Source organism: Ixodes scapularis, unplaced genomic scaffold, assembly GCF_016920785.2.
Source record: "Ixodes scapularis isolate PalLabHiFi unplaced genomic scaffold, ASM1692078v2 PGA_scaffold13__105_contigs__length_92229423, whole genome shotgun sequence".
Lineage (NCBI taxonomy): Eukaryota > Metazoa > Arthropoda > Arachnida > Ixodida > Ixodidae > Ixodes > Ixodes scapularis.
In genome coordinates this window covers 59,446,518-59,518,606 of record NW_024609839.1, presented here as the reverse complement: position 1 = coordinate 59,518,606, position 72,089 = coordinate 59,446,518, and the positions used below count along the sequence as shown (strand labels likewise).

Below are 72,089 nucleotides of genomic sequence, written 5' to 3'. Positions count from 1 at the left end.
CCATGTTGCGGCTAAATTTTGTGCTGAAGGGTCTCTGGAGCCACGGGCCTTTTTTTTTTTTATGTGAGTGTGTGTGTTTGACCACACTGGGTTTTCATGATGACCCGAAAACGCTTGCACAGTTTCTTGGGCGAATAAGAGAGAACCTTTCATTAGTCGTTATTTTTATCTCGATCGAATCTTTTTAACGGAAATCCAACTTAAAAATCTCCATCCTGAAGTTTGCGAGCCGTCTGACAAAACTGATAAAAACTTCGGCTTTCCAAGAATTTTTTGTTTGTTTTTAGCATGTATTAAAGGTTATAACAGCTTCTTCTGTTTTAAAGCACATCTCGCTGGAGTGGCCTTCGCTTCCTCATCCACGTGAACGACGAGTGGGAAATCATTTTACCCGTCCGAAAGTCCTCGGTCGGGCACTATCTTGGTGAGGACTCATCCACACAGGTGTGGCGAGAGAATTCTCGAGGCCCCCGTTGTACCTGTCCCGATCCTTTCGTTATCCACCGGCCAATTTCAGCTGCTGTACGGCAGCAGAACGACCAGAGATCTGGGATAGAAGAGCGGGTTCTCGATCGCTATGCGAACGTCAAATAGCAGCTGACAACAAATCTATAGCCTTGAGTCCGACCTCACCTCTTCGGGGCACCAAGTTCATAACCACGGTCAATAACCGACACTCCTTTTTTATTTTATTTTTCTGTATGATAACAGAGGACGTACGGTGTGTTCTCGCTAGTTTCGTCTGCGAGTGACGCGTCTTAGCAGACAAACCCAGTTATTTGCTCGCGCTAGCAGACTTCTGCGAACGATGCCGTAGCTCGCTCCGTAAGAGGCAACTTAGATCACCTTCTCTCTCCCCTTGACCAAAATCAAACCCCAAGAGCGAGAGAGAGTAAATATTGGAACACGTACCAACATAGGACAACTGCCGAACCCGTTTGAATCAACTGGCAAGCTGTTGGACGCCTTCTTTCGGAAAGAAAAAAAGAAAGAAAAAGAAACACGAAAACGAACATAAAATAACGGTGGTTTCGCACCGTAATTGATTCGTTCGCTGCTGGCCCGTCCATTCCGATCTGTCTTCATTGAGCCGCGGCCGTGATTGAGCATGAGTAATATACTCAATCCTTCTTAATTGACAGGCCTCCGTATTGCTGGGCTTATTTTTTTTTTTTTTTTGTACTTTGTTGTGCTTACGTTCTTACGTGAGGATCATCGAAGAGGACACCAGGGCAGCGGGCACCCGATCGGTGCTAATCAAGAACTGCCGGCTTTTGCATTAGGCCGTACGTGAGCTGAGCAGCGTACACTGTGCGACACTGTTAGCGCGAACGCTACATCGGCGACTTGTGTTTCAGTTTTATTCGAAAAGGGCATTGTGAGGCGCACTATTTTACAGCGAAGGCACTAAGTGACCGATTTCCACTACTCTAGTAGTTTTAATGACGTCCCTTAGATTTTAAAGAAAAAACGTGAACAACCGGCAATCGGTTGTTCGCGCTATTATTGTCGCGCTATGTATCCTACTTTATATATATGTATATATATATATATATATATATATATATATTATATATATATATATATATATATATATATATATATATATATATATATATATATATATATATATATATATATATATATATGCAAGGTGACGGTAGAAAACAAACCAGGAGGATTTTATTCGACGTTTCGACCTGAGGCAGGTCTTCGTCATTCCTGACGAAGACCTGCCTCAGGTCGAAACGTCGAATAAAATCCTCCTGGTTTGTTTTCTACCGTCACCTTGCATCTGTTATCTACGCCTTCGGCCTCCAAGCCAACATGCCTCCCTCTCTCTTTCTCTCTCTCTCTCTCTCTCTCTCTCTCTCTCTCTATATATATATATATATATATATATATATATATATATATATATATATATTCTTTTGTTTAGATCCGTCAGAGGTACTGAAATGCGGCTTAAGCAGGGGACATATTATACGTGGCTGGTTTTCATTACAAATAGGAGAATTTATTTATTTGTTTATTTATTGTACCCTCAGGGCCCGAGGGCATTACAGAGGGAAGTGGGTTACAAAAGGAAAATCACTAAAAACAATATGAAAACCTAAGAATAGAAACACGAGCATAAGAAATTTTAACTTAGAAAGTGGTTAAACAACGCTTAAACATAATGGCATCTGTTACAGACACAACTGAGGATGGAAGGTGGTTCCACGTGATTGTTGTTTTGGGAGTGAATGAATTATAAAAATATAATAGTTTTGCAAACAGGTAGACCGATTTTGTGTTGGTGATCGACGCGTGGCGAGACATATGAGGGAGAAGTTAGTAGTTTTTCATGCAAGGAAAAATTGCGATGATAAATTTTATGAAACAGACAAAGACGGGATAACTCACGACGTGAAGAAAGGTTAGGTAGGTTTAAAAGCGTTTTCATGGATGTTACGCTTGCACTACGGTGATAGTTAGTAAGAATGAACGGACAGATCTATATTGAATAGCCTCGACTGCCGTTGTAAGTAAGTTAGTACCGGGATCTCATATAGAGGAGGCGTATTCCAATTTGGAGCGGACAAGGGTTTTGTATAGTAGTAGCTTGAGAGATACAGGGACAGATGGAAAGTTACGTTTGAGGAAGCCTAGCATGCGGTTAGCATTGTTAGTTATGTAGCGAATATGAGGCTCCCAAGACAAGTTCGATGAAATATGGATCCCCGAGTACTTATACGATGATACACCTTCCAACAAATTACTGTGTAGATAGTAGAAAGAACAGTGCGAGTTAAGTCGAGAAACAGTCATTACTTTACATTTGTTAGTGTTGAGCTGCATGTTACATTTGTTACACCAATTGGAAGCACAGTCAAGGTCAGACTGAAGGATAGCAACATCAGAGGTGTTAGTTATTTCTCGGTAAAGAACGCAATCATTTGCAAATAAGCTAATAGAGGATGAAACGCAGGAAGGTAAGTCGTTGATAAAGATAAGAAAGAGCAGGGGACCTAATTAAGTTAGGTCCCCTGCTCTTTCTTATCTTTATCAACGACTTACCTGCCATTAATTAAGTCTTCTTATTAACTAATTGACTAACTAAATAATTAACTTACAGATTATTATCCAAGATTATCGATGCAAAAACGTGAATAATTAGATTATCATCCGGCTTTTTGCGCCGCTATAGCTTTGCGTCCGTTGCACGAGTCCATGGAACTTTTGTGCACCGCCGCGCGCTTTTTACGTGCTTCAAGTCTCTCTAAAGCCGACCGATTTAGTGGTTTTTGATGACGCTCAGCAGGTCTCTAATTAGACCCATACGTTTTTCCCCCCAATTAAAAAAGTTCATTAAGAAATATTAGTTAATTATCTCACTTATCACGAGCATTAGCCAGCCTACACTTGATGTCTCCTTGGCCATATATAGTATCTCACTAGCACAAACCTCGTTAGTCTACCTTTCAGGGGTTCTTTTAAATAATTCCGTCTAAATAGAAAACAGAACACCCTGTATTGCATAGTATATCATGAAACAAACATTATTTTAACATGTATGATGTATAGGAGCAATGGTACGGCGGCTACTTTTCCGAAGTTTGCACGAGACGCCTGTCTGCCCCTTGCTTGATCCTGTATGCTCTGGAGCATGTATAGCACGCGCGGGTTGCGTCAGCGTTCGGCCCGAACTCGGCTCAGCTCGCACTGCAGACGAGTATATTACGTCAGCGTTCGGCGAGGGCTCGGAACCAATCACGCGCTTCGTGGCCAAGCAATGGCGACCGCTACTGTTTCTCGACGGACTTTTGAAAAAGGGACTATATATTGCGTCCGCCCTGCACGAAGCACCAAAAGGGTGGCGTTCGCGATAAAAACAGGCAACGCACTGTATATACGGATACCCAAAGTGTACCTCTATAGAAGGTAGACATGCGTGCCTCAGCGATAAAATAAAAACCGAAAAAACAACAACTGGAGTACAAAGGTTTGCCGAATTCGTAAAAGATAAATTCTCGAAGTGGGCACGCAAATAAAATTATTAAAAAAAAAATGATCCCGGAAATTAGAAACAATCTTTACACCCAATTATTTTCATGGACCAATTACTATCGTGGTCCGTAAAGAAGTTTTCAATTTTCGGGAGTTTTACGTTGCCTCGCGTCAGTGCTTTATATTTTTATTCCCTTCTTTCTTAACGGGAAATCTAATTAAGTGTTTGAAATGTACACAATATAATCAAGTCTACACGGGGAATTCGGCGGGCTGGTTATATAAGTATAAACCGAGAGAACGGCTGCTGTGTGTGTGTGCGGGGGGGGGGGGGGCGGAGGGGGTTAACGATGTGTAAACGGAATAGATTGAATGCACTAATCCCTTACCGCGTAGCGTGACGCGCGAACTTACGCCTAAACTAGCACCGCGCGGATTAAGAACGGATTAGCCACCAACCTAACTAATATCAGATAGCCAGACAAAGACTGCCGTGAGCGGATGAAGTTCCGAATTCATTACGCTCCCATGAACGAGCGCCGGCGACAGGCTGAGGTGAGATTCAGTCTGCCTGTAACACCTGATTACCCCCGTGGCGCGGTGGTGTAATCGCGAACACGAAACCGTCGTCGAAATTAATTCGTCGCCTGTGGTAGACTGCTGCTTGGAGACGTGTGCGTGACCAGCGGCGTCGCTAAAGTCGGCTTTCCGCGATTGGTCCAATGCGAACCGGTCCCTGACGCCTTTGGGTGTCTAGGATTAATTACACTTTCGTCGACAAAAGTAAGAGTAAAGTCCGATGGTCGTGTTTGACGCTGTTCGTGTTATCTGTATGTTAAGCCAGCCGGAAGATAGGTGGACTCAATGAGGCGTCTGCTGTAGATGAACTATTAAGCCGACGCTGTACGTACCACTGTTCCTTGGGGACTCTTACCTGACCCATGTAGTAGTGGTATGCGTTCGCACGCCAGTATGATGCTCGTCCAGATTGAAACGGGTAGAGGTAGGGATTGAAGCTTTAGTTCTCGGTACTCGCATTATGAGGTCGTTCGTCGCATTGGGAATGTACGTTTGCAGTGATGTGATTGCTGCGCCATTTACGCCAAACTGCGCCAGAGTGCTTACCCTGCTGCATCCGCGGCTGGTAAGCGTGGCGGGTTCCGCACTGAGCGCAGACGGAGCCCCTAACTGCGTCTTGAATTGGCGGATGGCGACGACGCGCAAGCGAAGCACGGAGCACGCAACACTAACGCAAACGTTGCGGTTGCTCCTACTAAAACACTCTCTTCTTCGTCTACGAACGCAACTTGCCGACACGGATAAAGTCGTATTCAAAACCCATGGTTAACTATTTTCATGAGTGACAATGGTAACTCTATCTGTAGTTTATCACCTCACTTGCAAATCTCCGCGGCAAGCGGGCCTCGCCACGTCAAACGGGCAGTCGTCACCCTTATCGTGGCTGAATTTTAACCCTGACATGGCGGCGGCAGAAAATTACGAATACAGTTTATTCACTAATTCCGGCAACTAAACCACTCTCCCTGTTACAAAACGCAGAAGGATTGGGATGACAGGTATGGGAACATTGAAACGTGCATGGACTGACTGGCAAGACCGACGCAGAACCTTTCCACGTGGCGACGGGGGCTAGTTGCCGTTCCGCGCGATAGATGGCGCTCGTTTATCTAAAGGGTACATAGCTAACGACAGTCGTTTCGGTCGTAAGTGTCGTCTGCTATACGCGTCTGTTACCTGTCCCCGTTTTTTCTTCCAAGCACACGCCATCCTCTGCAGTTTGGTTGTGGGAGAGCTCGCGCGTGCGCAAACATCTTCTCATAAAAAAGTTAGTTGAATAAACAGATCTCACTAAGCGTTCGGCGCATGCGTGACGCCGCCATAACTTTAGTTCACAGGAGGAGGACGGCAGCGCACGAGAGGGCTCGTGTCGCCTCATGCTCTACACGCGCAGAGCTCCACCGTGCTTGTCGCAAGCGCCCAAAGACTAAAGTTCCCTCAAGGCATTGCGGCAGCGGTGGCGTAGTCAAACTGGCTGGTGAGATCGGTCTATTGATTTTGCGTTTTCGTCGTGCATATATTCTCGATCTTGATACCTCGGCGTCGTCCGTTGAGTCTCCCATTAGCCCGAAAAAAAAAAAAAGTGCACCTTTCAAACGAAATGTGCAGTATAACGTTTGGCTCGCCTTCGAAACTGGAGATGTAGTCGCATGGTACCGCATGGTACCGCAGTGGACATGACGTCGGTTTAGAAGCGGGGAAGTTTTTTTGTCGTTTAATTTATTATTTTTACTGCTTCAAACAGCTAGTGCTCAAACCCGTGTAAACTTCCTTTCAAACTCTTACTTTCGCACAATAAAAAAAAAAAAGAAAGAAAGAAAAAAAAAAAGCGCTTTCTCTGATCTATACTTTGTTTCAGCCCGAGCTTGGCTAAAGGCCGAAGCTGCGACCTCCACAAGTCAATCGGAACGACGTATAAAATCACGTGGCACATCTCCACAGGAGTAGTGCGTTCCAACGGTACGCTGTCACGTGACTCGCTCTGACCCTCTGATTGGTTCGCCAGTGCCGTAGCTATGGACGCTTGCGAAACGCCTCTTTTGTATCGAAACGTCGTTTTATTTTTTTTTCTCTTCCTAGATCAGGAGAAAAATAAATAAAAATCTAGGAAGAGAAAAAAAAGTTAAAAAAAAGCGAAGTTTATTTGCTAGTGAAATGAACTTGGTTTAGCGGCAAGATCAAGGAGCGCTTTGAAGCGAGGCTCGTTGCATCAGCTCGAAATTGCGTTTTCGTTTATTTTGAAACGTCTAGTCCAGTTTGTAAAGATTTCGCTGCGAGAGGCTGAACTTTTCTTGTGGAACTCGCCGACGTCTGCGCCGTCTTGCCGTTTGTTGCAAACCACTTTGGGCAACCGAATTTCGAACAGAACGAATGCTCGCCGCGCTGCCTGATTGAAACTGTCAACCTTCCCAAGTTCCGAAGCTCAGCTCTCTGGCAAGCAATGTCGAAGAAAGTTTTGGGGCCGTGCAACGACACTGGGATGCCGCGAACTTTCTTCGAATCTGAGGTACACAGATGGAACCGATAGGTTTCGAAATGTTTCGAAAGGTTTGGCACATTCGACTTTGTTGCATCAGAAAATTCGACGATTTTCGAACTTTTGATTTTTCTTGCGCCAAGCAAATCAAACATTTCAGAAGTTTTGAATTTTCGTGGCGTTAAGAGGTTTGACGGCTGTCGAACTTCAGAACACACGAAGTTCATAAGTTGGAACAATTTCGAACATCTGAACAAAGGTCCAACGAAGTTCGTACCAAATTTTCGCCAACATTTAATGTAGGATGTTTAAATATCACTACAGTATGCATTCGTGGAGTGGACAGGAAACTGCTCTAAAGTTTCTCTAAAGTCTGAAATCGCGAGGTGCGTTTTTGCTTGCGGTTTCGCAGTTGTGATGTCGCTCGTGAGGCGAAGAAAAGCATGGTGGAGGCTGCAAAAATCGGTGAAAGAATAAAAACACTTGGGGACAAGGACAGACACCACAGTTCCTTCAACTTTCAGCAACTGCGGTGCACAGCGCCGCGATTGCAAAATCGCAAGCAAAATCGCATCATGTTAATCGGACTTTAGTCGATCCTGAGTGGATCCACGAATAATTCGCTATGAGGTTACCTCGGCACATCATCGGCCTCGTACCCGATATTTTTCCTCAGGCTTTCGTAGAGAGCTTCTCCCGTGTAGAACTTTTTTATGTTTGCTTCGAGGTAACGTGCGGTCCAATGAATCCCTGGGGCAGTTTGCTGAGGAAGGCAGGCATCTCTCCAGCGGCTAAAACCTCCGCAATAAGAACTCTTTGGTCCCATGCGGGTTCATCGGGACAGGGTGTCTATAAAAGAACTCCACTTCAACTATTTTCTGCTAGGTTGTCAACGCTATACTTCGTCTCACCTTAGCATGGACCAACTGCGAAGGCTGTACAAGCCTTCGCAGTTAACGAGGGCTTGCACTGACTGGAGCACTGATTGGAAGGATTGGGTTGTGTGTATGGTTATACAGCCTAAAACTTGGTCTGCCTCAGCGGGCGACGAGTCTCCCAGCTGTAGATGAGCAATTTAGCCAGTGCAGTACAACCGCTAGCCTGGGGTCTTTGACGTGCACCACGCAGTAGTGGTACACGACCGCACGCCGGTGTACGATGCTCATCCAGATCGAAACGGGCAGGGGTGGGGATTGAACCACGGTGTAAGATACACTCTTTAGGTGAGGACACGGCGGGGCTGAATGCGCGGCGCGAGGAATCAGATAGCGTTCGTTCGACGGGCATCCGAAAGGCTGCATCATTCCGTTGCCACCAGTATTAGCCCCGAGAGCGAGCACAAGCGTCGCTGCGGTCGCCGCGCCCTGATTGGGTGAGGTGTACCGTGACGTCAGGGGGAGGACTCCGCTCCGCGATCTTGCATCGGCTCGCTCCCCAGCACCGGTTTCCTGGTTTGGCGTTGTTTGCCGTAAGCTCCTCGAGGAGCTGGACTTCGTTTACCCGGTGTGCAAGACGTCGAATTAGGCCGATATTGGCGTGCTTCCGTACATTTTATAAGCCTGCTTGTCCCTGTTACCTCTAAAACTGGGTTACAAGTCCCGAAAGCTATCGGGGGAGGCAATTCCGCCGATGAACCTCCCCGTCCCTCCACACGACACAAGGCAATCTTGCGAGGGGTCGGTGAAGCGGTGGCGCAGGTGTTGCAGACGCTGGAATTCTGTTGCTTGCATGTTCATGATTGAAGAGGATATTACATCCCGCTTTCAAGACATTTTAAGTGGCATTTATATCACGCGGGCCTTTGAGTGGTCGGCAAATTAGCTCGCGACCCCGACTCTGCGCTGCCACTCTGCATGAGCTGGTTCGCAGATGTTTTAAAGGCCCTGAGTCTGATGATCTTGGATGTGCTCGTGGAACAGGGTTGTTTTTCATAAATGTAGCTTGTTCGTGAAATAATTATATAGTTTATACACGTATGCAGGCATATTTCTTAGAAGCTGCACAATTACTGGAAATCAGTTTGTATGGTAGCAGCAAAAACGGCCGAATTGCCCCCAGTTACCTGTATGATATGTATTGAACTGCCAAAATATGCACGGCAATAGTGCCGTAATATGGAATGTTTATAGTTTTTCCTGTCATTCTTTATTCCAGTCTTGGGTATTCCGAAAATACACCGTTTAGTCTGAGTTGACATTTCCAATTAAAAGAGACACTGCTGCAGGTCCCCAAAAGCTTCCTCAGCCTCCAAACTCCCTACAGCTGGACTCTCTGACAACAGAGGAAAACCGGAGTAAAAGCAAGCATTCGAACGTCTGTCCAGTGGTAGATGCAGCACTAGTAGCAGAAAATATGGAACCCGTGAAGGGCGACAGTCTGCGTGAGAAAAGCTTGTGGTATTTTAGCTTCAGGACAATTCGATTTAAGTAAAATTTCAATTTTAGGGCTTAAGGGACTAATAACGAGCTAGACACCTTCGCTTACGTTTGTTATACATTACTTGAGGGTTGCTATAAACAAGTCCACAGATACCACCCGCGTAGTCCATTGAAATACTATCGGAGTCCAGCAAAGGTCAAATGCGAGCAATGAATATAATAAATGTTCCTTGTTTTTCTTTTTTTTACTTCGCCCCTGCATTTGGGCTGTCTTACTTGTGATTCTCTCTCCATGGCCCAGACTGTATTTAGCATGTTGCTCGAGCAGCATGCAGCTTTTGTGCTTCGGCGATCTTGTTTAAAAACATAGATAAAAAATAGTATACATAACCTGCCAATTCATTCAGACCATCAGCAGCATTTATTGTGCGAGATGTAAATCTATAGTGATGCTCCTGCAATTGTGGCCATATTTCTTTATTTTCCTAAACCAGCTGCGATTCATGCGTTGCCTGTCCTGTCAACCATACTTAAAATGTTGGTTGAAGTTTCGACTGTAGCTACAGGCCATACTTCAATAAAGGCACATATAAAAATATACATTCCTACAAAAAACACGCAAAAAAAACATTAAATAGAAACGAGCGCGCCGACAGCTAGCGTCGTCACAGCCTCCACAGGGCGAGCGGGGCGAGTCGGGGAAAAATTCTCTCCTCGCCGTGACGTCACCCCGGTTCGCCGTAAGGGGGCGCCACCCGAACTTCTCGGGGCTAATTGCCGGCGGCCAAAAGGCGAAGCTGTGTGAGAGCAAAAAAAATGATCTCGTTGCCATGACACCCCGGTACACCGTGGTCTTACTGCACGTACGACAACCTCGCTGCGCGTGTGAAGCATGAGGCGGCACGAGCCGTCTTGTACGTGCCCACGGGTCGACGAGTCACCTGCCGGCGCAGCTTGAAACCATAGAGAGAGAGAGTGAAGAGCGAACTTTATCGGGCACGTCGCGAGGAGCGCGCCATCCTCACTTGAAGAGTACTATCTTACACCGTGGATGGAACCCAGGATCCTGGGTTCTGCAGCGCGAGCTTTCGCTCCCCGTGCTCCGAGCTGGTGTGAGCTAGCCCACTCGGCCACCGATCTCCCATCAGTAGACAGTGGGAGAGCCTATTGCAGGAAATTTCGCTGTGGCGAAGGGGCCGAAACAGTCAAAGCCCTGCTGATAGCAAAGTCCTGGCGAGATGCTGTCCCATGAACACTTGAGAGAAACGCGAAAAAAGCGAACAATGATAAAGAGCCTTGCCGTAATTGGCGTGTATGTGTGAAAAACGACGGGAAGGAGGAAAGCAGTGCTTTTGATTTAGATTGGGGTTTGGCGTTCGTACATGAGCTTTTTTTTTTTTTGCACGGAAGGGGCACTAACAGCTGTAAAGAAACAACAATTTGTCACGAAAAAAGACAAACTTTCTTGCTTTCTTGCTGGCAAGTTCTACTGAAATGAATGCCACAGGTGCGAAGGGTTGAAGCGACGCGCGGGTCGCGTGGTCACGTGACATAATCACAGCGCTGATTGGCTGGGAGTGCTCGTAGCGTCTGCTGCGGTCCATCGCGAGGCGAAATGGGAGTGTAGCGTCGCCACCCGACCAGCCGCTCAAACTTTTATGCCCCCGGCGTGCGGCTTCCGACAGAACGAAGAAAGGAAGTGCGTGATACATGCCGGGAAATGCCCTACCTTATACGCCTCCGGGTTTCCTATTCCTCAACTTAAATTGGTCGGCTTGCTTTTTTTTTTTTTTTAGGTTAACTTTCTATAGTAGTGGTAGCGACGCGGAACAAACACGCCGGTTGTTAAGTCGCGACGCCTGGCGACGACGTCGACGTTCTCATGCGCACGTCTGCGTGCCCCCCGTCGACACTCTGCTCTAGTTTTACAAGCAGCGTTTTGTTATTTACGAGGAACAACTTCAGTCAGAGGCATATGCTAGCTTGTTTGTGATGTCGGTGTTTATATATAGGGGCCGCGCGAACGATATTGAGTTGGAATGTTTTTCACGCTACACAAGCTCACTGACTTTATACGTGTAGAAAAAGGGGGAAAGGAGGAGAGGAGAGCGCGCGGAGGCGTCGGCAGACCGAGCTCTGGTTGGAATGATCGATGGGTAGACGCTAGACTGGCTGCTACGTTTGTCTCTACTCGCTGTTCGAACGCGTTTGAAGATTGAGTAGAGACAGAACCAGCTGGCTTTGCACCTACCCACTAACCATTCCGACTATAGGCAGTATCGAGTGGCCGTGGCACTATTTACTGGCGGCCATTGCTGCGAGCGCGACTGCTGAGCGCGTGCCTTTCGCACCATCAAGATTGCCGGCCTTAGCAGCCTATTAATGTGAGCTCGTTCTGAGCATGCGCGCTCTAAGCAACGCTTTCAAATATGGCCTCCAGTGAATGTACCCTATACTCTGTTCACCCTTAAGCTGAGACTAGAAGCTCCGCCTTCAGCGTGAGCTTTCTGCCCTTGCTAACGCAGGTGTGAACGCGCTGGCACGCGCAGCCAAAGCACTGCGGAAGCCCGCGAGCTCGCCCTGAAGGCGGAGCTTCTAGTCTCAGCTTAAGAGGGGAACGGGCTTCCGATGTCCCCGCGTGCTCTCTCATCTCGTCCTTTTCCTTTAACGAGATGAGAAGGGCAGGGAGGAGTTTGAGTTGTCCTTCCTCCAGCGCGAGCTTCGATAGCTTCCATAAGACTTTCGCGTCTCGCGCGCATCGAGCCTGCAGTAGAAGCGCACCGGAGCCCGGAACACGTGGAGGGAAAGCCCGCATTGCAAAACGCAAGAACCTTGGGTTCAAACTCCCCCCCCCCCCCCCCCCTTCGCTGCACCACTTTACCAAGCCCCTCCAAAGTCCTCACTAGGCAACAATCAGTCATCATCGGAAGGGCACAGACAGGAACACTCCTCACGGAGCACTACAAAGATTACATAAACTGTTTATCCGGGACACCCAACTGCACACACTCCGATGCATATCCAAACAACAAGCACGCCTTCTGTGAATGCCCAGCCACAAAGGACACAGACAGCCATAAAATACTTCACCGGCTTACGCCAACCAAGGCTTAGACCATCCACTTGGAAGGTGGGTATCGTCCCCCGCAGGAGCACAGAGTACATACACCGTATAAACGGACAGCACTGACGGAACGTATAAGAAAAGTCCTCAGAAAAGGGAACTCAATGACGGTGCCTTGGACGAAAGGCTTTAAGGAATAAGAATTAACCTCTCTCTTTGTCCCTCTGCCCATTTAGATATGGATGAGCCTCGTATCAACGTCTGGTTGTGTACCCCTACTGCGTGATGCACGTCAAGAAACCCAGTATAGCAGTAGTACTGCACTGGCTAAATTTCTTATCTACAGTGGGTAGCAATGCCGCCGTACTCTGGCAAACTGAACTAGTGCTGTCTAAACTACTAGCGACCATTTTGTTTTGTGTGTGTTTGAATTCACACACAAGCGCTACATTTTTTGTTCTTTACCAGAATCTGCGGAATTCTTATGGTAGCACATATTTACTGGCGATGTCTGCCGATCAAAGACAATCACTCAATTGTATTGGCCTCGGATAAATTTCGCATGCAATTTCCAGTTACCTGGAGCGTTCGTAGGCCACCCAGTAATCTGCATCCCGAATGAAAGCCATCAGACGAAACGAGGCTTCCCTGCGGAGCAATGAAGTGCGGAGCTCCGGAAGGCTCTTTTGTGTTCTTCGAGAACGGTGCATTTTAAAGGATGCGAATATCACTCTAGGGTATGACGACCGGTCCTAGGCTTCATTAGCATGCTACGAGGAACCTGACTGCGTTGAATCGCTGCAGTCGCACAGCTCATACATCACGTACAAAAGACTCGCAGTGTTCGCTGCCGATATGAGGACATCCCCACATACGCCTCAAGCAAGTTCGAAGCGTGTGTGCTTCACATTGATGTTTGAACAGGGTTGGGCAGAAATACTCTCAAAAGTATATAATAATAAAAAAAAAAAAATACTAAAACACCGACAATAAAATAGAGTTATAAAAATCTATCTCGATACGTGTCAGAGGCCAAATTCACGAAACGATATTACGCCAAAAACGTGCGTACGATAAAATGTAAGAAGAAACTTGTGTTCACGAAATGCCTTTTGTCCCGACCCCTTGACAATTGTGTCGAAAAGCAAACAAACAAACAAATAAATTATCGTAAGTTTTGCGCGGGTTACGATGGAATCCTACGACAGCTCCGGAGCTGTCTTACGCACTTTTCGACGATCAAATCAACATGGTCAACGGCGTCGCTCAGTAACTTGGTCGCGACAACCAACCAACATTTACTATTCTACGTGCTCTTCTCGCGCGTGCCGACTTCAGGCAGCAAGGAAAAAAGAAAGAGGTACTTGAAGCCGACCACGACGGACATGAACGCTGGAGCCCCAAACATCCGGGGAAAGCTACAGCGGCAAAACTCCCGCCGACCAAGCGACCGCCAAGGGCTAGCTCGGCGAGCTTGGCGGAATAAAGGCCTAGCAAGGAGTTCCGACCTGCTCCAACGCAGCGTCGCTCCGACGGTCCCTGGAGGCTGGAGCGACGGACCGTCTGCCCACGACCACCTGGCGTGCTGGATGGAATATTCCCGCGCGAGATCAACAGGCCAATCTGCTTTCCTTGCCATTCCCTTGCTTTCAGAGGCAGCGGTGATGAGCGAGCCAATGACAAAAGAGCCCAGTGCGCATACGCTATTGGCCGTACCCTCCCCACCCCCCCTCCCATTTTCATTCACAACGCTTTCTCTGTCTCTCTCTCGGTGACGAGCGCTGTCGTCGAAAACGGACTTTCATCGATTCGATCTCCTTGTTTTGTGTGATATGGAGCTCAAATAAACGCCGCAAGGACTAGCTTCGCAACATTAGGTATGTACTGTCGGGGACAAAAGTCTCCACGACACGCGAGCTGCGGCTGAAACGCATTGCTCTGCCATCTGCCGGCAGGTCGCCTGGTTTCGAGATCACACAAAAGTGCATGCGCGTCCTACTCTGTCTGCAAACATGTGTGTTTTCCCGCTTTTCTGCGTCACAGCACCTAACTCGGAATCAGGCGCGTGGTACCGCCTCGGAGATAGCGCTGGCGGCTTACGAGCGTCTGCTACACATTCCGAAACACGAGATACCGCCTGGGGCATTGCGCCGCATTTCGCTATGTCAGCGCACCTTGCTTTATAATCAGTTGAGTTTATCGCTCAGTTGAGTTGCCGTAACTTCTTGCTTTATAGGTGCCATGTCAGTAAGCGCTATCTCCGAGGCGGTACCCCGCGCCTGATTCCGAGTTAGGCGCCGCGCCGCAGAAAAGCGGGAAAGCGCACATGTTGGCACGCACAGTAGGACGCGCATGCGCTTTTGTGTGATCTCGAAACCAGGCGACCCACCGGCAGATGGCAGAGCAATGCGTTTCAGTCGCAGCTCGCGTGTCCTGGAGACTTTTGTCCCCGACTGTACATACACTTTGTTAATAGTGTGCCATTTTTATTCTGACACGACGGTATGTCAACACTGTCGAGCTAGAACTGTCCGTGGGAGGAGCTACGCGATGCAGGTCCAACCTTTCCTTTGCCGGGTACCACGTCAGCGTCGAGTTTAAAAGATCAGTCTCGAAGTGCTTATACCAAGACGCGGTCAAACAGTGCTAATCCAGCACTTGGATCAAACGCGCGCTTCCGCTCCGGGTGTGAATAGGTACCGCATTTACGTGGCTCTTGCTGACACCCTCGTAGTTTAAACGTTTCTTCGTGAACGACGGTGCGCTCCTGCATCGGCCGTGAAAAACGCCGCGGCGATTTGTTTTTATCTATGCCGCTTTGCAAACGACAGGCGGGCCGTTTTCTTTTAGCAACGATAACAGTTGTGTTCACTTCGTAGTGATCGAGTTCGTAGCAGTCGACGAAGGCTGTTATCCCAGCCTCGGCATTCGGGCCCGTTTAAATCGTGTTAACGTCGACATTTCACGGCACGGACACGAACCCAAAACAAGCGTTGGCCGAAGGAGCGTACGCGTTTGTTATTCAAAATCTACGTGCTCTAAACCATGCCAAGCTCTCCGACTGGTTGTTCGTGTTGCCGAAGACGCCGTCACCATAGCAACAACCCCCTCTCGCTGGGACCGGGAGCTTGCGTGGCACCGGAAGGTCTTGTTTTTCCGTATAAGAACGTCGCTTTCCTCCTCTCACTTGTTGAACGCGTTCGCAAATAGCGATTTCTCTACTTCTTCCGATGTTTTTAACTCACGAACTTCTTAGCTAAGTTCTCGTAACCTAAGAAGCTCTTCGTGAATCTGGCTTCAGAAATACGTTCGAAAATTAAAGAAGTCTTCGGAAATTCAAATACATGCAGGTGTGGCGGCCTCCGCCACATATTTAATCTCAGACGTCGAGGCACCCTAGCGCTGTCCATCTTGTTCTCCGGTGCGCGTTCGAGTAAACAGCGCGGCGCGCCGGCCGGGCCCGAGGATCAGGTTTCTTCCGTCCGTGCGCAGTCGGCCCAGTCGCCTTCCCCCCAGACGGGTAATAAAACCACAGAACCATTTTGCACAATCACGGAGTCAGACGTTTTTTCCTTCGCGTCCTCAAAATCTCGCAACACAGCCCTACAAATTGGTGACCCCGGACGAGCGACTCCTTCACTGCGCAATTTTCCAACCATGTTCGAAAGCGAACATGTCTGCTGCTGGGGATACGATTCCGACGGAATCTTTAGCGGCAATTCGACTCAAGCTGCCTCCATTTCGGACGAAGGACGCCAAGGTCTGGTTTGCGCAGGTTGAGGCGCAATTTCTGTTGCATCGCATCCCTCGCAAGCCACTAAATATCTTCACATCGTCTCCCCGCTGCCAGGTGAAGTCGCCGACGAACTAGAGGACATCCTCGCGGCGGCGCTGACATCAAACCAGTAAGACAACCTCAAGGCTGCTATCCTCGCCCGGAAGACCGCGTCGGAGCGCAGCCGCCTCCAGCACCTCCTCAACATGGAGGAGCTTGGTGACCAGCGTCCCTCCCAGCTACTGCTCCGGATGCGACAACTTCTGGGCGACGCCACTTCGGATGCCGACACATCGCTCCTCCAAGAGCTGTTTCTGCAGCGCTTGCCCGACAACATGGTCGTCGTGCTCGCAGCGGCTGAGGACATGCCCTTGGAGCGCCTGGCTCATCCGGCGGATCGTGTTGCAGAATATTCCACACCCCCGGTTGTCGCCGCGACCATCTTTCAATCACGAGCATCGGATCCCGCGGCAGCCGCACTTTTCCGATATAGCGGCTCGACTCAGCCGCTTGGAAAAGTCCATCCAAGACCTGCAACTGCCGGCCTCCCGTCCGTCGTCTCCCCGTCCGCGATCAAGCTCCCGTCGTGCTTCCCCGGCGGCTGTATCGCCGGACAGCGAACGTTGCTGGTACCATCGTACCTTCAGGGCAGCAGCGCGCAAATGCTCCCAGCCAGCGACGTAGACTTTCCATTTTCCCGGGGGGGGGGGGGGGGGGGGGGGACAGGCTGAGAAGTTCTTGGGGGGGGGGGGGGGGGGGGTGCTGCGCGTCACCTTTTTGCCAGAACGGGAAATTTAAGCTAACGAAAGCACGCTGGGATTCCATTTCCCATGTATTTTGTCAATAAAGGAAACGTGGGCGCTATTTGGTTTACATGCCACTACTAGAAGCTCGTTTCATGGCACGCAAACAGCGTCGGTTAGGATCATAGCCTAAGCCCGGGGGAGGGGGGGGGGGGGGGAAGCACGAGCCCCGATGCCCCCTCCCTCCCCCCCCCCCCCCCCCCCCCCCCAAGTCTACGCCTCTGCTCCCAGCCATGTTCGTGGCAGGAAACCCCGACCATCGGGCACCATAGCAGCGGCGGGTGCCCGGTTCACGACAAAGCCGCTTGTTTTACGTCGTGGATCGCATCGCTGGTCACCGGTTTCTCGTGGACACCGGAGCGGAAGTCAGCGTTTTGCCAGTGACACCAGCCGAGAAGCGTCGCCTTTCCCAGACAACACCACTTCGCGCAGTCAACAGTTCGTCCATCCCAATATATGTTCAACGCTCGTTGGCCATCGACTTGGTCCTGCGCCGGACATTTCGGTGGGTCTGCATTGTGGCGTACATTCGCATGGCTATCCTCGGCGCAGACTTTTGAGCCACTTCAACCTAGCCGTGAACATGCAATCCCGCCGCCTCGTTGACGCAACGACTCGTCTCTCCGTCAACGGCATCGCGTCTTACGTGATCTCGGAGGTACGTCCTGGGCCCCCGAGTTCAACGTTTGAGGACCTGCTGGCCAAGTTTCCCGAACTCACAAGGACCAATAGTCTGGATCAACCGGTGCGGCACTCAGTCACCCTCCACATCGTGACTACTGGCCCTCCCACGTTCGCGCGACCGCGTCGTCTCACGGGTGAGCGACTCAACGTTGCCCGCCGCGAGTATGATCACATGCTGCAACTGGGCATCGTTCGACCATTGGCGAGCAACTGGTCATCGCCTCTGCACCTGGTCCCCAAAGCAATAGCTGTTGATTGGCGACCATGTGGCGATTACCGCGCGCTGAACGTCGCTGCAGCTCGATGACATTCCCTTGCCCCGGGGCTCATCGACGATCACCTGCGATGTGTCAACTGGCAACGCACGGCCCTTCGTACCTGTTTCGTTTCGGAAGGCGGTCTTCGATGCCTTGCACAACCCCCACCATCTCGGGATTCGCCACACGCAGCGACTGGTCACGGCTCGTTACGTATGGCCAAATATCAATGCTGACGTGCGCCGCTGGAGCATAGGCTGTCTACACTGCCAGCGTTCCAAGGTTACGAGACACAACATCACTCCTTTGGTACGTTTACCACCTCCCCACGGCTCGCTTCGACCACATTCATTTGTACCTGGTTGGACCCTTGCCACCATGCCAGGAATTTACCTATATCCTCACCTGCGTGGATAGGTACACACGGTGGCCTGAGGCCATACCGATCTCCAGCATCACAGCTGAGACCGTCGCGGAGACCTTCGTCATGCACTGGGTTTCCCGTTTCGGATGCCCGTCTACCATCACGATAGATCGAGGACGACAGTTCGAGTGTGCGCTGTTTACGGCATTAGCTCAGCTCCTCGGGGCACGGCACATCTACACGACAGCCTACCCCCCTTCGGCTAAAGGAATTGTGGAACGTCTTCACCGGCAGCTGAAAGCCGCTCTCACAGCACAGAACGACCAGACGCATTGGCTCAGACACCTACCACTCGTACTTCTCGGCATCAGATGTGCCTTCAAACCCGATTTTGGATGCACGTCGGCGGAACTCGTGTAAGGCACAGCACCACGGCTACAAGAAGAGTTTTTCACCCCCCCAGAACGAGAAAGCCTTGCCATAACCGTGTGCTTATATCAACTGCTTGCGAGAAGCGTTCCACCAACTGCAGCCAACGCCTCCAAGAAATCCTGCTTCCCGCAAAGTGTTCATGCCCCAGGACGTTGAGACATGTACGCATGCTTTCATGCGCCGCGATTTGGTCAAGAGGACGCTAACACCTGCGTATGATGGCCCTTTTAAGGTATCGGCACGCGCAGCGAAGACAATGACTTTAGATGTCAAAGGCAAACAGGAAGTCATCACAATCGACCGCATCAAACCCGCCTTTCTCGATTTCCTCCCAGCTGCATCTTCAGTCATCTCCTCCCCTTCGCATACCGGACCCGGCCCATCACTCCAGCGCAAAGCCCGGACAGTGACATGGGCCCTTCCGCAGCTTCGAGCTTCTTTCTTTTTTTTTTTTTTTTCTCGCATCGTCTCCCGGCTATACAACTCTCAAGCCAGGAAACTGGGGGGAGGGGGGGGGGGGGGGGGGGGGGGGGCTTTGTGGCGGCTTTAGCCATATATTTAATCTCAGACGTCAAGGCACCCTAGCGCTGTCCATCTGGTTCTCCGGTGCGCGTTCGAGTAAACAGCGCGGCGCGCCGGCTGGGCCCGAGGGTCAGGTTTCTTCCCTCCGTACGCAGTCGGCACGGTCATCTTCCCAGACGGATAATAAAACCACAGAACCGTTTTGTACAATCACGGAGTCAGACGTTTTTTCCTTCGCGTCCTCAAAATCTCGGAACACAGCCCTACACAGGAATACATTTCGGTGGGGCGGAAGTACAGAAACTGAAATGCATTGTTATGAACACATCATTTTGAATGTTTTTGTGTACCTCTTAGAGCATACGAAGAATAAAAGGAAGCATGCTTTAAAACAGTGGTTCTCAAATAAGGGTCCTCGGACCCTCTGAGGTCCACAAAGCCTTGCCTCATCAGTGAAGCACAACAATGAAAGTTGTATATTTTTTGATTGAGAAGAATTGTTCCAATTATCGCGTGAGTTTTCTCGTCTGCATATCAATGTATACCTCACACTAGCCCTTAGTTATATTCATTAATAAATCATTGTCATAATCAACCTTTACCTTTCCCATCCGCTCACCATGAATGGGGTCCCCCCTCACCTTCGCCGATCCACAAAGGATCCGCGAAACGTCAGTGTTTTAGAACCTCTGCTCTAGAATACGAGATTTTGTTTTTACACCAGCAAGCGAGTCCTCACTACTTGTCGGAGCCTGAATTAACCTCGAGTCAAATTTACCGCGGAACTCACATCCTGTACTTTGGGAAGTATTGGCGACGTGAGCGATCGAAAGCGTCGCTGTGGTCGGCCCACCACAATTGGCCGAATGCTGACTATGACGTCAGCAAAGGATGCCTCGTCGATGGAACTAAGAGGAATGTAAGAACTCCAATTTTGATGGTGTTGGCAGCGTTGCTTTGAGAGCGCTATAATTTCAGGCTTCCGCCTGCACTTCACAAACACCATTGAACTTGTTGTTCACAAGCTAATGACGTCACGAAAGGAATTCAAGCGAGGGCGCCACCGAAACATCTCACCGCTAATAGTAAGGGAAAGCAAGAGATTTTTTCACCATGGCTCGAGCGCTGTTTTATTTTGGCATCTCTTACCTTTCAGAGACAAAAAGTCGGGGGCATCTAAATCAGTTTGTGTCATCCCAAATAACCTCGCGACGTCACTATGATTAAGTACAATCCCGACGTCTCTTTCAGCAGTGAACTTGTAACGTCTCCGTGGAATAAAGCTCAAAGAACACGTATCCTTTTATCTGTTAGCTTGGCGCGCCGACAGAGCCTTTAACTTTTGGAATCGACTGGAATAGTCGTCCGCCCAAAGTTTGGGAAAACATTGGTTAACGTTTGCAGGATAAATTAGGGAGTCATGTGCGGTCAGAGACACAAAACATCCCCGACAAAACTTGGTCTTGATCCTCTGTGTGGAGGTCAACAATTATTTTTAAATTGAAACAAAATATATCGGCTCTAAAAGTATCAAGATACCAAGGATACACCCGAATATGTATTTCGATACAGAAATACAAAATACAGTCGAAAAATTGTATCGCGATACAAAAATATAAATACACAATGTATTTCTGAAATGCTATCGCTAAACATTGGTATCGCAATACTTCCCAACCCTGCCTTTGACCATATCTGGATACAGTGTGTGTATGAACAGCACCCCAGACAACCCTCCACTCGTCTGGGGAGTTGTCTGCGAAAAGTGCAGCCCAAAGTTCCTCCACGCCTCAGAACCCATTTGCTGCTCTTGTATCCGAGTTTGTAATATTTTTTCCCCAAACTACCCTGTTCAAAAAAAAAAAAAAAAACCTTACAAAAAAATAATTTTTAATTTTCTGTTTTAGCGTGGTAGAGGCAGCGATAACATACACTGTGATAAAATCGTATTCGTGTCAGCTTTTGCCGAAAACGCTGGACGCGGTATCGGTGGGGTCCGCGAGCGGCGTCGTGCCCGCTATATTCCCATCCATGAAAAGTAACACCTACCTGGCTGAGGTGGGCGCGCGATTGTTGACTTCTAGGTCAACAATAAGGCGCGTTCTCAGATCACCCATGAATAGCCACTGGGCTGGCATCCGGCACCTCTAGCGGCGTATCTGTCACCCGACCACCGACTGACGACTCCATCCCGCATGGCCCGCGAGGAGAGCAGGTCAGGACCAGATAAGGCCACCGCGCCTGGAGCGCCTTCGATTAATATGCGGATACCCTAGGAAACAAAAATATCCTTTATGCAGCACCGCGAAGTCATAGCGTGACGAAACGCTGTGTCCGCGGCCATGTACTACAAGGTGCGCGCTGGCAGATTTTTCTGTGAGCAGGTCAGGATCGTGGTTCAGGCCACTGGGACTCTAAACTCGTCGAACACAAAGTTGGGGCCCAAGTTGACGGAGCGCATCGCGATTGGCCTATTACGACGATGACTTCGCGATTTTTTTTTTCGCCAACGTCCAATCGGCGTGCTCCGTGAACTTTCGGCTCCAACTTTGCTTTTGACGAGTTTAGGGCCCCTACTCGAGGCCGTGCGAACTTCATCGTCTTTTCTGGTCTGTCCGTTTGAGTCGGCGAATCCTCGGTTTCGTAAGCTTCCGCGCGGGATTCAATACCTCGTTGGCGGCGGTCCCCAAATACTGTGATCCGTTTCGCAAGGGGCTTACCTCTCCCTGACTCCTTATCTTCACGAAAATAAGCAAGAATAGCGGCATGTAATTGATTTGGAACCTGAACCCGCAATTTCTTTCATTCTCAGACACACTCACACACACACAAAGACACACACGCGCTTGCGCGCACACACACCCGCGCACGCACTGTCTCTGTCCTCGGATTGCATTTCTCGGGCTGTTTTTAATTGTAGTCTTTTTCAAGGTTGTTACCGTCAGAACGGACACGATCTTGCCAAAGCATTTAGTAGGCTCGGCGGATATTAGATGCAGGAATAACGGACATTACCAGTCGGTTAATAAATTAGTATTTGCTCGTTGACGTTTTAAATAATGAATTTAGGGGTCACGGTGCTGTGGCATGAAATATACATCGTTGTTAAGGCTAAATCGATCTATACAATTTGAGACGAAGGCCAACGGGCTTTTGAAATGATAAAGTGATCGTTTCGCGCGTTTGTGCCGCCGGATTCCGAAAACTGGATGTGGACGAATTGCCGGAAAACCTGCCGCCCAGAATAATGGGCGAACGAGCGAGGGTTAGTTTTCTGCGCATGTAGGCGTGTCGGCAACGTCAACATGTAGTAAAGTCGGCATCTAATTGACAGTCACACCTTGTCATTTTAAAGTTTTTCGAATTGGAAATAAACATCATCATTGAACAAATAATGTGTTAATACAAATAATAAAATACAACGCAAAGGCAATGACTCAGAGAGGAATGTCTCGAGTGGGATTCGTGTATGTAGCAGTTTCTTTTGTCTTTGTTACTTTTGTTAAATTAGTTAAAACTGCTCTATAGAAATGTACCAAACAAATACTAGAGTTAAGACCTGCCTGAGTAAAAGAAAGAAAAAAGTAATATGAGTTGAAATCGTTGTTTGTAGCTTTAGACAAGACACTTGGAGTTAAGGCCCTGTCACACGACGGCAACAGCAACACAACACGTTGTCCAACAGTCGGGCAACTTGTTGCTCGCTCCCCGTGTTATCCGACAAGCCTGTCGCAAAGCGGCAACAGTTCGACAACATGGACAACAACTACAATGTTGCCTCGGTATGACAGCTTTCGGCATCAAGACAGCAGCATCTCGTGTTGGACAACTTGTGTTGCCCTAATCGCTGGCTGGGCGAACTTAGGGCCGGCAACACGACAAGATAGATGGCTTCGATGGCAGAGCTAGTTCCCTATCAATAACGTTTTACTCAAATAAAGGTCTGGAAAGCGTTGTTTAACAATAATTGGAGCTGGCATGCAGGTAAAATATGTTTTTAATTAATATTTTTACTGCGTAGTTACGGAAAGCAATTTTCGAAATTGTCACAGCTGTGGTCGTGAACGTTCAGACTGGTGTTGAAATTAAAACTACCGAGAGAGCTGCTCTCATTACTGATAGTGAAATAAAATGGCTTGCCTACTCACCCGCTGATAAAGTATAATAAAAATAATCCACAAAAGCAAAGATTAAAAAACAATCGAAGCATTAAAACGACCACTCTGATCATGATAGTTCATGCTTGGAGCTTGGAAACAGCCGTTACCAGACACCTGATTTGTCTTAAAAATACCCAGGACGTTTCGGGGAATGAAGCGATCACAATGCAGGCGGTAGGCAAATAGGCAGCGATGAAAAATATTTATTCCACCGATTGTTATGAAGGCCGATCGTGTCGGTGTCGCAGTGTTTAAGCACTGTCAGTTCAGCTCAACACCAGGCTACAAAAGACGCTTTGGGGTACTGCCGGTGCTAACTCAAATTTACAGTAGAAAAATGAATTGCATGAAAAAAAGAACCGGGCAGAAACACTTTATACGGTAACGTAAATCCCGAACATACAGTATATCATCGATGCACTTTCCTCGGTTAGGACTATCTGCTTTGTCAGCGATTGAAGCACGTCTTGATAAAATAAAGGGTGGAAAATACCCCCCTGTCAAGTTTTTTTTAATCACAGTCACTGGTTGATGTCGGTATTCTCGGGCCCTTCGAACGCACTAGCACTTTGTGGAGTCTCATTTCCAGCGACTCCGCACCGCACACAAACGAAGGCAAACAATCAAGATGGCGGAGTGTTCCTCGTGTTGTCCCCGCCGTCAGCGCGGTGTGACACGGTGGTCGGACAACAAATCAGCCAACACGGTTGCCGGGCGGCAGCAACATGTCGACCGACTTTTGTTGTTGCCGGGATGTGACAGGATTGCCGGCAACACGACTTCCTCGTGTTGCCGGATAGAATCGTCCAACTGTTGCCTTAGTGTGACAGGGCCTTTAAGGTGCAACCCCACCGTGCATGACGTTTTGGTGCTTTTTTGACGGCTTATAACTTTCTTTCTATATATCTTACAATTGTAAAATTAATTTCAAATTAAAGATCAGTTCTCCATCAATACTTTAATGTCTCAATATCACGATTATTTTTAGTTATTAGTTAATTATTCAACTTTTAATAGACCACAGTCTCTGACATTGAAAAAAATATTTCTCGAGTTATAACGTCCCATCGTCCGCGATATTTTACGTGAGCGTTCGGTTGGATGTAATCAATTAAAAACGTAAGCAACAAACTGTACAGATTCAAAATTAACTGTTGGGCTAGTTGGCTACACATTGTATAAAAATTCAAAAGCGCAAACACCAAGGAAAAGAAGAGGGGACAGGACAGAGCGCTCTGTCCTGTCCCCTCTTCTTTTCCTTGGTGTTTGCGCTTTTGAATTTTTATACAACTGTACAGATAATGTATATTTTAAAATAAAAAATAAAGTTTAAAATGGTATTGTTTTATGGCTCTATAAAAACGAAATCACGTTAACTAATCAAAATAACGAGACATTAAATTATGAAGCATGCTTCGATATTACATTTTCCAGAACTTCCATATTGATGTATTACACGTTAAGAATGTTATAAGATCTCAAACTTTTCCCATTCAGTTACGATAAATTGCAGTTTCTTAATATAAAGTACAGATGGCGACACGTGTTCAAGAACAGCTTGATGTGCATTTTCCGTCGTGTGCCGCTTGGAACGCCACGTGAAAGACAGAAAAAGCGCCAGATGTTGGGGTGTCAGATGCTTCGATGCCCGCAGTGAGCGAGCCAGAGATGTCAGAACAACAAGCGCGAGGCTGCGGGTGCACCACAGCTACTTTTGCGCGCGTTCTACTGTGCGTCGGTACACACGCCATCCAAATGAAATAGACGCCATGAAATACATTCTGCCATTTCAGAATCCGCCACGTATGCGAAAACATTTTAATGTTTTCATCACTTTCAAAAATCATTTTCGCAATCAAACAATGCCTGTCGGAATGGTTTGACTATATTTTGTTTCAAAAACTACCTCGGTGGCAATTAAGTGGCAATGATATTAAATCAAAACACAAAACATCAAATCGTCTCAGTGTCTGTGAGCCAACGCGCTGGCCCATGAATCCATATTTGTTGGGTTTAAATATTAGCCGAGGTGCCCGCAATCCGACGGGGGGCAATCTGAGATTTCGGTTGCACGTCAAAAGATCTCCAGTTATTCAAAATAAACGCGCAATTTCTTTTTTTATTGGGGCGGGTTAAGTGATTTTTGTTCTGTTGGCTTGTGAAACACTAAGATCTCTGTATTTGTTTTGCTTTACCTTAGTTCGGAGCACAACCAACGCTACGGGCTGATTAAACCACTGAAGCAGCACCAAGAGCGCGGGGTCAAGCTGTCCGTTTTCTTTTTGTGCCTATGCGGTCGGGCTAAACCAGAGCCACTTAATAAGCTACGGTTTATACACATCTTGGTGCTTAAAACGATAGTTGTCAGTTATCTGAAGCTTTATTTGAAATCACAGGAAATGCTTTTCTGTCCTCCACCAATGTTTGAACAGTTCGCGACACAGCAAAGCAATATTACGTGAGCTTCCTGACACAGAAACTAATGCACCTTTCAATCATGACGATCGACAGTTGCGTTTTATTTGTTACTAACTATCAAGATGGCGGCGCCCAAAACAATATCGGGGGAAAAAGCGCCGATACTCAAAGCATAGCTCATTTGGTTTAGCTCACAGGCTAAACCAAGTGCGGTGGGGGATCGTTGGCCGAGTGTGTTATGGCACCACAGATTAGAGCACGTGGAGAAATGCTCGAGCGCGAGCTCCGTTCAAAGCACAGAGCTCACGCTGCAAAGCCTGTAGGGACTCAATCCCCTCAATGTGTTTTTGTTGGTTTTTCAAATAACCTCAAAGGTGCCAGTGCACGAGGCCCGTATCTCGAGCGGCCCTTGAAAGCAAAAGGCGGCGCAGCACAAAAATGACTGGTCCTTGAAAGCCAATGGCGGCGGAGCTAGAGTGCCTTCATACACACGCGCGCTTTTGCTTGAGTGGTGACATCTCAGCCATTTTTTCGCCCAATCGTTTTTTTATGCATTTTGAAGCGCGCGCAATCTGGTGTCATGCAGCTCGAACGCGTAGCTTTGGCTGATATATAGACGCCATTTTACCGCCCAAGTCACGCACCGAGTGCGCGAGAGCGTCACGCGCTGGCACATTCAGGGCAACAATGGATGTCTTCACCCTGAGACAGACAGACATGTAGGCACCCTAGGCGGAGCACCCGCTCGAGGCACGTGTCTTGCACGTTTCCGCAACAACAATTGGCGGTATTTAAAAAAAAAAAACGCCTTTATCAAGGGGCTTTAGCAAAGAAACTGGGTTCAGTCGCCCGTCTGCATCCTACCGTCGTGCGATCGTGTACCACATATAATGCCCAATGCACGTTAAAGACCCCGAGCTAACAGTTGTACTGCACTTTTTATAACCTTCAACTAGTAACAATGTCGCCCTACGAAACTGCGCTCTAAGAAACTAACGACTAATTTTGAATGCGCCGTTACATTGCATTTTAATGTGTGTTCGCGATTTTCTTTTTCGTCTACATCTTTGATTATGCGGCTCTTACTTATGATGAAACAGACTTAACTTGTCGGACTTCTGGAAAAATATTATATAACTAAGAAAATGGCACCTGAACGCAAAAGACAAAACACACGCACACGCATGCACACGCACACGCATGCACACGCACACGCATGCACACGCACACGCACACAGACAAAGGCGCACACACACGCACACAGGCGCGCACACACACAACCACACACAGGCGCACCTAATAAAAATAATTGAAATAATAGAATTGATTATATTTGTGTCTTGAAAGGTTTGAGAGCGCTAAAAGCTACAAAAACTCGCTCGATGCTTTGGATGGTGCGCTTGTTCACTGGAAGTGTAGTACGGGGCAGTATGCTCGTACTTGTATGTTCCGCTTGGCTCGCAGGATAAAACCAAATTCTTTACTGGTAATGTATTTAGTAAAACAAATCTTACCTTCTGTATATGTGCAGTGCCCTCAGTTTTCGCGTGATTAAATGCTTGTTTATCCTTATTCTTTTCGTTTCCCACTGTGATTCGGTTCGTGCTCTCCTGTGTGCTACATGCACTGGAGACCAAGGCAATTCAGAAACATTTTATTTTGCAAACTGTAAAAAAAAAAAAAAAAAACGTATGCAACTTGCCATGTGTGCCACAATCATATACAAAATATTCTAAGCTTCACATCTGGCCACTTGCCTGAGTAAACAATGTTCTTTGTTAATAACAACTGCGATTGTATGAAATTACGTGGGAAAAACTCGTTTTTAGCACGCGACCGTTGGCATGCACATAATACTCATAATCGGCGCGGAGATGATTGGTAGCTGTCAGCAGGTGGAGATTTTTTATCAGCCCAGAGTTAGAATGTTTCCTTTTTTTTCTTGTAAGCAATCAGGAGACAACTTACACTAAATCTGAGGGTAATAACGTATTATGAGCATTCAAACATAATGGCCTGAGCAGTATATGTCTACATGCTTTAGCTTTTGATGCACCCTTAACTATTGATACTCTCACCGCTAGTGTAAAATGTAGAGCTGTTTCATTCTTAATGAGCGTACGGTGGGCGTGCTTACACTATATTTTATAAAACGTCAAACTCTACCCGTTTGCATCTTTTTCATTTTTGCACACCACTCTGGCCGTGTTCCAAAATTTACTCGATCTTGCTCCAGGATAAGGGTTTTGTACCTTGGCGTTCCAAAACCTACCTTAGTCTAGCTTTTTTCAATCTGTGTTGTCACGTGACACGACCCGCCGGAGTAACTCGGATCCATTTGAGTAAGATTTGGAACACAGCCTCTGTTTCACCTTATGTTGTGCCGCAGCGAAGGCTAGAAGCGCGAGCTCATAGCGTTGGCAGCTGCCCTTGGTGCACGGGAGCTTGTGCCGCCGAGATGTGCCCTAGAGCAAGAAGCTCGCGCTTGTAGCCTTTCCTGCGGTACGACACAAGGTGAAAGAGAGTATACTTGTGCGCATAAATCACCAAATTAAGACTGGTACAAAGTGTCGCAAAAAAATTTACATGCTTTTTTTTTTATCGCACAAAAAAACTACGCAACGCCTAACACTCATTATCCGGCCAAAGGTAGCACAAGGTTACAACCAGATGCCAAGGTTTCATCCCGAACGGACACCTTATCCAAAAGTTATAACTAATTTTCTGAAAATTTCAATGGGAAAATGGAGCCCATTTTTACCTGTTTTCGGTTTCTGGTGCGATAGAGTTCCATGTATTCGAAAACTCCGTCGGCCACCATTTTCCCATTGAACTTTTCAGAAAATCACTCATAACTTTTGAATACGGTGTCGGACCGAGCTGATACTTTGACATCTGGTTGTGACCCCTAGCACTACAGTGGGTGGAGAATGAGCGTTCAGCGATACCTAGTTTATTCTTGCGGTAAAAAAAAAAATCCTGTAATTTTGTTTTTGTTTTGTGACACCCTGTACATTGCTTAAACTATGTGCGAAAGCTATCCACAGACAGAATCTTTGCCTGGCCAGTCGTTGCATTTATCACTGAATTCGTATTAAAAATAATTTGTATCATTTATTGCTGGGAGTTAATTTTTAAAGTCGGCAATTTTATTATGACTCCCGCGCCAGTCCTACTTTGGATTTACCAAACTCAACATCTAAACCTGAGTGTATTTTTTTTGTGTTAGCCAATCTCGTGGTTTTGGTAAAAATAAACACCCAGCCACCTAAATAAGACACATGACCACCCCCAAAAAAACATTTATTTATTTTTAGGTAGTTAATTTTTCAAGCTAGAATTTTGAAAACCCAAGTCTATCACGCCATCACGTTTTCCTGGAAATCCACAAAGAGCCAAACACATGCACGACAAAAGGGCCGGCCCGTCATGTTGCCGCCCGCGGAGCCAAAAAAGCAACGCTCGGTCACGGGCTTGTAGAAGATTCGTGTTCATTATTGCACCAGACGTGACTTTCGCCCTGCCTTCTTGTTCTCGAAAGTGCCAGTTCATCTTCACCCCGAGCGCGCGACGCTCGAACCTTCTTTGCCGAACTTTCGAGATGGTGACGCACTGTAGAATGATAAGCAGCTGCCAGCGATCTTGCCGGGTCAGTCTCGCTCTCGCTCTCTGTTACGCTGCCGAATCGCCTCCAGCTTTTCTGCTGCCTTGACGCTTTCTTCACTTTTTAGGGGCGAAGCTCTTTAGGGGCTAGCCATCTACGTATGTCTGCCCGCCGTCGGGTCACGAGCACGTGAGCACGTGCTCCCGTGCTCGCGTAGGGCAAAAAAAAGCAAAAAACAACCGCATCTCCACGTGGTGAATGATGTTGATTGGGGCGAAGTTCTGGTGGTACTTGTCTGCTTAGACGGTGAGCCGCAGCATGCCGAGCCTTTCGTTCGTTTTCATCCATGTGAGAAAGAGAATGTGCGGTATGGAACGTGGTTATATACGCATTTGAGCATTTGACCGCGGCGTGACATGGATGAAAACAAACGAAAGGCTTGGCATGCTGCGGCTCAGAGTCTACGCAGACAAGCACCACCAGAGCTTCGCCCGAATCAACATCGTTGACCACGTGGAGATGCGGTCGTTTTTTTGTTTGGCACAAGTTCGCCGATTAAACCTTTATTTTTCAGTTCACTGTTCGTCCACTCGTCACCTTCATTTATGTTAATATAAATCTAACCACATTGAAATATGTGTAGCTGACCTCTGAAATCTCCGATGACGGCGCATAGGCAATTTCATACATTTTAACGCTTCGGTGGATTTGTTGTGCGTGTGTCTCGCCATTTGGCTCAGAACTATTTTCGCGTTTCGTTCTGCCAACATTTGCTGGAGACGTGAGCTCGGAGCGTAGGCAACTGGCCCCCTTGCACGAGAACTGGCGCAGCCGTGCGCGTTCCAAAGAAAGCTCGTGCGGAGAAAAACAAGCAAGGGACCAGGGATGACAAATTAAGGATATAGAAAAATATCCCACTGTATTGAAGCGCCACCACACACGATTTCTCACCTTGATGTACAGGCCTGGAAGGCGATCCCACCGCCATCTGTTGGTTCAGAATCACACTAACCAAGGGTGGGGTTGCACCTTAAGACAGCATTGAAGGGACTTCTGGCCGTGTTGTCGTCCTCCTCCTGGGTGGTGGTCGTCACTGTAGGCCGCATCAACGCCACATTCGTGCCATTTCACTCCTCGTGACATAGGGTTCGCTGCTCGGTTTACTGTCACGGGCAGTCTTTTCTCACACAACGAGCGCGAAAGGTCGTGGTCATCTTCTGCTTCCGAAAGAGCTTGACGTTCATAGAGGTCAATCAGGGCCCCAAAGTGGACCCGGGGTTGACTCCGTGGGGTGTCACTGATACGCGCGTGGGCTAGGCTGCTTTCGTGTGCTCACGGGAAGCAGTCTTGGGTAGTATTGCGGTACTGTAACTCGGTACATTAGTTTTAAGTAACTCCAATACTTTTTGAAAAAAAAAAAGTGGCGAAAAAGTATCTGCAAAGTTACAGATACTTTTCGCGAAAACGAATGACCCTATTTCGTGAACACTGCAGCGGGTTCGACCAGTGCGGAGGTCGGGCACACATGAGCGCATGACCACAGAGCGGTGTCTGTCTCAAGTCTTCGTTTTCTACTCGTACCCGCTATTGGCGGCCATTGTTTCGTTCGGTTCCCTTTCCCTATTCGGATACGAAGATACCGGATACAGTCTAGCGAACAAGCTGCCCGATCTCTTGAAGCTCGGGCGAAAATTGTGCCGGTAAAGTGCCGGCACACGCCTGAGAAGCGCCACTTGAACCGCTTGTACCTGCCAGCTTTTGACCACGTGAAAGCCCTTGCCGAAGTTATAGCAAAATGTTTTGCCGGGAAGTGACCACCCGAATTAGCCATTATTGATGATCCAAATAGCAGACTTTTCTTTGAATGCCTTAGGACAGTGGCTCTCAAATGTGAGTTCGCGAAAGCATTCTAGGGGTCCGCGAAGCCCTGCCTCAGCAGTCAAGCTCGAAGTTAAAAGTTGTATTTTTCTCAGATTGAGAAGAAACATTCCAGTGTTTGGGTGAGTTTTCTCGTGTGCATGCCAATGAGAGAAGTATACTTCACACTAGCCATTAGTTGTATTCATTCATTAAATCATTATTATAATTAACCCGTACGTTTGCCTTTCCCTTACCACGAACGGGGTCCCCCTTCGTCTCCGCCGATCCACAAGGGGTCCGCGAAACATCACTTGTTGAGAACCACTGCCTTAGCACAACTAGTTCCATATTTTGTCAACTTCGGTAGCTTTTCACACTTTCTTCTTAGGGCACAGCTCTCAGGGACCCGTTGGCGGGTTTCGCAGCGTCGGCGTAAGCGCGCTAAATTTAGCGGGAAAACTGACATCACGTGACATGAATTGCTGTTGAGGTCACGTGTCGTCAATTTTTCAGCTAAGTTTAGCGGGAAATGTGTGGGAGGAAGGGAGGGTATGGAGGAGGGGGGCAGGGTACGGAGGAGCGGAAGGTACGGAGGAGGAGGAGGAGGAGGGAAAAGGAGGAGGAGGAGTAGGGAGTGGAGGAGGAGAGAGGAAAAGACGTGGAAGCGGGAAAGGGAGAGAGTATGGTGGAGGAGGAGGGGCATACCCTGACCTCCGTATCCTCCCCTTTTCCATCTCAAAAGCTCTGCTTTATTTTCGCTTTATTGAGATTTGTAAACATCTTTAATTTTTAAACTCTGTTTTTCGCTTAGATGCCGCAATTACATGTTTGTGACCTGACATTTCGACTGCGAATTGAAAGGAAATGTGCAACCCGAAGAACTGCCTCGTCCGAATTGCCAGTTTTCGTGACTGAAACCAAAGGACCAAAATAGGACTTGGGCAGACGAATACGTGATCTGGTTAGCTATCTTCTACTTTCACTCGCTGGTTCAACGAATTCGGTCATTCAGAAAAAGAAACACGAAGGGCCCAGTTACTAAGTCGTCCATTTGTTGATTGAAGCGCAGTCTCCTTTCTTCCCCGTATAAAAGATTCGAAGTAAATAACCAATAGAAAGTGTTGGACGAACGCGCGTGCAAGATGGAATTTGTTTTAGGCATTTGATTAAAAAAAGTTACTACTGCTGAGGCCAGCACGTGCGGCGCGTGGAGCACAAATTCCTTCAATCTCCTTGATGCTTGGGTAATTTAGCAACAGGTCTATATTCGTTCAGATTGCGTGCCCAAACAATAGCAGCTTCGGATAATTGCTACAGCAGCTATCCGCCTCGAGACCCAGATTGAATTTAGGGGACGCGTGCTCCTGTTTACCCGTGCTTCTCTATGAGACACGTTGTGATTCCCTCTGGCCACAATACGGGAGGAGACAAAGCGTCCACACTATACTCCGTTTTAGCTTATGTTGTACCGCAACGAAGGCTAGAAGCGCGAGCTCATAGCGTTAATAGCAGCCCTTAGTGCACGAGAGCTTGTGCCGCCGAGACGTACCTTAAAGCAAGGAGCTCGCGCTTGTAGCCTTCCCTGCCATCCATCGTAAGGTGAAATAGAGTACAACGGCCCAGAGCACGGGCAAGAGTACAGAGCACGAGCTCTTAGCAGTTGATTCCGGTGCGCGAGTGCTGCATTGGCGGCTCCGTGGCTTCGGCCTCGCGTGCGTAGCATTCGTTTTGCTCCATGGAAGTGTAAAACAAAGCGTAGTTCTTCTTTTCACCACAAGAGTCGTGCCGATCGAATCTCGAGGTGAAGGGTCGTGGTGCGCACTTTTGGAAAGGATATATACTCCAAGGACTAAGGGGCCTGCCGCGAGTGTAGTTTCACGCGCTGCAGCGTTTGCAGCAGTAACTAATAGCAGAATCCTTCAATCTGCCGATACCAGAAAGTTTGGAACAAGTGGAACTTTGTACGTGCGCGCTAGTCGAAGCCTTATTCTGTTTATTTGATTTGAATCTTTCATATTAATAAGGCGAGCGCGTGCTGCGCGTGTGTTTAAGTTCTCTACCAGCATTTTCTCTAGTATTTGGGTAATTCGACAGAAGTCACTTATCTTATTTTGGGGCCGCCGTCGTAGCCTAAAATGACCTTCCAGGCCGGCCACTGCCAGAGACAATCCGAGAAAATTGCTCGAGTCCTCGTTGAAACGTAACCTTTCCTATAAGTAGCTCCACATTTCATTCCCCTAGCCCGCTCATGTGGTCCTAACATTTGAAGTGATCTCCATAAAACTATAAAAATAAAGACGTAAACTTGTTTTTCGAGCATAATACAGGTTATTTGAACTTTAAGTGGAAGGGGGCACGAAAAATAAACTGAAATGAAACCTACTACACATGAAAAAAAGTGCACGGCCACAGAAGTATATTAAAATGTATATCAGTAAACAGGCATAAAAATGTAATGCAGGAAAGCAAATGCAACCATCAAGCACTTGATCTGTTTACCAATTCAGCGCCATCTACCGGTACGGTTGCGAAGCTTCGTAGGCGGGCGTGGTGCGACGTGCTTCCGCCATGAGCATGTACGCTTGCGCCAGCGCTTGCTCAACGTACGCTACACCACAATTTTGCCCTCCGCGTTAGCACTACGACGTGGTTCCCTCTTGTTGCTGCGCAAAATATTTTTTTGTGAATGATGTTGTGCTACTATCACGCTCCACACTTCTCCGCGAAATTTACGGTGGCGAATAAAATGCAACGCTGTGGTTGCGTCGGGAGCATTGTGTTCGATGGTGGAATGAGGCATAGGATCTGACAGTTGCAAGCCTGGTGTGACGTCACATCAGGCATAGGCGCGCAGCCACTGATACTTGCAAAATCTGGCCTGAATTTTTGTATAATTATCCGTCACTGATTACACTAAATTAGGGTGTCGTTCATGAGAATAAAAATGGCCTATGTTAATCATTAGGCTCATGTCAGGTAACCATCACTAGATCTTAAGAACGTCCGGTTTTCACCGGACAATCCCTTTAAGCATGCGCAAGGGCGCTTGAAGGATTTAGAAAATAGACCATTGGTGCAGGTGTTTCAGCACGTTATATGTAGGGTGTGCATTTTCCGGTTTTAACCGAAAAACACCGATAAACATCCGTCGGTGACGAAAGTACAAAATCGGTTAAAACCGAAAAACACCGGTGGTTGGATATTTTCGCCCTGGTTAAAACCGAATCACACCGGTCGTTGCACGTTTCCGACGTAATGAAACCCTTTCCCCGTAGAGGTTCGTCAAACGTGTTATCTCGTGGATCCTGCTTGCACGTGGCGTCAGTCCGCCCTCCTTTCTCGGGGTCAAAAGCGTCTAGTTAACGCAGTGGAAGCTAAGCTCTCACTAGGGTGCCTACATGCTTCGGCCGCTCGAAGCGGAAACATGTAGGCACCCTAGCTCTCACACGCCTTTCCCCCATTGTGTCGCCCATGGCCCCTTTTTGTGGAAAAATTAACGCAGTGGAAGGTACGCTCTCACGTGCCCTTTCGCCATTGTGTCTGGCCAAGTAATGTGGTGCAAGCCACGTATTCAGAGGTTGCTGTGGTTCCTGGAAGACACTGCCAAAATCCGTGTCGTACTAGGGCTACCGACCTTTCAGAAATGAGATGCGTTCCTTGTTACCTGTTTAGTTTCCATGGGCTTTTGGGGAAACGGAAAAAGGGTTTTGTTGGCGGGGGAGTTTTTCGGCTGTATATAAAAGGACCGTTCTGTAAAAAAATTTGCAGACGTGTTTGAGAAGGCGCGTCTGTCCCGCGTTTGCGGGTTTTCTCAGGGTGACAGCGCTACAGATTTCATGGATTAATCATTGTTCTGGTTCCGCGTGCCAATTGTTAATCCGTGCATAAACGTGAAGCTGCCAGAGGGATTTGTGCCTTATGAAAGTATCTATCGGCTGGTCCTCCGAGACGAGGGCTAGCTGAGTGACCCAGAATCAGAGTTTCTTTGTTACCGCCAGTATGCTGTAACTAGCACCGTTGGTACAGTGTTATTTCGAAAACTGCATTTACCTGACTGGCCACTACTGTGCCAAGCCTCGCTGGACATTTTGGGATTTCCTGTGCCCAGCGCAAATGTGGAGCGTGCGTTTTCAAAATTGCGGGTTGTGAACCGCAAGGAACGTGCTGCCATGACGGATGCAAGCCTCTCGAAGTATGCTTGCATCGACTATAATAACCAAGTGTGAGAAATATGTGCTTCCTCGAGAACTGTATGAAATATGTGAATAAAATTGGAACTCTCTGTCTGTGATCAATCGCATTTTTTCCATCGATAATCACCGATTTAAGCCTCGTCGTGAGACGTTCCACCGAAATACACCGGTGTTTTGAAAATAAATAAACACCGAAAAACATCCGCCGATTTTTCTCACAAATAAACACCGGAAAGTACACACCCTAGTTATATGTCACGCTTAGTGTGCCTACGGAGATCCCATTTTTGGGGCCAAACCTCATCTCGGCGTCGTCATTCTTGGCTCCGACAAATATCGTAAAACGTCAAGCCTGTACCGCATGAGATAGTAAATGAGCAATCTCTACTCTTGAGACAATCGAGAAATAAGTAAAAGACACCAGGTTCTCATCCGATTAAACTTACGAGTGCACCGGCGAACCAAGATGCTCCCCTGCGACACCGAGCAAACTGGTGCAAACCCGTGGAGGTTTACACATGTTCACAAGTGTGAAGTGGTGAAACTTCACGCAAGCAGCACAACGGCCTTGAGCATTGGGCGTTGCACTCGACCCCCTTAGAACTCTCATACCATTCCTTCTAACCCAGGAAAGGCGCACATCTACCATGTGACTTTTTTTTTTCTTTTTCGCTATCAAACCTGACTGCCCACCTCCATTTTTTTTTGCAGTTATCTTTATTTTCACGTCGCTTACTTGGCATTTTAGGGTAGAAATGACTGGGTTCCTACACCTCCTTTGAGAAAGCAGATGCATGAAACTTGTCCATGAGGGAACCCTCTCTATTTAACAAAATCTGTTAAGCAGAACGTTAAGGAACGGTGGTATCACTGTTCTGTCATGCGTAAGGACAATATCCCAACTTGAGGCGGGGAGGACATCATAAAGTCGAGAAAGAAAGTACTTTTTTTGTTTTTGTTTCAAAGACAAAGCAACAAAACGAGCTAAATAGCAATAATGAGGCGTCTGTGAAATACCAAAAAATAAGGACTGGTAATGCATAAGAGGACAGAGCTCACAAGCATGATACTATACATCTCAGAGTGTCATTCAGTAACTCTCATCTACTCAAAAACGTTTGGAATTAAAAGAAGATGCATTACAACAGAATGAAAACAAAGTGAAGAGGACTTATCCTAACATCACATACACATAACGCTGCAAAGATAAACTTATGCCACTAGTTTGAGAAGCCATATTTGACAGGATTATGTACATGTTGAGCTACATGAATCATGTAGCTCAACATGCAAGAGAGCAGTGCATGTTGAGCTTGATTCTCATCACTGCCATTTTCAATATAAACGGTCATTCTGCAGAGATATATTTTTTTCCCACTGCTACCAGGTGACGGGATGTGCCACAGACTGCATGAATGGGCGTTCATCATTGTTTCATATTTTTTCTGGGGACCCTCGTGCTGTGCCAGTGTACTTTATGTAACAAGTAGTGTACACTGTTATTAAAAAACATGGAATCATGAGTGGTTCTACACAATGCTTGGTTTGGTCAAAATATTGTGCTACAGCATATCTTAAGGCCATATATTGCTATTTAGCAGGACCTTTGAAATGATATAGAGAGCTCGGGAGTTTTCAGAGAAATATAAATATAGGAGAACTAGGCGGTTGCAATGTGTGTCGATAGGATGACTGGAATTAGATTCAAGCTCAAGAAAGTAGGCATGCTTCTACTGCTTCTACTCTCGCGCTAAGTAAGGCAGAAAAGTGTCAAACTAAAACTCGTACATGACTTCCTTGCACATGACCCAATGAGACCGACAAAATGGGATCCTTTTCCCAATCAAAATATACTTGGTGTACACTACAAAGTATCTCCAGCTCCAGCCGGACAGGGCCACTTGCCCCAGAAGTCGGAAATAGTAGTTATGTTCACTGTTCAGCCTGTACACCCTATAAGAATCCTTCACCATGCAGAAACCTTTTACATCTGGGAAGGTGGCAAGCCACATGTTGTAGGGGAATTTCACCTCCATGGTGAAATGAAGCCACCCCATGAGGGATGGCTTCAGTCGGATCAGAGACGACTCTGTCTGACGAATGGGGTTATTATAATGTAAGCTAGAGGTTCAGCTGGCTCTAGTGTGCTGTCGGAAATTGAAGCATACAGCAACCAGTCAAAAATTGACTTCCGGCAATGCATTTCTATGGGGAAAAGTCAGCAAAGGAGAAATGCGTGAGCATTTCGCGCAGCGGTTATATATAAGACCGCATGGTGAACGCAGCCTCTGAGCACTTTTCCGCTGTGTGAATCTTCCCGAAATCCCTGTTCTGCCTGGTGCAGGCAGATCATGCCACTTAGCACGTGCATGAAAGAGGTTCTCCCGAAGCGTGGAAAACGACAGAGCCATTTCGTGGTTGTGCATACATGTCGCGCATACAGGGGGGACGCTACCGTGCGCTTACGGCCCTGTCACATAGTAAGATGACAGCGCGTCAAAAGCGGCGTGGCAGGCCACTGAACGGAACCGCGTCCCGTGTGCGTGCATATGTCCCTAAAGCCGGCAGCACTAGCTTCCGAGATCGTCGAAAGCGCGCACCCGTAAGCAGGCCGTGTGACGTCACACCTAGCAACCGAGATGCAAAAAAGGGGGGGGGGGGGGGGGGGGTAGCGGGGCTAGGGGGGTACTTAGGCCGCCGGCGTTGCGCCGCAAGGCGGCGTCTACGAATGGCCCAAGGTGGGTTAATATTTTGTAATGAGCGATCCGCCGACTGTCGCGGTGTAACGGCGTGAACGGGGAGGGAACGGGAAGGGTGTCACTGGTTCTGGTGGTGGGTTAACCCGCACCCCAGTGATACACCCGCCGTGCCCCACTGCGTGGCGCCGAAATCGGCGAAGGGGGACGTCGGCGACGAGCTTCGGTTGCTTGGTAATACGTGGGGCTGTGGCGCTTCCCTGTGGCGACATTGCAAACTCTATAAACGTGTGCTCCGACCATTTCCAAGTTCAGGGCATGTACCAGGGCACTAATGCTCACGCATTAAAATGACAAATACTACGATGGTACGTTTTGACGCTGTCTGATTCCTCCCATCAGCTCGTAGCGTCGGCTGCGCCTGGGTCTCAGGTGAAACGAAGTTTAGCTTCCACCGTCCTGTTCGCTTAGCTGCGAACGGAATGTAGAGGAGGCTATGGCAGCAGAGACAACTAAGAGACATTGAACTAAAGTCACGCTTTTCTCTTACAGACGAGACCGAGAATCAGACACCAGGACCGACCCCTATCGTTCGAGTGCGCAGCGGTGCCCAGGCCACGCTGCTGTGTCCTCTCGGGCACGCTGCCGGTAGCGGCGGCGAAGGCACCTCCTCCCCGGTGTTGGCGCTTCGGTGGTCCAGGGTGGACGGGCCTTCACCCCGCCAGATTTACGCCGTGGACGGCCGTGGGCGCGGTGGCGACGTCTGGCAGGCGGAGCACGTCGTGGACGCCGACTGGGCGACGCGTTCCTACTTCTCCATCCACAACGACCCGGCACTGCTCAAGATCGGGCGCGTGACCCTGGTGGACTCGGGAACGTACGTGTGCACGGTGGCCTACCGGGACGGCCGGGAAGCGAACACCACGACCGTTCATCTCTCCGTTGTCGGTGAGTCGTCTTCAGTGGAGCCTCCGAATAAGGCTTAGAGTATCGACGCTTTTATACCCCGACCGAAGTCGGCGCTACGATCCGGTGGATCCAATCGAGCACGGAGGCGACGAGGTACTCGTCGTCTTCGTGTGTTTCCTCTAAAGCTTTTAATCTTAGTAGTTACATATCACACATTGAGGGTCCTAGGTAATCTGAAGCTGCATGTGACGGTATTCTCACCAAGGTAGTCCCGACATCTCTGTTAAAATAGTCGAAGTAAATTAATTGAGTTCTACGTCTTAAGAAATTCGCTCAAGCACTTGAATGACTGCACACATTGAAGCAAGCACCGTGTGCATTTTTTTAAATTGATACATAAGCTGATCAATTAATCTAGTCTTTATATCGCAAAAAGGTATTATGAACGTCCAACACATTTTGGTGTAATACCCTGAATAAAAACAACGCCCGATGTTGAAGTTACCATAATCTATAGGATCAGATAAAATAAAAATTAAAAATTCGTTACCTATATATCCACGTGTTCTCTCATATAATCAAAAGCAACTGTTTTAGATTTTTATTGAAGACAGAGCACGAAGCTTTCAGGAAACACGCTTAGTTGCTCCCTTGGAACTTTATTTTTGTCAAGATCCTACATGCCCAATAATAAATACCACCACACATAAGTACATATTGCGCTACTTATTTGGAACTTCTGCCACTATATATCACTGAGAAAACTTGAGTGTTCATAGGTAATTAGGTCCTCAACCCTCGTGCTGACTTTGTCACCTACATAATCAGCGTGGCTCAAGGCAAACGCTTATTCCTGTGGCGCCTCTCCTTTCAAACGCATCCAGTATGCCGATGGTGAAAATAGTCAAAACCTGTTACAAATTTACTGCAGACGTTGTGCAGATAATGATGGCATGCAAATCACAAGACGACACGTTACGAAGTAAGGCGGGAAACGCTGTTAAACGTGACAAAAAAGACGAATACGAGCTCCGGCGGCCCCCCGAAAATTGCGCTACGAAGGGAGATTCGTCGTGTCGTCTGCTTGAAAGACTAGTTTTCCAACATTCTTCTTTTTATGCGAAATCCCACTTTGGCAGTATCGACAGTTGCTACGCGTAACGTTGAATGGTCTTAGAAACTCTCACCGCGCTCACCCATTTCACGGATCACTGGTGACAGTCGTCAGTGGCACCCACGACGCCAGCCACGACGGCTATGAGAATTAACCACATCGCACTTCCGTCCTCGTGTAGTGCGTGACGGTACCATTTTACCCGCATTGCGCGACGATGCTAGAGCTATCGCTTTAGTTTCTTCGCACATTGGAGACGAAAAACACGTTGTTTTTGCTTTGCGTGATTAGTTCAGGCGGTGATATCAAACCCGTAACGTTACGATGTACTTGTGACGTTGCTTCATTGGCTCAGAGGCATCGAAGTGTCCGGTTAGACTTGAGGTGAAGCGATGTATACTATTTTCTTTAAGTACGAATAGAATTATAATTGGTTTTCTGAGTTTTTCAAAGGCCGTTTCATAAGGTAATTAAAATATATTTTATTGTGCGTTGTGTGTACAAAATATTCGCCATGAGGTTTCTTTTGCATTAGAAATTTGTTCTATATAATCTTTAAGAAATTCATAATAAGCTTTTTTGAACGTTCATTTTAAATCCGCATTTTTACACCTTTGATAACGGCGTCTAAGAGCTCTTCCCTTTTTTTTCTCATGATGTCTAATTCGTTTGTCCTCCGAGGGTGTGTCTTGTATGTAAGTTTGACATTACGCATACATTTGTTTGTATATATTTGGAATTTTATAAAACATATATTTAATATTATTTTTACTTTAAAACTGAGCTTGTTGGTGTTATGCCTATTTGTTTGAACCAACACTCGTCATAAATTTTATTTGTTCAGTGCATTTCTACTTTTTTAGTTAATTGTTTTACTGGTATTCTTTTTTCGTAATATAGAGAAAAGGATATGTACCGGTGGTCACTGAAAGAAGCAGTTTCCAAAACTTTTCAAAAGACTTATGCTGATGACATATTTGAGTGTATTAACATTATGTCTGCCCAACTTTTACCATCAATTGTTTCGAAAGTAGGCATAAAGTTACTTTTGTTTATGGTTGTTAGGTTATCATCCAACATAATTTCAATGAGTTCTCCTCCTCGTTCATCTGTTCTCTTTTCCCCAAACACTACTCTTAGCATTAAAATACCCCCTTTAATTATGTTTTCCTATGTTAGGTTTTGTAATTGGCCGTTTAATGAGAATATATATTCGGTAAAAGTACTCGATGGTAAGCAGTATATGCAAACCAGTATCATTTGCGGTTTGACAGCACGACTCGGCGGCTTCTCTGACGCAATGTGTCGCCACTTCGGCACCGCTTTAGATTCACGAGCGGGATAGGACGTTAAAGACGCTGCAGTCGAAGAGCCTTCCAAGGAAGCGCAGTTCGAGCCGGGTCAAGTTCAACTTAAACAGGCCGTCATGATCGACAATGGTCTCTCGACCTCCGTCCGCGGAGCGGAGGCGTAAACGTCGTACGCGACCGTCACAACAAGGGACACTCTCAATTTTTGCAGCACGGCGAAGTTGCTCCACCCAAACTTTTTGAACTTAGAAGTTAACGGCCACAACAGACTTTAATCGATATATCATTTTCCCGTCGCTACCCGGGAAAGGGTATCTAGTTCCCAAAGACAAACGAACAAAGCCTTTTATTTTTGTTTGCGCGACAAGGAGTTAGTTTTTGTTGCCGAAACTTCGATAGGCATAGAATCGTGCGTGTGTGGGTGTGTGTGCTTGTGCGTATGTGTTTGATGGGTCATTTGTTTGTTTGTTTGTTTGTTTAGGGTCAGGACAGCGGGAATTGAGAAAGCCCCAAACGGGCGTCTGGCGTTTCCGCTAGGCGAGAAATTTAATTAGTGCAGTATCACTGCATGCTAGCTTAGGGCCTTAAACGTGGACTATACAGTAGCGGGCGCAGTAGTGGTACACGACCGCATGCCGGGCAAGACGCTAATCGAAAACGAAACGGGCACGGTGAGCACAGACTACTTCCATAAATACGTCACCGCGCGCGTTGCACTCTGGGAAGCTGTGGGCCAGGAGCGGAGCGCGTGTGGATTTTGCTTCCCGCTGACTCCCACAATGCATAACGTGGCATTACGACGCGAGGAGGCGCGTCGGGTTTCGGAATAGGTCTATTGAACCTGTAGGACCCTGGGTTCGATATTGGGAGCGTTCGCTCCACGTGCTCCGAACTACGGTGCTTCAACACGCTCGGTAACCGATTCCCCGATACGCATGTAAGCTCCCAGGGTTAAGAGAAGGAAAGACGGTGTTACATAATTTGCTGCTCAGCGTTTTACATAGCGAATAATATCTTTATAAAATTGGTAAAGCCGAATCTTCTGAATGCTCCTTACGTAAACATATTTATAAAGGGAACACGTCCTCTGCGCCTGCGGGGGGTACAGAATTGAAAAAACCGCCTCAGAAGCACGCCTGAAGATGACGGGAAAATACCAGGTGAACATGAAACCTCTACGAATACTTGAAAGGATAAAACATGAAGGACGGGGACGGAAACGGGACTTCTTTCATTGAGCAACACAAAAATGGCACTGGCTATAAAGCTGCTCCCCAAAGCTTTCAACGTTCTCGAAGAAGGAAAAGAGAAAATTGTTAAAAAGAAAATGGAATTTACTATAAACATAAAAAAAGTTTAAAAAGCGCTGGCATCACAACGAGGCATCAGCAATCTAATTGTCTCTGGTGCAAGAAACTCGATCTCTGTCATTGTCAGTGATAATGAAGGTGCAGAAATATTGTTGACAGTTCCTAAGAGAAATGTACTATAAATTTAAAAGTTTACGAAACACTAGCGTCACGGCGAGGTATCAGTAATCTAGTCATCTCTAGTGTTGTAGAAATTCGACGACTGTCTTTGTCTGTGATCAGTAAAGGTAAAGAAAGTTTGTTACCCTCATTATCACTGACAAAGACAGAGGTCGAATTCCCAACAACGGATACGACTAGATTACTGATACCTCGTCGTGACGCCAGCGCTTTTTAAACTTTTATATTTATAGTAAATTTTCTTTCCCTTTTAACAGTTTTTTCTCTTTTAGTTCTCCCAGAACGTTGAAATATTTGGGGGCGATTTTATTGTCTGTGCCATTCTATGTCGTCGCTCAATAAAAAAAGTCCCGTTTCCGACCCCGTCCTCTGTGTTTTATCCTTTCAAGTATTCGTATCTATGCACCGACGAGCTCATTTTTAGTTATTAAGTAAACCTCTTCTTGAACACTGGTATTTTGCCATGGGTAGCTACAAGGCCGCGGAAACGAAGGGGCAAGGGCGGATGATCCATGACTGTCCAATTTCTACAGAGAGTTGCACACTCTTTGCAGTTCCGGCCTGGAAAATTTCACTTCACGTATCTATGGACTTAAGGATGTCGATGACACGTTCTTTTCTTTTTTTTGCGTTCTCGATGATTTCGTGTCCATAGCGGTCTCGGTGTCCCCTCTTTATCTTCGTACCGGCGAAGTCAGGTGCGCACCCTAAGCACTCTTTTGCGTGAACCTTCGTGTTTTAGAGCGCAGCTCTTTGGCGCCCGTTTCCGGCTTGAGCGGCGTCGGCGTAACCGCGCGGTTACGCCGACGCCGATGTCCCATAATGCCAAATGTCCCATAATGCACCGCGCGAGCCCCCCGGGGTCACGTGACCTCGGGGGGGGGGGGGGGGGCACGTCACCCCCCCGAGGTCACGTGACCCCTCCCCGAGGTCACGTGACCCCGATGACGTCATCGTCACTGATGACTGATGACGTCACCGGCATCCGCATCGTCATCGTCATCATCACTGACGACGTCATTAGCGACGTCACTGATGACGTCACCGACATCCGCATTGTCATCATCACTGATGACGTCATCAGTGACGTCGCTGATGACGTCACCGGCATCCGCATCGCAATCATCACTGATGACGTCATAAGTGACGTCACTGATTACGTCACCGACATCCGCATCGTCATCGTCATCATCACTGATGACGTCATCAGTGACGTCACTAATGACGTCATCGGTATCCGCATCGTCATCGTCACTGATGACGTCACTAGTGACGTCACTCATGACATCATCAGCATTGTCATCGTCACGTGACCCCCAGGTCACGTGTCCCCTCCCCCCGGTGAGTTGACCCCCCCCCCCCCCCAGTACCCTTCCCTCCTCCTCCTCCTCAAGAGCTGCGCTCTAATTAGTTGTAAACGGCTTTCACTTTTTTATTCTTTTAATTTTAAGACTTTTTTTTTACCGGTTCAAATCCGGAAAAACGAGATGCGCACTTGGTAGAACGCCTATTTGTTTTTCTACTTGTTATAATTTGTGAAAAAAAAAAAACGAATATGACGCATAGTAAACTAGGCAAATGAAGCCTTGGAGGCGCATCCTGCGCGCGCGACAAATTTTAATGAAATTGACAGAAGTCCAGCTCTCCGCCGTTACGAGTTCCGCGTGCACGAGATGGCCTATGACGAGATGTCCGCTATGACCAGTTCCCCTATGACGAGTTGGCTTGTGACGAGTTGGCTTGTGACCAGTTCTTCTAAACCCCATGCACACAACGTATTCGCTTCTGAATTCCCACTCAAAGTTATGCGAGAGAATAGTGTGTCGACACACCATAAGAAAAGAATATGAAGCAGAAGTGGAATAGCGGTCATTTCACGCTGAGGAGTCGTCGGCGAAAGCGCAAGAAGGCACGTCGGATTGACTTGGCTTTCAAGGCATCTTTTGCCAAGCCAGAGTGGTGGCGACATCTAGATGCGTAAATATCTTGAATCTGAGATGTCATTTTAACGTGCTATCCTTTTGTGGTGAAACTAGAGCCACTAAATAAGCTACTCTTCGGAGTAACGACACTTGGCCATATTGTGCCATAAAATCATGGTTGCCAGTTATCCGAAACTTTATCTGAAATCACTGGAAACGCTTTCCCGTCTTCCAGAAATGTTAAAACTGTTCGCGACAGAGCGAAACAACATCACCTGAGTTTCCTATATAGCACCATATCCAAAGCTCAGGAAGTCGCATTTTTGAATTGTGACAATCGACTATTGCGTCCGTTCTGCACCAAGTACCAAGATGGCGGCGCCCGCCAGCAGATCGGGGAACGGAGTGCCGATACGCTAATCGTAGCTCATTTAGTGGCTCTACGTGGAACGAAGTATACAATCTATGGCAGGTTCAAAATAAGCAGTACAACCTCGTCCCACGAATTCCACCACTTTTGTTCACTTTAGCAGAGGGAACGCCGGACAGAGTCGAGGCGAGTGGCTCTTTTTCCTCTTTTCTCCATCACCGTTCGCTCTGCCGAAGTGTGTAAAGCAAACTTGTGCTACCTTTTATTTTACGGCGGCATCTGTTCATCTCTTTCTTTGTTTTCTTTTGGCTCTCTCCATACTCTTTCTTCACCCCTTTTTGAAAGCATCTTGTCACCGCTCGAGGAGCCCGAATTCGCATGACCAGACGAAGAAAACTGGACCGTAAGACCATTCCAATCACCAGTTCAATTTAATTCTGTTCAAGCTTTATTTTTCCAGGTGTACACTGGAGGGACCTCCAGACAAAAAGCTGCTATATAAGCAGCATGACGGGGTTTGGGGTCCCGTAACAACGACAGCAGCAGCTTCACTAAAGAATCACAACACAGTCTGTAAAGTATGATATTACAAATTAGTACAATATTCACACTTCACAGTTTACCACAACGTCAAGCCAACATGTGAATTGGAAAAATGAATAATTTTCTATGGCAAACTATGCGCGAAGTTTATCTTTAGGAAGAGTGAAAACATTGCTACTATGAACATGCCATTTATTTAAGAATCTCGGAATGTTGTAGGTGAAGTGAATGAAGATTATAGTTTGCGCGATTTCGAGGGACCAACCATTTCTCTGTAAAACATGTATTGATAGTGATTTTATGTAAAGTTAGTTTGGAAGTGCAATATAAAAAAATTCACACACGTAGATTACGAGAAACGAATTGAATGAGGTAGGTGGAACTCATAGTAGTGTTCTACGCGACTTCCTTTATATTTATGAAATAAGGAATCAGTATTGTAGTTATGCAGACAATCTGCAATGTAACGCAATATCTTTCTTTTTTTTAAAGTAATCGAATGCTATTTATGTTTGTTCTTGTAGTTGTCCCCCATACCAAGTGACAGTAATTCCAATGGGAAATCGACTTCCACGCACCGCTACCATCTTTATCAAATTAGCTAGGAAACGCAGTTTGATCACGCGCAGTAGCTCTCTCCAGCCAATATTCCAATGTCAATCGTTTTTAATCAGACTACATAAAAAAAAAAACAAAAAAAAAACAGAACAGTTGTTTGGGGGATTAAATATGCACCCGTCCACAGGCCAATGACTGCTTTCGCGAGGCTGAAAAGCTCTAGAATGTTGTGTATAGCTATAAAAATGAAAATAAAGACATCGCAAATATCTAGTTACCACTTACTTTTTTCCTTTTTGCCGTAGTAGCCAAATTCATCTTTGTCTACCAGTTTAAGAACCATACTCAATGTTTTTTTTTAGTAATTTCTTGTTTTTGGGCATTTAATATCGTCCAACCTCTACAGCCTAACCTTTGCATACTGCGATTCAACGAAGCGAAATTGCGTCAACAGAGTTTGCCCCAAGGAATTCTCCAGGGAAATGTTCGCAGTAGCCAACGTGCCCTCGCACTGCCTTTTTCGACTCCCCTTTCCTATTGCGTTCGTAGGTACAACGAGTCGTGTACTGAACAAAGTTGGGCCTTATTAAATCCCTTCTCGAAAGTTAATTAGTACAACCTCTCCCATTTATTTTTTGTTGTCTCGCAATTTCTCTGGGCTTTATTAAATTCGGTGGTAGTAGACCCGGGCTCGTTTTTGCTGAGCTTTCATTTTTTTCAAGGTTGCGGCCGTCAACAGTCCTCATACGATGATGCAAAAAAAGTGTGATAAACTGCGCAGCATATTTGACCCTTTAGGAGAATATATCATCAGGAATAGCGAATTGCGAACACGTACAGTAAATTAACCTTTGATTAGAAGGTCGGCAACAAAGAACAAAAATGTACTAATCACGCGGTCATTCGAAAGATTTTAGTTTAGATATATTTTTTTTTATGAGAAGTATAAATTATTAGGTATATATTCCTGCGTCGCTATTATAATTCGGAAAAAGACGACGAAGTGTTTCGACGTTGAAGCGGCCTTTCAGCGTTCTCTGGTATTTTTTGTCTAAATAATTGTTCAAAAGCCATAACTGCGGGCTCCGAGGTCACTATCCACCGATCTTGGACCCGGCATGCCCTCCGGAATTGGAGACCACCCGCCCCCGGCCCCTATGAACAGTACGACCGAACCAGTTGCAATGTTCCAGGCAGAAGCAACCAACCCGCCATCCACATCGATGGAAGGCGAGTTCACGAACGAGGACGGATCGTTAACACCTGCCGCTAAAATGACCCTCGACTCCTTAACCCCTGGGCAGCACGCACCGGACTTCTCAGATGCCGATAGTATGACAACTGACGATGAGGGCTTCAGCACCGTGATTTCCAGGAAAGCAAAGAAGCGATTTCGAAAAGCCAAATCCGAATCCTCGACCAGTAGCACAATCGTGTCCATCGACGCTCCACCATCGACTCTTACGGTCATCTTCACACCTGTGGACCAGACAAAAGTCATCACGAACCTCAATGAGATAAAGCTAACAGAGCTACTTGAGTCAAAAGCACCAGCCGGCATCATTCGTATTCGCCCAAATCACCGACTTAACCTGATGTCCGTTGACACTCGCAACTCTGAAAGCTGCGCATCTCTGCTGAAAATGAGATTCCTGCTGGGAACTGCAGTCAGGGCTTTTGAACCTCGCTCACAGACTCAGGCAACTGGAGTCATTAAGGGGGTCGATACCGGAATCGATATCGCCGAAATACGAGAACACCTGAAGACAGACAATGACACACCCATTGCCTCTGCTCACCGGCTTGGAACATCAACCACAGTTGTGATAACCTTCACATGTGCAAGCCTTCCTGAACATGTTCTACTGGGTCTGGTACGACACAGAGTGGAACCATTTGTGGAAAAGCCTATTCAATGTCATCTTTGTTTGCGTTTCGGACATATCCAGGCTATGTGCAGGAACTCACCGACATGCTCGCGCTGCTCTGGACCACACCAGCGAACTGACTGCAACGATGGAACAACTGTCCGATGCTGTAACTGTGGTAAGCAACATGAGGCAACTTCACATCAATGTGCAAAGTGGAAAAAAGAACTGGAAGTACGTCGCCTTCGCCAAGTCACGAAAATGGACTATAAGACTGCTCGAAGCACTGTCTCGGACACCTTTAAGTCACAAACGGCGGCCGAAACTATGCATCAACAGAACAAGAGAACCCAACAGTCTTTGCATAATCGACGTGTAAACACGGACAACGCCAATACCAATCAGGAAAATGGTGCAATTTTATCTGCGGTGGGCAAGATGCCAGCGCAACATGAAAGCTTGACCCAAGTACGGGCTTTTCGAGATGCAGCCCACAACGTGACGGAGGTCCCTCAGGGTAGCAACGAGCACCCTAACACAAATGAAAGAGGCAAACAAGGAACGTCCTACAGAAAAGCATTAACTGGAGAATTCTCGAGCAAACAAACAACACCAACGAAGGAGCCAGCTCGGTCATCACCGACATCCTTTGGTATCTGGTCCGCCATCATCCTGACTGCGGAGAAATACATACGAGAATTCCTCGCGCAATGTACGTCTCCAGTGGCAGGCTTTGCTCTGCAAGTATTGGACTATATTATGCCTCTCTTAACTAACCTATCCAGATAAACAACAACCTCAATGCGCGAAAATGGGCAGCACATCAATAGAAAATCTTATTAAGGACTCAACGGTCTTCCAATGGAATGCCAGAGGACTTCAAACACATATGTCAGATTTTCGACAATTTACGTACTAACATAATTTCCCCATCATTGTGATATGTGAACCAGGACTTCCGAAAAATTTCAGGCTATCAGGATACGACACATTTAAATCCCTCCGATCCAATGGGCCCAGCCGCGTCATGCTTGCTATTCGGAAGGACCTTACTTACATCAATCATTACGTCCCAGAACATGCAAGCAATGAATATGCGTGTGCAACAGTAAAAAATGGTCCGCACATCATTTCTGTGATAGCGGCATACATATCGCCCCGTGCAAAATTCGACGAAGTCCAGTTTGAGGGTGTACTAAAGACGTGTACTTCACCTTACGTCATATCAGGAGATTTTAACGCTCACCACCCACTCTGGGGCGGCAGCCATATTAATCGTCGAGGTGAAAAACTTGCCGATTGCCTGAACCTACACCATCTAAATATTCTTAATGACGGCTGCCCAACGTACCTACGTGGCACTACGTATAGCAGTTGCCTCGACCTTACTTTCGTTTCTCGTGAACTGCTTCCTTACACTACCTGGTTCTCAGATATTGAAACCCGCGGAAGTGATCATATTCCAACCTACACCATCATAAAAGAATTTTCAAGACAAAATGTTCGCCACGTTATTCATCGCACAAACTGGCAGAACTATCAAGCGTCGATGGAGGACTTCTGCACGTCTTCTACCAGTTTGCATGAATTCAGCACTGCAATTGTCGCTGCAACAAAAGCTGCGACAAGAAGCTACAGCGTTCCCACAACCCGAACTGCAATCGACGGGGAATATGAGCATCTGCGAGCTGTCCGTCGCCGTGCGGAAAGGCGATACAGGAGGACCAAAGACAGGAAGGATCTCCGTGAATCTCGCAGAACACAGAAAAAGATAAGTCGACGCTTCCAAAAACTTGGAACTGCCAAATGGAGAACGAAGTGTTCAAAATTTGATCCCAGAAAACCACTTACGGGGATTTGGCGAATTGCACGAGGTCAACGAGCAGTCCAACAACGATATCCTTTCCGCGCCTTATCTCTGCACCTGAATGTATCTGAAATCGATGCTGCCGAAACTTTCTGCCGCTACCTAACCCAAAATCAAGCGGCCTCTAACATAACTAATGCTTCTCTACAAGGGCGTGTACCATCATCATCCGACGAGAGAATGAACCTGCCCTTTACGCAGGAAGAGCTCCGGGCAGCCCTGGCAACGGCAAAGCGGGCTTCGACCCCAGGACCTGATGAAATCACGTACAGTGCACTTGGAAATCTTGGCTCTCGAAGCCGAAAGCAACTCCTTGATTTTTTCAATCTTTCGTGGGAGACGGGTCAGATACCCTCAACATGGAAGACAACACGTATCGTACCCATTCTCAAGCCTGGAAAGTCACCATACGATATTGCGTCTTACAGGCCAATAGCACTATCTAGTTGCATGGGGAAAATAATGGAAAGAATGATGAATTCTCGCCTAGAATGGTACCTAGAGAATAACAATTATTATCCAGAAATAATGTCTGGTTTCCGACGCGGCCGAAGTTCTATAGATGGTGTTATCGATCTGGTATCATTTGTAGAACAACAGAGGACACGGAGACGTCTCACCACAGCTGTATTTCTTGACATCAAAGGCGCATATGACAACGTGACTCATGAGGCCGTCCTACACGCCTTAGAAGATCTTGGTATTGGGGGGAGCATGTACTCCTGGTTGAAGAGTTACTTGACGAGGAGAAATATTTACATATCTACCTGCAATGGAAACACTACATCACATGTCATAACAAGAGGGGTACCACAGGGCGGTGTACTAAGCCCAATTTTATTCAATACAGTCGTGATTAATCTTGCTGAAGAACTGCCATCGACAGTACACGTATCACTTTATGCTGACGATATCTGTATCTGGGCGTCTGGTGTAACACGACCCCAGATACGGGCAAGACTCCAATGTGCTCTGAAGACAATACATCAATATCTAAGAAAGCGAGGAATCGAGATCTCCGTCTCAAAGTCCGCTGCTATGACATTCTCTCGCAAGCATATGGAGAAATATCCCGTTATCATCGGTGGAGAAACAGTCCCCAGCGTTCGGCAGCATAATTATCTCGGATTCACTCTGTACAGAGGTCTTACGTGGACGCCTCATGTTTCACGACTCAAGATGAAATTGACGTTCATAATACATCTTATGCGATTTATCAGTGGTACAACATGGGGCGCCACTGTAGGCTGCCTACAGAGACTGTTTGAGGCCTTCTTTCTTGGACTTCTGAGATACCACTTGCCTATTCTGAACAACACCTGTGCGAGCAATATACGAGCTATCCAGTGCATTGAAGCCCAAGCTCTACGCGCCTGCTTAGGGCTGCCACGGTGTGCTTCAACGTCCGGGACAATTGCGGAGGCTCGAAGGTATCCCATTGAAGCATATATGATACAAGAAACTATACGATTACATTTAAGACACCTTACAAGACATCCGAACCACCATCTGGCCACGTTACCTTCAGAGAGACCTGAGTCTGCCTTCTCCAAAACGATAACGAAACACAATATTGTTCCAAGTGACCTATTTCCTGTACAGAAAGACGAAATACCACCATGGACCTTTCTGAAGCCGAGAATAACGTTATACGTAAAAGGTATACATAAGAAGACGTCCATTCCATCTCCAGTTCTCAAACAACTGACATTAGGAGTCATCAATGAAGCATACGGCTTGTCCACACATATATACACCGATGAGTCGTCCTCTGAAACACTGTCTGGAATTGGAGTTGTCATACCTGCCCACAACCATACCGTCAAGATGAAGATAAGGCATCGAACGACATCAACGGCTTCCGAATTAGCTGCCATACGAGAAGCAATACGGTACATTATGTCTCGATCACCGCAACCATGGACAATCTTCAGTGACTCAAAGTCAGCATTACAAATAATACAGACTTTCATGAAGCGCAATGCGTACGACCAACTGGCATATCAGGTATCCGCTCTCTGCCATCAAGCCCTCGTAAAGGGCCACCAGATTTCTACTCAGTGGATACCAGGTCACTGTGGCATCCCCGGAAATAATGCAGCAGACAGAGCCGCCAAGTCAACGATTAGTGCCGATTCAATTCTGATACCTTACTCCAAAAGTGACAGCAACGCTAAAGTTCAAGCCTTGGCCAAGACAATTTCATTAGGACACTGGATGAACGTAATAACACACGACCGGAGATTATACTTTCTAGACCCCCAACGAACCTTTCGCGTTCCATCCGGAATTTCAAGACGACTGGAGACAACTCTGCACCGACTGCGACTAGGTGTAGCATATACACCGCAGTTCCTTTGTCGAATAGGACAGCGCATCTGCGGGGATTGCACCAGCTGTGAGGTGGAGGGGTCAATTGAGCATATATTATGCCAATGTGTTGAGTTCGAGGAAGAACGCCAAACGCTTCAAGAAACATTACAAAAAATAGATTCGCGTCCGTTTAGCGCTTTCAAAGTGCTTGGCAGCTGGGACACAACCGAACAGTTTATGAAGGCCACCGAGGCTCTAATACGATTTCTGAGAGACACAGGACTTTCGGACAAACTCTAAATGACTGAGAACTTTATATGAGACTGCTTACATAATTCACTAGATCATAATCATCTTCATTGACAATTTTCACCTCATATTCCTACCCCACTGCTATGTCTTTCCTTCCCCCTCTCCCTATCCCCGGGGCAGAGTAGCAAACTAGAACTGACGTTCGGGTTAAAATCTCTGCCTTTCGTTCATAAAGCACTACTACTATTATAATTCGGGCACGTGGGAAGAAACTCTCGCTGTCACTGAGATTGTTAAAATAACCATTAAAAAACGTTTGCCTCCAATTCTTGTATTTTACAATATACACTTGCCATTCATAGAAGGGGGGGGGGGATCAAATTTTGTTCGCCACCTTTTTTTTAAGATTAGTTTTGTTTGATTTATCTTCACCTCCTGCACCGGTGCAGAAAAGTATAGGGCGCTGCACTCGTATCTCAACTCGCCCTTTTTTTTTTTTTGTTTGGCAAGAAACTCAGCCGGCACATTTCCGGTTCGCGCATATTTTCTAATTTCTTACTCCTCATTTTTTCATCACAAGAGTGAACTAAATCTGACAGTGCTATAAGCTCCGAGTAGGGAGGCTCAAGTGAGGGTGGGTGCAACTGCTAGATCGGCGATCACGGGACATGGACGCCATTTAATTGCTAAAGTTTGCTGGGAGTCTATGGGGCAAAGGGTCGTTTTCTTTCCTAACTCGGGTCATAAAAGCCCATTAAGGTGCTTGAATAATTTACAAGAGGTATAAATGATTACTTTTCCATAGCCACCAGTTTTGTTGCGATAGGTTAAGTATTTTTTAACGCGAAAAATGGTAAATTCCGCCATCTTAGACGTTGCTGCTTGTCTGGCAACTTTGCTTTCTCCGCTCGACGTTTGCAATTCTCGGAGCGAGAAGGAAGCGAGAGAGGCTGCGCCAAGGCGCTCGTTGCTTGCAATGGGAGGCGAGAGGAGGAAAGGCGCATGGAGCAACAGAGTTGCAACAGAGCGGGCGCCTGCTCTCTTGCAGGCAACACTGGCGCATATCCTTTCTCGAATCCTCTCCCTCAGGCGCTGCCATTAAATTGCAAACGCTCTCCAGGTTTTGAGTTGCGCCCACCCTCACTACAGCCTCCCTAGCTCCGAGAGTATGAAGTAGCGCCACCTAGCGGCTTACTTTCGTGGCATAGTAGCAAGGACCACGTGATCGCTTCTGTGCTTCCTTGGTAGCATGAAGTTGAGGCGTTTCGTTCCCAGTTTATGTTTATTCGTTAATTTCAACGAGAGTTTAGGGTTGCTTTTGACCTAATTCTTTTCGTTGTACTTCCCGTCAAAATGAGACTCGAGCAGCGCGACAACAGTGGAGTCGCGGCGTACGCAACAGGACCCAACTGACCCAATTTCGTGTTATCGTACTGACCACGACCAAATCGGTTGTCTTCGTGGCTTCGGAGAGTTGTGAAGTTACCAGACAGGTAGATTATGGACGGCGTGGCTCCCGGCGCGAGTTTTCCTTCTTTTTTCCAGCATGTTGGAAACGGACAGAGCAGATAGAAACCAATTACGAGGATGGCCGAGCTAGGGTGCCTTCATGTGCGCTTCGCATAGAGTGATGCCTACTACCTGTTTCCCCTTCCCACACCCTCTTCCACCGCCATTTTGTTCCTCTCATTGTTTCCCAGTGCGCCGGAAAGTGGCCTTTCTGTCCGGGATCCGGACATTTCGGTGTAGGACGTTTCGGTGTAGGGCGTTTCGGTGCGGTCTTTTCGGTGCACGGACATTTCGGTGCACGGACATTTCGGTGCACGGACATTTCGGTGCACGGACATTTCGGTGCACGGACATTTCGGTGTACGGACTTTTCGGTGCGCGGACATTTCGGTGCCCTTTTTTAGTTTTCTTTAAACGTAATAAGCAATATTTTAGCTAGAGATTAATTTTTTCGCACTTTATACATTTTTAGACTTGGTCATGCCTTTACGGTCACTCACTGATATACCACCTAAGCGACTTTGTTAGGCGCAGTAGCATCCTGCGTGTGGATTGGAGACGTTGAACATTAGTGTTCGTTTGTCGGTGTTTCTTTTCCAACGTACGCACTAATCGCATCACTTCGCGTTTACACGTTGGGTCGATGCAGACGTTCTCGGCGCCTTCTGTAGAGGTGTGGACTATATTATTGAGAATCTGTGTAGGAAAGGCCCCAACAGCAAGCTTGAGATTGTTGAAAATTACCCGAGACATGTCATGCGACTAGTGCGTACTGTACGTTGGAAAAGAGACACCGACAAACGAACCATAACGTCCAACGTCTCCAATCCTCACGCAGGATGATACTGCGCCTAACGAAGTCACTTAGGTCGTATATCAGTAAGTGGCCGGAAATGGATGACCAAGTCTAAACCATTATAAAGTGCAAAGAAATCGATTTTAGATAAAATAGTGCTTATTACGTTAAAAAAAAAAATTCGTGATTTTGATGTTTTGTGCACCGAAATGTCCGTGCACCGAAATGTCTGTGCACCGAAAAGTTCGTGCACCAAAATGGCCGCGCATCGAAAAGTCCCACACCGAAAAGTCTATGCAACAAAAAGTCCGTACACCGAAAAGTCCGTACACCGAAAAGTCCGTGCACCGAAAAGTCCGTGCACCGAAACGTCCGTGCACCAAAAAGTCCGCACCGAAACGTCCTACACCGAAACGCCCTACATCGAAAAGTCCTAGACACTTTCTGTTCATCGGTCCTCCCATCCGAGGGGGAAAATGCTAATCCTCCCTCCGTGGGTTCCACAACGCTGCTCCGAACTTGTGAGATAAGGTTCTTGTTTCCGGGAGGGTTATAAGCCCCACGGATTATCGCCGAGAACCAAAATGGCTGCTGGTTTGTCGGCGAGCGGTATTACAAAGGGTGGCATCACCCTAGCGCACATGAAGGCCCCTAGGCCGAGCAAGCGTTAAACTTGGCATTCCGATCGCCGTTTTTTTGCCCTCGCATTTTGCTTGCGCGGTTATTAGCGGCGAGATGTTTTAGTGGCGCCCTCCTACGGTTCCCCCTTGTGACGTCATTACCTTGCAAACAACAAGTTCGATGGTGTGTGCAAATAGCATGGTGGAAGCTTGAAATCCTTGCGCTCTCAAAAGAACACTGCCAACACCGTCAAAATTAAAGTTCTTTCATTCCTCTTATTTCGTCAATGATAAATCCCCTTTCCGACGTCATAGTCAGCGTTCGGCCAATCGCGGAAGGCCGACCACAGCGACGCTTTCGGTCGCGCACGAGGCTAATAGACACACACTAAAAATAAAGTGTACGTACCACATGATGCGAGAGTAATCCATAGCGTGTTTATTAGGGCTTTGCGTCAAAGAAAGCAGCAAGTAGGATTGACGAGTGTGTCACTGCTACGATAGCATCCGTCACCACGGCGCAACACTTGGAAAATGACAAGAGGACGACGAAGAGATAAGACTCACCTTATAACCGGAAGATCTAGGGCAAGGTTCAAATTATTCACGCAAAATGGCTCCACTTAAATAAGAAAAAAATAGGGTCACGCGAACATATCCGTTTAACGAGGCCGTTGGTCGCAGGAAGTGAGTGACGAGAGGCTTGCTAGGCCTGCCGACCCACCTTGCAAGGCAGTGGCCGCTGAAGTCGTTGGTATTGTCGTTGGTATTGTCGTTGCTTTCTGAGTACGTGAATCGAGCGGCGTTCACCGATAATTGTGGTTTTGGGTACGTACTTCCTTTCGTTTGCTGCTTGCAGTCGGGAAGCGCGCAAGGAGCACGTAGAAGTATGCTCGTTGGTCACCACAGAGAAGTATTCGAGAGGTGTTGGCGGCCATGAAGCCATCATAATTTACACACAACTTCCAATCGTTTCGCTTGGCACGTTCGGATTTGTTTTTAGGTTTCGTCCTACGGATGTTTTGCGTCATTGCAAAAACAAAACACGCTTGGCAAACAGTTTCTGCTGCTACGCGCTAAAGCGCACAATCAAAGCAAAGAAAAGCGGAGGAAACACCCGGGCTCGTCACGTGATACTCGTCACTACGTCACCATCGAGCGATCGCAGCGCTCCAATCGGTCCCGCTCGGGACTAAGAAGTGGACGTCGCCAGAAGGCAGCGTGTACATTTGATTTCGCGAATACTGCGAAACCCGCCGTCTAGTCCAGAACCGGAAGGGGTTGGGGGCAATTTTCGCACGCTAGCGCCAACACGTTTCAACTCACGCGAGAAAGAGCGAATGCACATACCCCAAGTACGCTGCCCTACAATTTTCTGTACCGGTGCAAGTGGCGCAGGTGAATTGAAAGAGCATAGTAAATTTATGAGGTTTAAATTTTTTTCCTCTTCAACTGCAAGGTCTTTTTCTTTCTCCATTGACAACTGATTTTTTTTTTAAATTTTTTATAGACATTTTGCGGCAGCTATGCATGGGCGCCGCCGTAACCGAACTTCAATTTTTGTTTCCTCTTATTACGTTCACTTCATCAGGACCAGACAAGTACACGTCTACCCAAGAACGTAACTCGTTACCGATTCTATCAAGGAACGCGTTACTAGGGATGGGCAAAATACATGCAAATATGTATCGAAATACAAATACAAAATACTTCGTCAAAAATGTATTTAATTACGAATTTGATTACATTTCCAAAAAACCCATTTAAGTACAAGATACAAATACAACCAAATGTATTTGGTCTCCTCCAGAATACTTTTTCCAAATACATTCCTCAAAATTTGCCTCAGCGACTTCAGGGCACCTGCAACCGGTTTCTGGGTATCTCAATTTAATTTTGCATCGCACACTCGGGAGTTAGTGTGTGCGACTCTAGTAACGTAATAGAAATATAGCCACAAAAAATCTAATCAGCTTGGACGTAATAGGTGAAAAAAGTACAGAGCTTCAAGCAGTTCTTTTTTTTTCGATTACATTTTGGTATAGACCAACAAAGAACCGATACGACCAAGACGCGCAGCACTAGCTAGAGATTTTTTTTATTTTTGCAACTCGCACCAGTTACGAAAATCTGGACGACCCGCGAATTTAGAATGTCCCAGGCAAAAATATGGATGGAAATCAGGCTGGAAGGCATCACAAGTTGTCACAGGCACTTATTTAGCCAGTCTGCCTGTGAACGTCGATTTCGACACTATTCTTGCCTTGGACTAGCGCCGTAATCACAAAGTCACTAAACGCTTGTGCTTGATTGAGAGACACTGCATTCGGTGCAGAAAGTACACTGTTAGCAAAAATAACACGCCCAGACGTGTAAACCGTTGTCCCACAGCGGACACGTCGAAACGTGTTCGTTTTACACGAGGCCATCTGTGTTTTTCGTCTACACATGAGTTGCTGTGTAAACTTAACACGCTACACCGTGTCTGCCTTCCGCAAAACCGTTTTGAGCGTGTTCCTTATGAAACATGGCGGCCAGCGGCCGAGAACAGGCGAGAGACGAGCTCAGCGAGCCGCGCGCCTTTCAGCCGAATTGAAAGCACATAGGGCGCGTTAGTTCTCGTTCGATGTCTTTTATACACAGTAAAGTCTCCAAGCGGCGGACGTAGCTACTTGCAAAGGTACGTACGTATGTTGTCGGCGGTCGGCGGCGTCAATAGCTTCAACGAGCCGCTAGACAAAAAAAAAAAAAAGAAAAAAACAAATGCCGAACTTACATGGATAAATAACTTGAGCAAACTATTTAGAATCGGGCGGTAACTTGCGCCACCTATCGAGATTTCTAGCAGCCTTTTTTTAAAAAAAAAAGACGAGTCTGTTAACACTGTGAACGACCACGGCCACACAGCAACCCTACATACAACGCAGTCAACACAGCACACAGCTACACGGCACCGACATATACACAAACACAACAACCGACACAACGCCCGACACTTCCTACTCGATATCCATTTCTCCCCGCGGCGCATATAAGCTTGACATGTGCGGGTGAGCTCCTTGGTCACTGACCATTACAGATTTATAGAAGAATACACAAAACACGGCGCAATGGACAGCCGTGTGTTAGAACTGTTTGCATTTAAAAAGTATGGAGGCAAAATCCATAATGTTAGTCCGTTGCAATAAATAATGATATGTTAACAATAAATCTTAAACCGGTCATGAAAAAGTTCAAATTTTTGTTATTTTCTTGCTTGACCAGTGTTATGAGCAGTCCGACTAGCATGAATCAGATAGAAAAACAAATTATTGGGATTTTGTCATTACGTATACAATAATAAATGAAAATGATGCTTGCGCAAAGCATTTTTTATATATTTTTGTGAAGGACATCCGGACATCCGCCCAACACTTCACTTCCGCTAGTTGCAGCAGTTGCAGTACGGGAGCAGACGCCTTCACTTTTGGGGCGTTTTGATGCAGTTTGTTGTCGTATGTCGTGTCGGTGTCGAGAAGAGCGGTGGGGCTTGGGAGTTTGTGACCGGTGTTATTCGTGAACACTGGTGTGGGGCGTTGATGCGTCTTTTTTTTATACTGCCACCACCCCAAACTTTAAGATACACGGGCCCGTAGCAGTGTATTATGCTGAATCGCGAGCTCCTTCTCTGTTGACGTCGCTTTCCTGGTACCACTCGTGGATACTGCAAGCGTTTGAACAGTGTGCACTGTCTCGCCTACATTCCCGGTGACGTACTCGACCTGTTGAAACTTATTGCTTCCGTCATTTTAGAGTACGCAAGGCAGTTATCTCGTTGGTCTGGTTTCGGTTATAAAAGCAAGGCAAAACGCTCGTAGTTCCCGCCCTCAGTACGGGTTGGACATCTTCCACACTTTGACACCGGATAACTGAATGAACGAGGATTTACATTCACTTCCGAGGTTACTCTCGCCGCTTCCTCACCGTTGAGCAGCAGGATGAGCTGGCGACAAGCCGCGGATGAAAGGCTGGAGCATCAACAGCCCAAGCGCACTCGGTGCCGATGCGGGCGACGCTGGTTTCTGTCAACCGGGAGGCCAGCACAAACCGTGACCATTCCAGCTCTTCGTCATGACACGGTGTTGCAGAGAGCAGGGTAAAATACAGCTACACGGATCACCGAAGCAAACGACTGCTATCTTAAATCTTGGCTTGTGATTGCGCCTTTGTAGTAGATTATCTTATTCGTTTTGCTGGAGAGACGCAAACGACGGGCATAACAAAATCGCTTGCATATTCCGCATATCTCACAAAAGCATTTACCCTGTCACCTTGCGAAAAGCGCGAAACACGGAGTCAGCACCGTCCTAAGCTTCCCGTTTTTTACCTGCTTTAGAGCAGTTTGTACCTGCTAGTAGATATGCCTACTGAAACTGAAACAGGGCAGTGCCAGAGAGAAAGAGACAAAGTTGAGAAAGCTTGCTCGCTCTCTAATTTCTCAACTCTCAAGTGATTGTACCATAATAAATGCACCAACGCGTCTTCCAAAATAAAGAAAGAGCACTACGTTCACAACATAAAAAATGGTCTCAGTACATGCATCTGTGGGCAGGTAGGAAACCTTGCCCTTATTTATTCACGCCGCATGATTGCCGCAACAAACTCGTTGCAGGACCGAATCATACTCGAGCGGTGTGCGTCGCTATGCAAACGCAGTCCAACACAAAGCATAAAAAACGGAAGATTTAAGACAACAATCCGGAGTCCATTATTCAATTAAAACAACGTAATTTTGTTGAAAACGCCCGCTGCTTCTTACTCACGGTATGTGTCGGGATACTTCCACAGTTTGAAACGGAACGAAGGAAGATTTACTTTTAAAAACGCTCGCTGCGTCCTCCCGGACCAGCTGGACCGGATCAGCTGACGACGACGGGACTGTACCCGTTGAACCTCCACCACGCAACAAACAATTTGCGCTCCGTGTTAAAAGCGTGGTTCAAACAGACCCGGAATACAAAGCACCGCACCACACACGACGAATGTTTCAGCTCTTTTTCGCATCGCCGGGTTGCACCAAACAGAACGAGATCGCCGAAGTCAACGCCGCGCTGTCGTGAGTGAACCTTGGCTTGTGGTTGCGAACTCGTGGACCCTGTGACTCCCTTCGCTTTCAAAGCACACACGACGATTACGAATGCTACTTTCCGTCTTCCAGGAACATCACAGGGGCACTCCTCCGGCCACGTCTTCACTATGTGCTCGCAAACTCCGAAGCTCTATGCGAAGCTTCTCGCGTCCCGTCAAACCAAAACAGTAGCGGCGCCATGCGTACTTGCCAGATTTTCTCCGGTCAAACAAAAACAACGAAAGCCAACCGGCGCTTGCTTCCAGCGTACATCGGCGTTGCGCTTGCGCCGTGGCCAGATCGCCAGATCGCTTGCAGTTGAAGGTTGAAGCAAAAACGAAACCAACTGCAATGTCACGTGTTCACATCGAGGACACGCTTTTTATATCCATTTTAACTGTTTGGAACGAATAATTAGACCCATAACTTTATTTGTGGTGTCTAAGAAACTGTTATCAGGACCCCTAAACTAAATACAAACATGGGCGACATGAAGCAAGCCGCATTGCTATCGACCAGAAGATGGCGGCGAGCCCGGTAAGCGTGGGTTTCGCCAACGTCCTGCGACATGGCGCAATTGCTTTTGGTGCATATCTGTCTCCGAGACATGTTTCTTTCCGCGGCATTTGTCTTGACGGTCCTTTCTAAGTGTGTCCCCAAGCATTCCGGTGCTTCGATAGCCGGCAATGCCGCGGTCGTCGCCGGGGGTGATGCGTGTTTTCGAGGTCGGCTTCACGGTTATGCGTGTATGACCGAACCAAAACACGTTTTTTACAACCTCGCATGATTTCTGAACGAATTATCCGTTACTCATCGTGTAAATTTATGGTAATTTGTGTAAATGGCGTGTTTTTCACTCCAAATATTCGCCAAATACACGGGACTTGCTAACAGTGTAGTTTTCTTCCTCCTCTGAACAGTGAGAATAAATTTCAGGGATGTATTTCCGCCCACAAAATTGTATTTAATTACAGCTGTATTTGAAATACCCACGTTTTAGTATTTAAATACACACGTCAAATACATTACCCAATTTGTAATTAAATACAAATTCAAAATACACAAAGTATTTGAAATACGTATTTAAAATACTTGTATTTGAAATACTGCCCATCCATGCGCGTTACTTTACCTGAAAAGTAGCGAGTTACCGTATTTACTCGCATATTGGTTGATACGTCGTATAGGTCGACCCCCTAACTTCGGGACCCCCGAAAAAAAAAAAAAGTTGAAAAATATAATACCGGGATTCGCGTATTGGTCGACCCCCCAGTTCTCGTTGCTTGACAACCAAATACGCACTGCTTTTGTTTCGTGGTTTATTTTGTTTCAGTAGTCAAGCAGTAGCTGCCTTCCGAAGTTTCCATCAATTATGTTTCCTCGCTTCCCTGAGAACACAACTCCGACGAAACGAAGAGTCGTTCTACTGACGTGCTCATATGAACAGCAGTGCTGTGTTTCAGAAAGAGCTGGTGAATCTGAGATTCCCCCGTCTTTTTTGTCCTTTCTGCTTCTAAATTTTTTGAAGTTGACGATAAGTTCTCTGTCTTCCCTGAGCGAAAGACATTCCCAGCTGCACAGTTCGACTGACGTATTCAGCGACAAACGTTGCTACAGTGTCATATTGTGCAGTTGTTGTTCGGGCGGCCCATCTGCCTTTGTCGAAAAATACGCATACCCAGGCTAGAATTAAAACGAGGCTGTTCTAACTCCTCCAAAGTAACGAAATACCGTGACTGGCTACGCCTTAAAAGTAACAAAGTGCAGTACCAGGTTTCTTTTCTAAAAAAAGTAACTGAATGCGTTACTCGTTATCGAAAAAAAGTAACTAGGTAGAAGTAACCCGTCACTTGTAACGCTTTACGTACATGTCTAATCATGACCACATAAGGGCAGGTAATGACCATTCTAGATTATACTCTGTCCTTCTCCCTAGCAATGACCTTTGTAAAAGGTCGTCAACGTCCGCTTCACTGGCTCGGCATCTGGGCGAGACAAGAGAAAAGTTATTAATGGCGATTGTAATCTGGCGCGTGCGCAAAGCGTCTACACTCGTTTAGGCGTTAAAAGTCGGAGTAAAAAAAAAAAAGGTACAGCTTCTCGCGGAATGTGACTAATAATTTCACTCTTTACGCGATCAATTGAGATACTGGATAGAGCAGTTCACACTAGTGCCTCGTTATTTTTATCGAATCGTACGCGTTTTAAGAATACCATCAAGACGTCGTTTTCTTTTAATGCAGAATCGCGTCTTTTTACGGAAGCAAAACACAGATTTCGGAGCGACGCGCGGCGAGCGTGCAGCTTCGCTCCGAAATAGATCATTCAAAAAACAAAAAAAAAAAAAAAAAACCAGAAGAGGCAGGTGAGGCTAGGCGGCGCAAGTTACCGCCCGCTACAAAGGGCGTAGTTAATATCATTCATCCATCCATCCTTCCTTGTATGACGGTCACATCGGTTGTGCAGAAACTGTCTGCGGAAGCGTTCGATGCATGTACGAAGCAAACGTGTCTTTCATATGGTGCACGAGCCGCGCGACATGCGGCTTTAGGCAACGCAGAACATTCATCACAGCTCTTGTTATCCAGGAGGTGTTAAACATCGGTTCCCCGCCTACAGCTTTGGGTTTAAAAGTTCCTGAACGAGTTGTGGAGCTCTTTAAAAACGTACGTAAGAAAAACACATGCCACACTTTCTCGTGTGTTATTAAAGCAATAAAACAGTTTACATTCTTTTGTTTTCTAGAATGTGTTCACACAATAACCTTTTCTTTGTTTTCTCGATGCAGTTTATACATGGCTAAGTCGCGAGACATTAATATTAAAATTAAACAAATAATGGCTTTATACTTTGTTGTATAAAGCACCTTTCCACGTTCCCAAGGCTTAAACATATATATATAATATTTGTTCCACTCATAATGTGATAATGTGTGTACAGCTCAACTCTGAAACGTGACGCCACGCGGTGGTGGCGCGTCAGGCGGATTTTCCGGTGTAGGGCTTTGGGGGCGGGGCGGGCATTCTTACGTTGTTTTTTAAAAAAACCAGACTTATCGTCAAAACGCCGCAACTGCAACTGTACTCCCCCTCCCTCACCCCCCCCCCCCCCCCCCCCCCCCCACACACACACACAAAAAAAAAGCCACTGGGGAAGGTTTGAAGATTAGTTTTCAAGCATTTTCTGCCTCCCCGTTCCGTCCGAGAACGTGGGGTGCCGTAAAAAGGGAAACCAGACACCGTCGTACAACGATCACTTGTGCGGGACGCACTTCGGGTTGAATTCACGGATTCTTGTGGACGTCAAATTTACTTGTTTTGTTCCAACATAAGCGCGGACAAAACCGCCAAGTTGTCCGGACCACTCATGAACCGCGTTCAAACGGCGATCTGATCGTTCAAACTGTCGTCTGCTCGTTCAAATGACAACGGCCCGTAGACCAAACGTTGCGATAAAAAAAAAAAGTGCAGGCCTCAAAAAGATTCTAAGTTTTAAGTTTCTTTTTTCTTTTTTTAAGTAAGTAGGCTCTGTGTAAACAGTTAGATGCAAGGAGGTGTTGATCGTTCCAACCATAGAGTTATTATAATGTACGCTAGAGGTTCAACTGGCGCTAGTGTGCTGCTGCAAATTGAAGCAGACAGCAACCAGTCCGAAATTGACTTCCGGTAATGCATTTCTATGGGAAAAAGCGAGCACATTTTCTCTCTGCGCTCGAATAAAAGAGCAAATATCACGAATAATTCGTACGTACTAGGTAGTTTGGAACATTTCTCAGTCACACAGATGCAATAATTGGTCAGTTACAGCGTTTTTATTTGAAATTCGCGGCATAAAAAACGGTGCTAAAATCGCTTCGTACCTGTATTTATATGCACTGTCGGACACTGTTAGTGCGAACCAACGAGCTTGAGTTTACTCAAGCTCGTTGGTGCGAACACGGCGTCGGCGCTTTTCAGCATGGGGGATATACGTGCCAAACGAACGAATTACATGTGGAAAACCAAAACAGACGGCAAGAACTACGCAGTAACACTGGATACGTAGCTCCTTGTGCATGCAGATGATCAAAATAAATTGAAAGCCACGTAATATAGTCAAATATGCAATAAATAAGTACTGCTTTATTCTTTCCGCTCGTGAATATGTGCGAAGATGCTTGTTCTGGGTTTATATATCATCACCCACACGCTCCAAATATTTGCAAATAGGGAGAAGCAGAGAACAGTTACCTGATTAAAACTGCCCGACATAGGAAATAATGAAAAGACACTCCTTTCGTAGCCTACATACTTTATTTTTTTAACAGATCGTAAAGATGCACGACGGAGTCATCTTCATATAGTGACAGAACGGGCACATTAGCAATATATAAGCGCCACCAGAATGAGCGAACCTTGAACGCACTCTACATTCCTTTCGATTGTTATTTGCTTAGAATCGTCGCTCATTTTTACATACCTGCCATATGGAACAGAGGTTTGGGCCTGAAATGTAGCGAAGTCTAACATCGTTCATTAGTAAAAAAAATGCTGTAACTAAAGGAATTACACATTCACCATATCAATAAAGGTACATACTATCCGGTACAACTGAAATAACAAAAGTTATTTATGTTATTTTCCGGCGAAAAGACAAAATTCACGCGCATTTTCCCATAGGAATGCACAGGAACACCGCAAAAGTAGACTGGTTGCTGTCTGCTTCAATTTGCCTCCCGGAAGTCGCATAGACACTAGCGCCAGTTGAACCTCTAGCGTACATTATATAACTCTATGGTTCCAACCAGTGGCCATTACCGACCTGTTAGGCCCGATTCCTTTGGTCCGGTTCTGCTCGCGATTTTCAGTGTCGACGTCAAGCATCGCAACTAACTTACACGCTTTTTCAGCCCGAGCAAAATTCGCGACCGAAAATAGCGAGCAGAATATCATCATGTATGAATAAGGCTTTAGTGTAAACATTCCGCGGCATTCACGCGGAATAAATCGCCGCACGCCGCATATTATCTACGGGAAGTTACGCGCTGTAACGAGCCTAGTTATTTTCTTTCGGGCCACTAAAGTATTTAGACATTTCTGCAAAGACGTAGAATCAAGCATTCCAAAACGAAAGAGAGCGCGAGGACCCACACCGACACCGACATCATCATTCCAATGGTTTGTTAATGCGGGACGCGGCGCTTCTAGCCTCCACCCCATCGCGCACGCGCTTCGTGCCGATAGGAGCTCTCCGGTGTGTTTGTAAACATGAGTTAACCAGCCGCCATTACTCCGGCTCCTCTGCCAGTATAGACGCTTTACACACGCGCCAAATTACAGCCGCCATAGCTGACCTTCTCTTGCCTTACCGAGATGCCGAGCAACTGAAACGGTAGTTGACGATCCTCTACAAAGGCCAATGTTTTAGAAAAGGACACAGTTGAATCTAATATGGCAATAACCTGGCCTGCTATATGGTAACGATGAAGTGAAATAAACGAAATAAGAGGACACAAAAACTGAAGGTCAGTTATGGCGGCGTCCATGCACAGCTGCTGCAAAGCGTCTATAGGGAGTATTCACTGGCGGCCATATCTGTGTGCGTGGTTGCTGAGCGCGTACTGACGGCGAGCTTCCACAGTTCTTTTGCAACGTGCATTCCGCATCATCAAGACTGTATGTCTTAGCAGGCTATTAATGTAAGCTCGTTCTGAGCATGCGCCCTAAACATCGCCCTAAAATATGGCGTCTAGTGAATACCCCCTATACCTTCTGCAGCATACATTTGGCACCATCGAATTTGTTCTTCTGGGCAAGCCTCGACGAGCGGAACAAATTCGAACGTGCCAAGTATTTGCAGCATATGTCACGGGCACAGGAGCATGGTACGCAGCAATGGCGGCTGGTATATATATACGGCGCTATATGACGTCGCGTGCAAGGCATGTATACGGCTAGAGGATCGCAAAAAGGAAATCCCCCCAAAGTGTGTAAGGGAAGTAATATGCTAACGTGTGACCGAACTGTGATGCAAAAGGGTCGCACGCAGTAGACCCTTTTTGGAAAGTGCGCGCCATCTAGTAGAGACAGAGCCAATTATGCGAATACTGAAAAAGCAGTTAGGGCGCAGGCGAGCTGGTGTAAGTTTACCATTTTTTACCACCCGAGACTGGGTGGAAGAAACACGACGACGTCTCAACAGAGACGTCGTCGTGTTTTTTCCACCCAGTCTCAGGTGGTAAAAAATGGTATGGGAATACGCTATTGTTTGGGCGTGTTGTACGCGAGGGCCACGTCAGCGTTTTGGAGTCAACTCGGATCCGTTCACACGTTTCGCTCCCGGTAAATGGCGACCGCCATGGATGCCTAACGCAGTGTTGAAAGCGGTCTATAGTTTTGCGCGGAATTTAGCGGGGAAATATAATTACGGAAGATACAATCATGTATTTAGCCAGTTCGTCTCCGAAAATGTTGTCTAGGTACACCAACTCGACCCTCTGACGTCGCTCCATGCACTGCGGTGGCGCTGCTGTCGTCACGGCGCATGCGCACATTCTTGCCTTCACGCGAATTTGGTTTCTGCGCACGTGCGCACCCGGTGTGGGCAAGCGCGGGCTTGTTTGACAACAGTTTTGTTGGTGTACAGAGTGATATTCCTATTTACGGCGTCCACATTAACGAGACATGACTGTATACACGAACTCAACTCTGTTACGTCACGGCGCGGCGGTGGCGCGTCGAGCGCACTTCCGTTTGGGGCTGGGGGCGGAAGTCACCATGCGGGACGTGCAAATTCCTGCGTTGTTTTGAAATAAACCAGACAAAAACCTGCCTTCTCGTCAAAACGCCTTGACTGAGGCTTTACCAAAGAAGTCGCGAAAAGTTTGAAGGTCAATTTTCATGTGCTCAGTTCGCCCGAGAACGTGGATATGTGCCGTGAAAAAGGACCACGCCGGACCACGATTGCTTCGGCGGGAAGCACTTTATGCTGAATTCACGCATAATTGTGGTCATCAGATTTATTTGTTTTGTTCCAACATGAACGCGGGGAAACCGCCAACTTGAACGGACCACCTGCGGATTACGTTCAGCTTGTCTTCAAGTTCAAACGGCCGCCTGATCGTTTTAACTTTTAACTGCCGTCTGCTCTTTCAAACGTTTCTGCTTGTCGTCTGCTCTTTCAGACGACACCGGCCCGTAGCCCAAACTTTGGCGCGGTAATTGCGATACAGGCTTCAAAAGACCTAAGTTTGAAGGTTGGTTGGGGTAAGTAGGCTCGATGTAAATATTAGATACAAGGAGACGTTGATCATTGTTACCAGTGGCCATCACCGACATGTTATGCCTGATTCACTTGGTCCGATTCGGCTTGCGATTTTCAGTATCGACGTTGACCATCTCAGCAACGGTTCACGTTTTGGCAGCCCGAGCGCCGTCGCGACTGAAAATTGTGAGCAGAATCTCATCACGCGAATCAGGTTTTAGCGTCCATTCTGCGGCGTAAACGTGAAATGAATCACAGCATGTCACATTATTCACGCGAAGTTTTGCGGTGTAACGAGCCTCCGTAATTTCGCTGATACCGCTTAATCAGTCAGACATCGCCAGGAAGACGTAAAATCAATAATTCCAACGCGACAAAGAGCACGGGCACTCACACTGTTATCGACAACAACGTATTTCAATGGATTGTTTCTGGGCGACGGCGAGCATCTTGCCCACACCCCCATCGCGCATGCGCGGCGTCGGTGGCGTGCGCTAGGGGCGCTCCGGTTTGTTTGTAAACATGAGTTGGATGCCGATTCAGGCTTCACGGCAAACCTAGGAGGGGAAACTTTCAGCCCGCTAAATTTAGTGGGGAAAATTTAATTAGTGCCTAATCATACACCAGTTGGAAACTCAATTAATTAATAATCTCGAAACACTCTTTACGTTGCATCTCCTAATATATTATTTCTAAATTTAAGACTCTTTTTTTATTGAAGGTGTATTTTTTTTTTTTTTTTTTAAGAACTGTACAGCCGGAGCACTTGGGTCAAATTGAGAACACATTTGATAAATTAGCTTGTTTTAATGGAACCAGACCAGCGATGTAAAGACCCTCGACCCAACCTCGGGGGTGCTTGAACTCGTTGAGCCGTTCAGTTTATTGAGCGCCGTCAAAGCGTAAAAAAAAAAGGGCACGTGCGTGTTATTACGATCTCTTCCTGAAAATTACAGCACAGATGTGGAACAAAATTTGGGCCTTTTTCTCCTCGCTCTTCAGCGCCAGTCAACAATATATATATATATATATATATATATATATATATATATATATATATAAGATACGACGCACGCAGTAGGTTTACTAAAATAGAGTTTAACCAAGTTAAAACACTTCACAGAGTTTTGCCGTCTCCACTTGGGAGACTTAATTGGGACCGCTCCTCGCTGTAGAAGTTACCAGGACACGCGAGCGCTCTTCGAAGTTCGAAAAATAGATTTTGACGATAAAAAAAAAAAAAAAAAAATAGAAACGTTTGAAAGACTTAAGATTATGTCCGAAAAAGTGGCGCAATTCTGAACGAAACCGCCTCTTAATGTTTGTTTTATTTACTCTGGAAGCAGTTCTTTACCGAACGTCAGCTTGGATGCAAGCCTCTAAAGCGTGTTTCACATGCAGCGATTTTGGCCCTAGAGCGGCGCGATTTCTGCCGTCGCGGCGCTCGTGCCGCTCAACCGCTGGTCCTGGCCAGAGCGCCGCGACGGCAGAAATCGCGCCGCTCTAGGGCCAAAACCGCTGCATGTGAAACGCGCTTAACGTACTGCCTATTCATAGGTGTGCTTGTTAATAATAAAACATAAAACGTCGAATAAAATTTAAAAAAAGGCAAAAAAGGGAAACGCTGCTCCGGGCCGGCTTGCTAGAGCAGCGTTTCAGCTGTCTAACAGACTGGCTGAAAGAAAACAGTGCAAAGGGTGGGGCGCGCGAGCGTCTCGAGACGGGGCTTGACTCCCGCTCGGCTTGTGCGCTGGCTTTGGCAGTACTTTCTTTCCCTCAGTTTCAGCTGAGACGCTGTTTCTATCAAGTCAGCCCAGGTTTGAAGCGCACGTTCGTTTATTCTATCGTTGAATATGGACGTGAAAAACCTCACTTTTTACTCACCGAGAGTTAGATTCATTTTTAATAGAGCGACGCTCAAACGGATTAAATTAGTCGAGTCGCATTTTTAGAGCTCATGACCGCAGCTAAGGGCTGTTTCGCGGCCTGTGGTTGGCCACGAAATGCTCGCCTATTGAAACTAATGTATGGCCAAACTCTCTCAGTACACGGCTCTGCGTGCGACAAGACGACGGCGCCACAGTGCGGCTCGCAGCAGAAACATTTTGCATGGACATCGCGTTACACCAATACCACCTAGAAGACAAGGCCTGCGCATGACGTTTCGTTAGTAGATCCCCAACCCGCCCCAAGCGGCAAACAGCCGAAGCTTGACGAGAGTAGGGGCCGCGTCGCAACTACGTCGCATTCACTTGCGGCCGCAGCTGTGTGCGTGACTGCTGAGCGCGAGCTGATAGCGAGCTTCCAGTACATTTGCGACGTGCACGCGAACGCTGCCTCGGCCAGGACAGCGAGCTAGCACGCGCTTCTGGCTTTGAGACGCGCATTTCTAGCGCGCGCGCTCGTTCTGCGGTAGAACGCTTCGAAGCAGCTACCCGAGGTATAAACAGCGCCCTCGAAAATGGCGTCCAGTGTCAGCGTCCAGCGTCCAATGAAGGGCTTTTCAGCCCTTCGCGCAGCAGTAAGGCAATTTCGCTCATGCATTTGACGCTCCACGTGAACGTCTAACTTCATCGTATGCTATTTGCAAGAGACACTCGGCGTGAGCATCTGTTTCATTATCTGTTACACAAACCACTGAAGCAGGCGATGGAGCAGACGATGTAGCAGACGATGCTGCTCATCCGGGCTAGCTAGGGGGCGCTGAGGGGATCTACTAGTGATGACGTTTAGAGGAAGAAACGCGCAGGCCTTGTGTTCTAGGTGGCATTGGTTTAACAGCCTAAGCTTCTAATTTGACGCCAGCAACGTTGAAAACCACAATCGGCGCTAACTACTTTTTAAAATTTTTTTTTTACTAAAAACCCGGAAATTGAGAACAGATCCCCTACATGCGATAACGAGAATAATTGCCATAATCTTAATCATAGTACGTCTACTCAATCGATTACGAGACGGAATGTCCAACGAGCCTGAATGTCCAACGAGACGGAAGTTCCAGTAACGAATATTCAGGCACGTTGGACATTCTACCTCGCCTGTCACGTGCTAGAATAATTCGCCTCGTTAAATATACAGACTTGTGTGTATATTCAATCCGTCTTCCTGCTATCAATACCGCATTTTCCTCATGCTAAAATGTGCCACTGAAGCCGATGTTGACGAGCCGACAGAGAAACATAGAATAGACACAAATATTCTAATTTTATCTATAGGAAGGCTTGATGGTTAGTTAGCCGAGTGCCGATGCGCAGCTGCGTAGCCATCGGATAAAGGTGTCGATTGTACGACGCTAAACGTTCCTTTCGTGTTGACAGTTTGAATGTTTCGAATGTTTCGATGACATAGGTCAGCCAATTCGAAATATACAATATGGATCCGGTGTCCGGGTGTTCTAGTGCATCGCAATTTTTGCTCATCCCTGCCCGTTTCGATCTATAGATGAGCTAAGTATACGGAGAACCGCATTGTAAGCAGATGACCCGCCACTGACAATGCGCAGATTCAATATTTAAACTTTGGAAAGGAGCTTTGGGAGCTGTTGGTGCGAGGCATCAGCAGTTTTCACAAGTGTAACTTTCCGCTAATAAAGAAAATATATAAATATATATCTAAAAAAAATCTACATCTAACGCGCCTATGAATGCACAAGGGTGGTTGGGCGTGGGACCCGGCAACCCATGAGTAAATGAAAAATAATTGTGTGAATTTGAAAAGTCTTTTTTTTGTTCGTTTATCTTTGGAACAGGCAACTGCTCACTGTAATCTGCAGTTGTCTGTAGTTTACATACGCATAAATTCCCTTCCAGTAGATCCGTATGGCGCAGACTAGAGCGAGAATGCTATTATAAGGCAGTACGCTATTTTTTTTTTTTTTTTTTTCATGTGACATGCATAGTGGTTCTCAGAAGCTCATGGAATTTAACTGTCTTCTGGAAGCACTCCGAAGCTCGGAATCCTGTCGAGGTAGTTGATGACGTCTTGGTACGTGGGAGCTTGACCGCTGATAAAGTACGCGGACGCATCCATCTCGGCGTGCAGGAG

The 72,089-nt window shown here is 46.9% G+C and overlaps 1 protein-coding gene across 1 annotated transcript; it reads left to right on the top strand.

Moving 5' to 3' along the window:
- Positions 1 to 37,791: 37,791 nt before the first annotated feature.
- Positions 37,792 to 52,546, top strand: LOC121835449 (the record flags this gene model as incomplete). Its single annotated transcript, XM_042289650.1, has 3 exons — positions 37,792 to 37,795; positions 38,808 to 39,199; positions 51,386 to 52,546. Coding segments are annotated over exons 1-3 (1,557 nt in total), but the record flags the coding sequence as incomplete, so codon positions are not given.
- Between the last annotated feature and the right edge of the window lie 19,543 nt (positions 52,547 to 72,089).